Here is a 60948-nt window from a genome sequence, read left to right on the forward strand (position 1 = left end):
TTAGCCACTATATCGCCGCTAACTGAATGGGTAGCGTAAGTTTGATTACTCCTCTCTTGTTAAAAGCAATATATCACATCAAGTGACCTGCTTAATAAAATATGTGTTTAGATTAGCAGTTAAAACAAACTCTCAGTGACAAATTCTCCTGCTGTCGTTTCTCCCGATTAGTAGCAATAAGCTACTGAGGTCAGATAAACCCCATTCGCTAATCCTTAAGCGGCCGACATAGCCTACATTTATAACCCGAAACAGATGTGATCTTTGTGAACCTTGGTTGACCAAAGCTGTCGGTTGTGCGCATTCGGGCACCTTTAAACTTTTTTTGCGGGCATTCAGATTTAATATAATAAGCACGTTTCCGTTATTCCCCACTGTACTTCCCTGACTTGTACGCCCGTTACATGTAGCTCGGACATCAAATGAAAAGGCAAGTCGCCGAAACGCTCTGCCTCCTTATCCTCACCATCTCCTTCCTGAGCAGAGCCAGGGCAGCGTCCAGGTTGGCCGGCTTGGTCACCACGGGGTGATCGCCAGAGCTGCGGCCACGGCTCAGGTCGTCCTGGATCATGGTCTTCTTAGCGTACATCCTCTCCATCTCTCTCCAGGAGCCGCCGCTTGAATTGAGTAAGCCGCTCAAGCTTTTGGGCAGCGGCGGCAGCCCCTCTATGCAGGCGGGCAATACCCCCGCCGAACTGCCGGCTGCCTTGGTGCTCATTGTTTCCTGATCCTCTTCACCGACGGTCAATCTGCCTACATGCTGCTCTTGCAAAGCCCCACTGCTCGGTAACGTAAGTAAAAGGCGACTGTGTCAACTCAGCTTTGCTCCTTTCTTCTTCTTCGTCTACCTTGTACTGACTGGAGCGCGTCCTTCATGTGGTTCGCTGGGCGGGACTACAAATAAGCAATGAGGTGCACTGAATATTCATGACATACAGGCCAGGCGCCGCTACCCGGCTCTGGAGCGGTGACGAAGGACACTCCGGATTAAACAAACAAACAAACAAACACACATGCTGTCACACTGTCGGCAGACAAAGGAGTGCCACCAACAAATGCCAAATCGTATTTCCTGCTTGAATGGGCGTCAAGTGAAATTAACAGGAGGCCATTGCTGAGGCATTTAAAGCAGCACGCGCTTTTACCTCCCGACATACAGTACTTTCTGGTGGTGCCCCTCGTGGCCTTTGTCATATTTTAAAGATTTAGTTATTTATTTGTGGAGAATTTTATTAAAACTGCGGGGGTAACAGTCCAGTGCTTAGATAAGCTTTCAGGCCTTTTCAATCCGGGCCCACTTTAGTGGAGCTAAAGAGCCTAATCTTACCTTCTTAGACTTGCACCACTCTTAGTAAACACAACTTTGAGTTGGCAAACATTGCCTTTGGCTGGAGATTAAAGATCGGCACGCTGTTTTAGTTGCATTCTACAGGCCAGTTCAGCCAGTATTCAAAGTGGAAGCCTTTTATGGTAATTTCTTATCATAGCTGGTAGACAGGGTTGGCCCTTGAATGACTTTGAATTTTAATTGACACCAGTTCTTTAATCAGTGGATAATTCATGTCTGTATCTGATCTTTCGCAGCTGGAGCTCTGGTTATTCTTCAATAAGAGTAGTGCCCCTGGGTCTGGACATGAGTGGGGCACAATCCTCAGGTGGTTGCGGACTGTGAGCAAGGATGAGGATACCTAAAAGCAACTCCTGCAAGCATGGAAGAGAGGGGTTGCAGACACAACACTTAACGTGTCTCCCTGCTGCTAAAGCCGCTCGGTCAGAGCCTTCTTAACAGCATCATAGGCCCCCGGGCAAAGCAGTGGGTTGGGACCCCTGTTTTGATGGCAAAACAGAAACTTCCCTAGGCATCAGAAACATTATGGGCCCCTATACTCCTGTGGCCCCCAGCCAATTCCCATACATTAAGTGTACCTGCCCTTGGCCTGGCTGTGTGGCTGCTGACAAGCATTAGATGTGGACCCTGAATGAGTCGGCTAACAGAGCTGGGAAATAGTGTAGCATACAGGTTGCCTCTGACTTCAGGATAGCAGAATAAGGTGGAGCTGGGCGTTGTCCTGTATACTCAAGCACACTGAACAAGCAGCTGGAAGCACATGCTGCCAATGAAGACCTAAGCAGCAAATGCTAACAAAGTCAACAGCCCTTTTTAGGGTCACTCACCAAAAGTCTTGCAGAAAATTGTCTGATTTAATTTCTCCTTCTCTTGTAATTCCCTAGGTCATTACATTGGCAGCAGAAGTGGAATATGTGGTTGAAGTGCTCTGTAGGTGATGTGTCTGCATCCGCTGTCTTCCACACTCACAGGAGCTGATTTTTTGGCCATTTTCCCCAAATATCCCATGTCACCATCCACAGCCACCCAGGGAACATGTCCCTCACATGTCTGAACACAGGGGCTCTAAAATATGTTTTTTGAATCATCTAATTGACCTATGCACTGCTCATAGGTGTTAACCTGGATCAGCTGTGCAGCTTCACTCTGTATTTAGGGAAACAAGAACTGAAACCATGCATATGTCTACATGAGTATGCCATGGAACAGACTGACACTCCTTTTACCTTTGGCTCTTGTCTTGCTGTGTAAGTTTCCCCCCCAATTTTAGCCTGTAGTTAAAAAAAGTAGGATCAGAAAATAGATGAATGAGGAGGTTGAGTCCTTTATGGTATGTATTAGTTTAAACACACTGGGTTTTGTCTAAAAGACACTATTGTTTTTGGGTGTGGTATGCAACCCCCTCCCTGTTAGTGGGGATAGCAGGTTAGGCACTATTATACAATTAAATAATGGAAAAGTAATACTAAAACTCCAAATATATATATATATATATATATATATATATATATATATATATATATATATATATATATATATATATATATATATTTTAACCCAAAACACTAGGGATGGATCAAATTGACAGAAAAATGCAGAAATAATGCACTGCTAGAAGCAGGAACTGTTTTACTTCCCTACACTAAAACCATTTTGCTTTCCTGCTTGTAGCTGCTTTCTACCTTCCAGACATTTTTGCAAACCTCTCCACTTACAGTTCAATAAACCCTGGTGGAATAAAGTCTAACTCTCCTTCTCCTCCAGGAGTTTACTTTTAGGGTTTTTCTCCAGTTACTTCCTTATAATATATTGTGCCCAAGAGGCATTTGAGTCTCCAATGGCTCCTGCTGTCTCTGAACCTTTCATCCTTGACATTTTTGTTTAAAGTGCCAGTGGCCTTAAATGGTTCATGCAGTGTTTTTTTTTAACTATTCCAATAGACAGTAGGACTCCAGTATTTCTATCCTCTCATGTTTTGCAACCATATAAGCTCTAATGTCTTTACTTCGGACAATCGATGGGGACACTACTGCCCTTCCTTATATGCCATGTTTCCACACTTTCCTTTTTATATATATATATATATATATATATATATATATATATATATATATATATATATATACATACACACACACACAAAGATGGGCGGCAAGGTGGCGCAGTGGTAGCGCTGCTGCCTCACAGTTAGGAGACCCGGGTCCTTCCTGTGTGGAGTTTGCATGTTCTCCCCGTGTCTGCATGGGTTTCCTCCAGGCGCTCCGGTTTCCTCCCACAGTCCAAAGACATGCAGGTTAGGTGGATTGGCGATTCTACATTGGCCCTAGTGTGTGCTTGGTGTGTGGGTGTGTTTGTGTGTGTCCTGCGGTGGGTTGGCACCCTGCCCAGGATTGGTTCCTGCCTTGTGCCCTGTGTTGGCTGGGATTGGCTCCCGTGACCCTGTGTTTGGATTCAGCGGGTTAGAAAATGGATGGATATATAAAGTGTTTGCTCTGCATGAAGGGGGGAAATGACAAGGGACTCCAGGCACCCAGTGCATACTATCCTGTTTTTTTTTTTATCAAAGAAGGACCAATATCATCCTAAAAAAGGGAACGATAAGTCACTGAGGTGCCTTAGTCACTGAAGGTGCTTCATGGAATCTGAAGTCTACCCAGTCTGGTGGCCTGCTATAAGGTGGGAAAGTAAAGAAGAATTGTAGTACACCTCTGGCCACCACAATAAACAGGGAAAAGTTGAATTTCCACAGTTTTAAATGGCACTAACTCTGATAAATACAGTAACGGCCGGTGGAAAGCCTTTTAAAGATAAGGGAAGGACTAAAAATGTGGACTGTTAAAAAGACCAATTATCATTGGATCTACACCCTAAAATCAGACAAATATCTTGAAATCCTTTAACTCACAGACTTGATTTTAATTCCAAAAGTATATTTCTGTAATGCAACTTTCACTTCAGCCATTTGGATTTATAATACCACTTACCAGCATTTATATCATTATCCCAAACCATTTAATGTGCGTAGCATGTGCAAAAACATATATTTAATAAGCTTCAGCTATGTAAAGAGATCTGCTGAATGAAAACATTTATATATATTTTTAAAAGTCTGCGTGGAAGAATAACGTTTTGGTAGCACAAACCTTTGTCATATTTTTTTTATTATACTTTGATATGTAAGAGAAAAGGGAAATTTAAATGGCAACTTCCAATATGGAAGTGTAATTAGAAGTGACAATGACAAAAACATGCAGCTTCTACCAGGCTGTCTGACAGGCTCTAGGGATGCTTAGCTTATCTGTGTACTGTTTTGTAACTCAATGTTTTATAAAGTATACAGTTAAATACATTGGGCTAAATGGATGCACAAACATTTCTGCATGTACAGGATGTACAGATGTTTATTAGACATCCATAACTTACTGACTGTAATTTTGTTCAACCTAAGACATTATGGAGTCCTGAGAGCAAATAATTAAAAAATTAAATATTGCACATGGAAAGATTGTATTTTTGCTCAAAATGTTTGATAAATTTACTGCATTACTTAATGTATTTTTTCTTTAGTGTGTAACTATTTTTGTTTTATTTTCCTTATATTCTATATAAGTTTGTTGTCTGTAATATTTTCCCACAATGAGCTTTAGTTAGAGTAATATAATTCACAAACAAATGTTGAAAAATTCTGCTCAAGTCACTAATCAACCTAACCTCCACCTTTCAAGGAAGAAGGGAGAAATTCAAGCATTCAAAAAAAATATATAAATATATACTTAAAACATGGAAAGAACATGCCAGCTCCACAAAAGTAGTGAGTTAAGCCCAGGACAGACTTTGTAGCTATGAGATGCACCACATTGGCACCTTGTTCTTTTTGACAGTAGCCTTTCTAATAGATATGTCATACAACACAGTACCTGATATTTCCCAAAATATGCAGGACTCTGCTTATTTAGTGGGGCACTGCACAGAGTTCATTTGTGGCAAGGATCATATAGAGGGAAGATGCTAAGTGATGAAAAAGAAGTTTAAGCTGAGTAGCTAATATAACCTCAGTAAGAGTATCAAGAGGTGGTTACTGTGCACTGAAATCCTCTTTCATATGTCACTGCCAGGAAATTCATATTTTAGACAAGTTGTAAATTTTTATTTACACCATTTTTAAAAACTGATTTGTGGTTGCTAATTCTCAGTATTAACTTAAGGAATATAACATATTTGTTTGGGTTAAAGGAGCAGAGCAAACAGCATTCTTTGGGGATTGCTAGTGATAATACTCAGAACAGAAAACATTCAGCACATACTGCTGTTGAACTACAGAGTACAATAAGCAGCTGGTACTCCTTTGCCATCTGTTCATGCAAAGACTTCTTCTCAGGCACACTGAGGCAATTGTATTCATTTCAGTATGTGATAACTTTTTCACCAGCACATTTGAATAAAGAATCTTATCCATAATCTGTGTGACTCATCCTCTCCGAGATCTGCCTTTAATCTTCTCGCGGTACTTATTCATATACTGCCGTGCTATAGATTGCCAGTGTACAATTTGAAATCTATTAAACAAATTTTGTAAAATAAAATAGAATACATTTTAATTTTTTACATAAAATTGTGAGAAGGATATTTTCTTGTAGAAATAATAGATAGCATGGCTTTCAAGGCTGCATCTGTCAAAAATCAGTTCACTATGTATTCACTCTTCTTGCACTTACTGCTATTACTATCATTTATTTTAACAGATTTCTCGAGAAGGTGTCTGCGGTAGGACATTACAAATCAGGAGCACACTTTCTTCCTGGATTTTGTGAATCATTTCTTAAGGTTTTCTAAAATATGAGCAGTGCCAAAAATTGTGAATGGTTGTAGCTACTGACACCTGACTTCTTCTAAAATATTCTTGTGAAAAGGTCCGGTGACTTCAAAATCAGTATTATATGGAATAGTTTTGGTCTAAAAGTGTTACATGCTTTGACTTTCACTTTGAAGGTTTAATATTCAAGAGTTTTACAGACTCATTCTTGGCCATGTTTTTGTTCACTAGCATTGACTCACCTACTGTTGTTGCTGTTTTGATTATTTACAAAGTTTTTTTCAACTTGTTCTGCAGTTTGTAGGACTTTTATCAGTTATGTTCATTGACTTTTTGTCTCTAGTAAGTAACTGAAACTTTGTTGAATGAAATCTGTTTTAATTCTCTTGGTGTATAATCTACTGTTTTCCAATGTGTTTTCTATCTTGCTTTCAGGGTAATGATGCTCACGTTTAGAAGTTAATAGTTAACATTACATTCTAAAACAAGTTTAGTCCAATTCACAATTGTAAGGTGCTGGAAATGGCTGCAGGCAGGGTTCCAGTCCATCATAGTGCCCACAGTTATGTGAACAAAGCAAGTACACCCCATGAAATGTTTTTTTCTTTTTTAACATATGTGGACATATCAAGACTTAATGTTCATTTAAAAATTATCTATAGATAAGGACAATATAATATAACAATCATTATGCCACATTTTAATTTTAGTCCAGTGTATAATTTAAACAAATATAAATATGAATTTCACATGTGAAAAAAGTAAGAATACCCTTACATTTACCACTACATCAAATACCTAAAATTAGAATCAGGTGCACCAGATCAGGGGTAGACAATTAGAACATCATTAGAGTGAATGTTCTCTGAACCTGTATCATTTAAACCTCAGATGATTAATTTGGTTTGCTAATAGCTGTTGAAGTGCACGTTATCACCATGCCTAGATTGAAAGAGCTCTCTAAAGTCTTCAGAAAGAACATTATAGGTGCCTGAATCTGGGAAGGGATTTGAAAAGATCGCCAAACAATTAAAAAATAAACTATTCCACTGTGCAGAAGATCATCTACAAGTGGAGAAGATTTCAAACAACTGCCAACTTATCCAGGTTGCCCCAACAAATTCGGCCCGACAGCATTACATAAGATGATGAAAGAAGACTCCAAGAATTACAGAATTTCATCATGGATCCAATAGGTGACTCGCTAGCCAATGTTGATATCAAAGTGCATGCGTTTACCATTACGATGAGGCTCTGCATGGGAGGTATATGAAGAGGAAACCTTTGCTGTTGAGAAAGATCATCATGGCAAGACTATAGATTACCATGAACACCTAGACAAAGACCAAGACTTCTGGAACAATGTACTCTGGACATTGTAGTTTTTTGGCTACAGTACAAAAAGACATGTTTGGTGAAAACTAAAGATATCATTTGACCAGAAGAACTTGATACTAACTGTAAAGCATAGTGGTAGAAATGTTATGGTTTGGGGCTGGTTTGCTGCATTAGGGCCTGGGCTTCTCACTATCATAGAATCCAGTATGAATTCTTTATTGTACCAGAGGAATGTCAAGGATGATGTGAGACCATCTGTCTGATGGTTGAAGCTCAACCAAAAGTGGATCTTACATAAGGATACATACATACCAGTAAATTCATCTAGGAATGACAGAAAATAAACAAATGGAATTGTCAAATTGGAATTGTCAAAGCCTAGATCTGAATAACATTGAGATGATGTGGGCGGCTTGGACAATCCTCAAACATCATATAGCTGAAAGAATACTGCATGGTGGATTGGGAAATGATTCTCCCAGTCAATGTCAGTGACTGGTAGACAGTTAGATGGAAACACCTACTTTAGTGGGCAATACCAGCTATTAGAGCCAACAGTGGACTTACTTTTTCCAAAGACACAAACAGAATATCTGTTCATTGTTCATTGAATACATTATTGCAAACTCAAATTTTCATTTTTTTAAGATAACGTTACCTTTATCTAAATATACCGTTTAAATGAAGCTCAAATTTTGATATGATCAGATAGGTTAGAAATAATAAAAAAAAAAAAATTTACTCACCTTGAAGCCAGTTTCGAATTGCCAGCTAAACTAACTTATATGGTTTAGGGGATGTGGGAGGAAAACACAAGCAGACATGGTTAGCATATACAAATTCCGGGCATGGGAGTCAAATCTAGGAAGACAGATTCATTTGGCAGCATTGCTAAAAAGTATAAACAGTGTTACCCAAAATAATTGTTATAACTAATTATTCATTCTGAACCATTTTTTTTTAGTTGTAAAAATATAGTCTGGAATTGCAGCATCAGATTCACAGTAGGAACCATTAATGCTTTGCCGCACACTGTCATATTCATCATTCACATAAAATTAAGAATTTAACGTGTACTTCTGAGATATGAAGAAGAAGTTGGAAAATCTAAAAACAATCTACATGGGGAAAGAGAGAGAATGTAAACTCCACCTAAGTGTCGGAACAGTAAGGCAACAACACTAACCACAGTTTCTACCAAATATCATATACTATTGGGTTTATTTATTATTGTTTGTTTATTCATCTGCTTTCTCATCTGGCCTATTCCATTACAGGGTGGTGTGGAGCCAGCACACTGGGTTGGAGGCATTAACCCCAAAAGGGATAACAGCCATTCACCGGGTTCACAGGGAAACCTGCCTGTTTTAGATGTATAAGGAATTGGGGAAACATGTATGGGCAAGGGGAAAACTCAGACTCCACACAGACAGATACTGTTTAACAAAATGAAATCTGGCAAGCATCACTGTTGTACCCCTTTATCTGTTTATTTGTTTGTTTTTTAAATAGTCTTTTCAATGAAGAAAAAAAAGTAAACTTCTGACTTGTGCTTTTTATATTTGGTAGATTTAGAATAACAGTCTCTTTTCAGGACTACGTAGTTCTTGATAATGGGTGTGTGGATGCATATTTAACTATAAATAATGATAATCATTATACCTTTGCACATGTCATCAAAGTCTTTGAGATTTCCTATATTTCTTGTAATGGTTTATTTAAAAACCCCTTTCAGACATCACAGCTCATCACTGTACAGCTTCCATCTGTGTCTGTACAGTGCTTAGAAAGACTAGTAATTACTGACACTGACACGTCTATTTAGAGCTTCCTAGCCCCAATGCAGTTTGCATTACTAAATTAACAGCTTGGTAGGTAACAGACATATATTTGGCCCTACATGTTGCCTTTCAACACTTACACTGGTGAGACACCAGAAGAATTCTTTTTATTAACTACAGATTTTTCTTCCACACAGTTTTTCCCTCTGAGACGCCTTAGAAAGGCTGAGGTTGGGGATTGTGTAACTCCATCTCTGTAATTCCAGCTGCAATTGGATACTGGATTTCCTCACAGGCAAACGTCAGATTGTAAAGATAGGTAATGAAACCACACTCATGCAGATTTTTAAAAAACAGCACCTTAAAACAGCTTGTGGTAAGAACAGAGTGGGAGGTTATGTACCGCAGAGAAAAAGAAAAGAGTAACTTATGCACTAACTAAAGAAATTAACTATTAAAGTCAGTCACTGGAGTGGCACAACATAAAAAAGGCATCTGGCACTTCAGTGTGAGCTGAATGCTTAATCAGAGAAATGCTTTTTGAAATAGGCTGTGAATAGTAGCTAGCAGCTGTCACAGCTCTGGGGAATACAAACCAACACCCTAATTTTTGGAAACTGAAGAATGTTCAAGAAGTTTGGTCTGAGCATTTGGATTGTACACAAAGAAATTCATTGTAGTATAATAGTACTCTGTGACTCTGTGAAGAGTTGTTTTCAGTTTGCACCCTTTGGCAAACTGAACACATGAAGCACACATGGTGCTGACGTAATTGCTCCTGGTTTATAATGAAGCTGCAAAGTGTTCTGAGGTAACAACTATAAATGCAGATTGTCCATGGGCAGCTATGGACAGTAGTCCTCTTTCATTTTAAAAGGGTATGCAATGGCGGACTGGATTCCTTCAGTATACACTATGGCCACGGTTTACTAGAGAGGTTGTGGTATATGGAAGTGTTTCACTTCCTTCTTAAGTTGGGAATGCCACACATATTTACTAATAAAATGACATTAAAAATATTAAATACAAACACTGTTGTGGCTGTGTGTGTTTTTCACTGGGTTCTCGTTTTACCTCCCACATTCCAAAAATGTGCAAGTTAAGTTGATTGATGATTCTACACCGGCCCTGGGTTAGTGACTGTGTGACCAGTACTCCATTTTGGATTGGCTCTCGCTTTCTGTTTGAAGCTGAAAGGAAAGATTGTGTTCTGTCATGACCCTAAATCAGATAAGCCATTCAGACATAGTAAGCATAAAAGAGCACATATAAAAATACAGTGCACACACAAAACCTACCATTAATGCTAACTCACAAGCGACTGGATTCAAATCCTAAACTGGTCACTGTGTTTTGTGGATTTTCTCTCCATGTCTTTCTGGAGTTTTCTCCAGGTACTTAAGCTTTGTTTGCCATCCTAAAGGTGTGCGAGTAAATTATATTATTTGTTAACTTTAGTTTTTCTGTATAAATATTGATGAGTGTACATCACTGAGCCCCATCCGGGAGGTGGGGATCTCTGCCTTCATTTTGATATTGCACTGACTCTTTTTTATTACATTTAGTGGTCCACCACCACAACTCAAATAAACAAAATGCAACATTTTACACTTGTATTAGAATCCCTAATAACATTGTGCATTTAAGTTGCATATACCATTACTTTTGTTTCTTCATTTTCAAAAAATAAAAAGACATCAACAATTGTCTGACTCATTGTGTAACGTGGCATGTGTTGCACATTTCTGTTTTTGTATTTTTTTTTTGTGTTTGTAAGAATTAGAAATCAGTTCAGTTTTTGTTTTTTGTTTTTTTTTTGTCCGATGCCTTCTGACTAACTGGTATAAGAAACTCCCCACATATACATGTACTGTTTGACACATCTTAATATGTAGTGCAGCAGACGGCTGGGGGTGGTACCCAGCCGGGACGCCCAGGAGGACATGCGCCTCCTCCAGACCACGAGGGGGCAACTGCCCTGGTTCCAACCCTGTAGGGGCCCGTGGTCACCGCCAGGGGGCACCCCGGTGCCTGAAGAGCCCTGGACCTCAGCACTTCCGCCACACCAGGAAGTGCTGGGTGGAAGAAGACAGACAGGGGAGTGTCCATGGAGGAGTGTCGGGAAGCAGCTGGAGCTCATCCGGGCTTGTATAAAAGGGGCCGCCTCCCTTCATTCGATGGCTGGAGTCGGGTGGAAGTGGACGGGAGTCTGGAGAGAGAGGAGTGGAGGCGGCCAGAAGGCAGGCACTGGACTGTGAGGCCTGGACTTTGGGGGCTCGGTGCTGGAGGAACTGGGTTTGTGCACAGACTTAACTGTTGTACATAGTGTAAATAAATGTGTGTGTTGGGTGATAAACCGTTGTCAGTCTGTCTGTGTCCAGGCCACGTTCCACAGTAGTTACGGCAAGAGCTTTTTGGCCCCCAGACCCAGAACAACCCTCATTTTTAGGCCATATTTTGCACAGGATATTACATCCTTGTGGTAAAGAGTAAACTACACTGTGTGCACAATTATTAGGCAAGTGAGTATTTTGACCATATCATCATTTTTATGCGTATATTCCAACTCCAAGCTGTATTAACTTGAATGCTTATTGGATTTAAGCACGTCAGGTGATGTGTATTTGTGTAATGAGGGAGGGTGTGGCCTAAGGAGATCAACACCCTATATCAAGGTGTGCAGAATTATTAGGCAGCTAGTTTTCCTCGGGCAAAATGGGCCAAAAAAGAGATTTAACTGACTCTGAAAAGTCAAAAATTGTAAAAAGTCTTTCAGAGGGATGCAGCACTTTTGGAATTGCTAAGATATTGGTGTGTGATCACAGAACCATCAAACATTTTGTTGCAAATAGTCAACAGGGTCGCAAGAGAACAAAAGACGCAAATTAGCTGCCAAAGATTTGAGAAGAATCAAGCGTGAAGCTACCAGGAACCCATTATCCTCCAGTACTTTCATATTCCAGAGCTGCAACCTACCTGGAGTGCCCAGAAGTACAAGGTGTTCAGTGCTCAAAGACATGGCCAAGGTAAGGAGGGCTGAAACCCAACCACCACTGAACAAGAAACATAAGTTGAAACGTCAAAACTGGGCCAAGAAATATCTGAAGACAGATTTTTTCAAAGGTTTTATGGACCGATGAGATGAGAGTGACTCTTGATGGACCAGATGGATGGACCTGTGGATCAGTAATGGGCACAGAGCTCCACTCCAACGTGGAGGTGGGGTACTGGTATGAGCTGGTATTTTTAAAGATGAGCTAGTTGGACCTTTTGCATTGAAGATGAACTCAAAATCAACTCCCAAACCTACTGCCAGTTTTTCGAAGACACTTTCTTCAAACAGTGATACAGGAAGACCACCATGATTTTTATGCAGGCCAATGCTCCATCACTTGCATCGAAGTTCTCCACTGCGTGGCCAGCCAGTAAAGGCCTTAAAGATGAAGGAATAATGACATGGCCCCCCTTCCTCATCTGACCTAAACCCTATCGAGAACTTGTGGGCACTTCTTAAATGCTAGATTTACGGGGGAGAAAAACAATACACCTCTCTGAAGAGTGTCTGGGAGGCTGTAGTCACTGCTCCACAAAAAGCTGATCGTCAACAGATCAAGAAACTGACAGACTACATGAATGGAAAGGCTTATGACTGTTATTGGAAAGAAGGGTGGCTATATTGGTCATTGATTGATTTATTTTTTTGAAATGTCAGAGATGTTTATTTGTAAATTTTGAGGTGTTTGTTTATTATTCTCACTATAACAGATGAAAATAAACAAGTGAGATGGGAAAATTTTCATTTTTCCTTTAGTTGCATAATAAATCTGCACACTAATAGTTGCCTAATTGTGCGCACATATGTATTCCCCTGATGATGTTCACACTCACATTTCCGTTGTGAAACATTCAGGTTTCAGGTTTATTAACATTTTGGATTGACTGATAGCACTGTGTTTGTTCCATATTAAAATTAATCCTCAAAAATACAACTTGCCTAATAATTGTGCACACAGTGTAATAGGTGTCTTCAGCAAAAAATGACCAGAAGTACTTAAAGTTGTGAATGCCACATCAGCTGACCCCAGGTTTTCACTCCCTACAGATGTACGAGGGGACAAAGTTACTCCTTTTCATAAAATTCTGAAAAAAAAACAGGGGTCGGTAATGTAGAAATGTGGAGTGTTATATTTCATGCTATTTCAGGGTTGCTGATCACGTATATGGTCACATTTTTGATATTTGATTTTTAACCGATGGTCCTACTGTAGCTCTCTAACAGCTACATCCAGACGGTTAAAAATGATAAATTTAAAACAGAAGTATGTGGGGTATTCTTTTATACTTTACTTGAGATTTTTGCCCTATACCACTATCTGGGTGAAAAATAACACATTTCTATTACATTGGAGAATATTTAGATTTTACATATTTAAATTAAAGCACATATTTTAATATTTTAAATAATAGATACAACTATTGTTATTTATGTAAACTTCTGCTTCATTGAAGTAATTTGTATTGAACACCCTAAATTGAGGCTTTTACAATAAGAAAATAACTTGAATATCTCTATTTATCCAGTATGTTTGTCAAACTAAAGCCTATTGAAGTCTCATCAGGCAGTAGGAACAAACCAATCCAGCATGGTGAAGTTAGTCGGCTTTATGGCACACTCACCCATGCAGGGTGATTTAGAGTCGCCAATTGAGAAAGTACACATTTACATGCACAATGACACCCATACTACTCTCGCACAGAGCCAATCGGCAGTCACCAATTAAGTGAACACATGGAGAAAAAACTCGCTGACATAGGGAGGACAGGCAAACTCCACAAAGACAGTGATCGAGGTGGAATTCTGGAATTCTAGCTCCAGGATTCTGGAGCTGTGTGTTAGTTTCACTCACTTCTGCCCCACTATGATGCCCACAAATATTTGTACAAGCCAGAATATTTTCTTTATAATTTGTTGTGATGTCTTTGGACTGGGCTGAAAGCTGTAGCAAGATTGAATAAGGAGAAAGCAATGAAGCAGTGCATTGCCAACAATGAGTTTGTCGCCATATTCATAAACTGTCAGGCTAATAGAACACTAAAAATTAAAACCATGATTTACACCCTCATTTGCACACAGGTTTCATTCTGAAATAAATGTGTGGTGTAAGTGAGCAATCAGGCCTTTCCTCCACACCCAAGTGATGGCATAGCCTGGAGGGAGGTAGCCTAAATGTCACACTCTGTAGCCGGCCATGAAATCAGACAAGGAAGCAGTGCTGAAATGTGTGTTCCACTCTACTATTAGCCTTTTAACTTTGTCATTATCTACACCCAGACTTGGAAACCGACAACTCACCCTGACTAACCCAAGTGCTGATTAGTCACATGGCTGATGTTTGTCAGTTATGTTACTGTGCATCCTAACAATTAGCCAAAAAGAAAAAAGGGCAACGTCAACAGGCAAGTCTCAGCAATCTAAAACACTAAATGACAGCTGCAGTTAGATTTGCAACACACTATTAACACAACATATATCTGTCAAGTATTATTGTTTAACTGTTATGTTATTTGTAATGCTGTCCTCAAGGCATTGTTTTCATTTGTCTCAATGACACGCACAACCTAGGAGTAACCATCACACACAGATAATTCAACTAAATGAAGTGTAATATTGACTTCAATCTGAAGAATTGCTAAGGAGGTCGTTTCAGTGGACATTAACCTGAGAAACCATCGCTCCTTTATCAAACCCACATAATTGATTTACAGTATATATACAAAAATACATTTTTTTTTACCCAAAAAGCCCACCAGAAGAAAACGTTTCTGGCAATGTAACTGTGCTTGGTATGGCAGTTGCCATTTTGTGTCATTTACTGCATTGTGTGGCCATACGGTTTACACTGAGATGCCACAACATAACATGACATGTTATGCCTTCATATTCTATCTATTTAAGACAGTGGAGTATTGTGTTGAAGACAAAGGAATGAATAACATTAATGTGAGTTGGGGTGGTGGGGGTGTTAGGACTATTTCTTTTTGTTTATTTTTTTATATTTTATTGATTTTATTTGATGAAAATAACATTCCATAAGACCAAGTCTAAATGACGTTACATACAATCAAGTCAAACTCAACAAACCAGAATTCAACCCCCATCCAAGATAAAGAAAGCAGATAAAACAGCAAGAACACATCTTTAGAAGTAGCAATGAAGGAAAAGTATCCTTTTCTCCAATATAGAAGCTTATTCTAAAATGTTATTGATTAGATCCTGCCAAATTTAAAAAAAAGTTTTGAACAGATCCTCCAAGTGAGAATTTAATTTTTCCAATTTCAAATAGTATAGAAAATCAGTTACCCACTGACTTATAACAGGTAGGCTAGGATTCTTTCAGTTGACCAAGATAAGTCTATGGGCTTGTAATGTGGTATAGGCAATTACAATCAATTTGTCCTTCTCCACTTTAATCCCATCCAGGAGTACACTAAACACTGCTGTAATGGGTTAGGAGTGCTAAGCACCAAGACACCAAGGCTGTCTGACAGGCATTCAATGATATTTTTTGTCCAGAATGATGCTAATTTGGTGCACACCTAAAATATGTGGTCTAGTGAGGCAGGAGCTAGATTGGAACATTCACAGGTTGACTCTTGGCCTGGATACATTTTGGAAAAACTTAAAATTACATAAGCGTAACTGACAAAAATATTTTAAGTTCAATAACGAAATGCTTTGCATATATGGATTGTACAGTGTATTCTATGTAGCCTTCCACTCCTTTTCTAAAAAGTAAAAGATCCTTTCCCTACCTTAGCATCTTTGAAAGGAAGGGACTAAAATGTTCTTATATATTATTGAGAGACTTTTTGAATGAAGACTGATCAGTATTTCTTTTGGAATAGAAATGGGTAAGAGGTGAGGAAAATTAGGTAGGTTGTAAGTTTCTGACTTGAAAGTACTGGAAAAATTGTATTGATGGGAAGTTAAATTTCAAGCATAGTTGTTCATATCATGCAAAGACATCTACAGTACAATTCTCAACGTGTAATCCTGAATGTTTTCCAACCATTAAATACTGTGTGGGCGGCATGGTGGCGCAGTGGGTAGCGCTGCCGTCTCGCAGTTAGGAGACTGGGGTTTGCTTCCTTTTGCATGTTTGCATGTTCTCCCCGTGTCTGTCCTGTCCAAAGACATGCAGGTTAGGTGTATTGGTGATTCTAAATTGTCCCTAGTGTGTGCTTGGTGTGTGGGTGTGTGTGTGTATGCACTGCGGTGGACTGGCGCCCTGCTCAGGGTTTATTTCCTGCCTTGTGCCCTGTGTTGGCTGGGATCGGCTCCAGCAGACCCCCCATGACCCTGTAGTTGGGATATAGCGGGTTGGTCAGTGGATGGATGGATAAATGCTGTGTAGGTTTGAGAGAGAAGAAAAAAGTGATTATATCATGTAGAGGTGCAACAGATAAAAGCTTCTCTGCCTTAAAGTGCATTCTGCATTGATACCATATTCTAAGTGACTGATGGATTAGTATATTGATGATAATTTGTATTTACTGTGACACAAAGCAGGGCATATGAAGAAGTACAGCAAGATTGTATTCTATTGCAAACCAAGCCTGTGTATATTCATCAGTTTGTGTCATTTCTAGGTCTTCACCGCTTGCATATTTGCTAACCCAGTAATAAAATTGAAAGTTAAGCAATGCTATCTATACCTGCTACTGCTTTAGGTCTGTGTAGAGTCACCCTTTGGATGTTTCAAATTTCAAATAAATAAGGTTATAATTGATTCTAATCTCTTAAAGAATAATTTGTTAATGTATATGTGGATACAGTAACAAAAAAAGAAACTTGGGAAGGATGTTCATCTTGACAGTATTGATTCTCCCTGGTAATGTGAAATGGAGGGTAAACCATCTGTTCATATCTTGTTTAATTTTACATTTTTTTATATACTGATAGCAAACCTTTGTTGAAAAACACCCTTAAATGTATGTGTGGTGTTTATCTCTAGGTATTTAATCTGATCTGCTAAAATAAATGGGTAGGTGTCCAGTTTATTATTGTATCCAAGAGTGCTCACTGGAAAAAGCAAACTTTTATTAAAATTCATTTTGAGTCCAGGGGTATCCTTTGAAATTTTGCTACAGAAGTATCAGATCATCTGCATATAGTGATATTTTCTGTTCATGTCCTACTCTGGTAATCCCCTTTCTCTTTGATGTACTGTATCTCAAACCTGAATGAACAGTGGTGATTGCGTAACACAAAGGTGATAGGTGGCATCCTTGAGAAGTACCATATTCTAGTTTGAAATAATGTTAATACAAACGGAGGCTTCTGGACTGATATAAAGTAGTTTTATCCATGCATGTATGTACGTATGTATGGGCTAAACCAAAATTTGTGCAATATGGTGAATAGTTAGTCCCATTTAACCATGTCTAATTCTTTTTCTGCGTACAAAGATAAGATCTCTGGTGTGATAGTATTTTTATGGGTGAGTATATTACATTAAACAAATATCAAATATTGAAAGCTAAGTGTCTGCCTTTAATTATCAATTCTTGTATAACTACGATATACTGATGAGAAGAAGGAATATGCCCTTGAAATTGGAATTAAAAATCTACATGGTTCTGATAAGTTATGATCCATTACAAACTGTGTGGTTATTTTTGCAGTATTATATGTTATCACCACTGTAGTTGAAGACCTATCCAGGCCTGGATTTACAAAACAATTAAAGTCCCTACCCATTATAATTTTGATATGTTTTGATATATAATTTTGAAATGTTGATATCAGGAATAGATGCAAATACATTTTGGAAGAAATTTCTGTCATCAACATTACATGCGTAGATAATCATCAAGATTACTTCAGATTTCAATAAATTACCAGTCACCATGACATATTGCCCTTCAGGATCAGATACTACATCTGATACAACAAATGGTATTGTTTTATGTATTAAAATGTCCACACCTTAAATTTTCTTTGTACAGCTGGAGTGAAAGATTTAGCCAATCAAATCTCTTTGCAACTGAAACTGGTCATTACTTATTATGGGATTCTCCTGTAACAATACTATCTTGTGATTTAGTCCTGTTAGGTGAGAAAATATTTTTTTTTCTTTTTACATCATGATTAAAACCTTTGACATTCCAGCTCACAAAGTTCTTTTTGGCTATAGAGACACTGCTTCTGAGGACATTTTGTAGTCTTAAGTAAAGGCAGTATGTTATTTCATACAACAGCTTTACCCTTGGTATCGTATTATTTCCAGGTATTATGGCTAATGAGCCTATTACTTGTTTGAGCAAAAAAAAAAATATTTAACAAGTAACTTGCTCTCTTTCTCCCTGTTCCCCAGGCCTCCCTCAATTTGCCTCACTTACCACAGTTCACAAAGCCCCATGACATGCCTACAGAGAAAGTACTTAAAAACAAAACAAACCCCAGCAACAGTGTAGTAAGGATTAAAATTGAGTCATCTTATGATAGTACAGTCCAAATACAATAAACCTAGGGTATGATGTTTCTTTTAAATAGGACTTTGGATTTGACATTGGCTATCACTCCGTTTCTTTAAGCTTTTTCCATTGTTTTCTTTCCCAACTGGTCCAAAGAGAAAAAAAAAAAAAAGAATACATATGACCACTTCCCAAGTGATCAATACACACAAGATTGGACTACACAACTAATGGCTCCGGTAACAATCTGTTAACTATCTGTATTATTAGGGAGAGTATTCTGATGCCACTGGGCACATTATAATCTTTTTACTATTCCACAATTCACATTAATCTACACTTTGCCAGTTCTTCTACAGAGTGATGCTCAAGGTAGAAAAAAGGAGAGGTGAGAAGGGAATGACATCGTCCCAACAAACACGGCAGACATGTGGTGTTGTCCTTAACAAAGCAAGTTTACATTGACACAGACATTCCCTTTGTCTAAGGAATGGGGGGAAAGACAGGCAACCAAAAGGCTAAATTGTAAAAACTGTTGATATATAAATCAAGATACAGTGTTATTAGACTTTACAGTACACTAGTCGGACTGTGTCTGAAAAATTGTGCAAATCTGCTAGTTTCATAGAAACTATTGAAATCGTCAAAAAAAAAATTGAAATGTAGAGTGTCAGGTCTCTGAAAGGAACTACTCTGGGCATCTCTCTCCTAGGATGATTCGTTTTGCTGAGGTGCTTGCATCACTTGTGCATTAGTGGCGGGAGGAAACATAAAAAGGATACCATTTTGCCAATGTTAGTGGATAAACAACTTTGTCTTTCTTCAGAGGTTTCATTTTGCAGATGTGGTCACCTTGCGTGTGCATTAGCGGCAGGAGGAACAGTAAAAGGGATACCATTTTGCCGATGTTAGCATCTAAGCGACTTTGTCTTTCTTCTGACGTTTCATTTTGCTGACATGCTGGCCTTACTTGTGTTATTAGTGGCTAAGCGAGTTTTCTGTTTCTGCGGAGGCACAGCCCTTACCCTGACTCCACCACTCACTTTTAGGCCAGACAGACACACATACTTCCACGCGTAGACGGTTATATATAAGATATATATAGCAGCTCTAGAAAATGTGTAGAGCAGTCAAAGCAAGTGCAGCTTGGAATTAAAGGACAACTCTTAATATAACAAGCAAAGGAATTTACTATTAACCTCTTAAGTCTTAAACAAAGAAATTTCTTTCAAGTAAATAGTGAATGGCATATTCAGGCACCCATGGAAGATATGGGGCAGTGCATTTAAGAAGGAGGAATCATATTTTCTATAATGGGATGTGGGAATTAGGAACAAAGTACTGAGTCATGTAATTGAATGTGTAGTAGCTGGATGAAATACTGGGATCATTTCAGCTATTAGTTGACTGCAATTAGAAGTACGAGGGGAACAAAACTGAAACTGAGGACCCAGCTGTTGTGTAATAGGATACCCTCCCAGATGCAGTCCAGAAGTCAGAGGCTCACTTCCTCACCTAAGGAATGGGAGTTCACTGTTGCTCAACTGATCAAGTATTTACTTTCGACTCAGGGGTGTTGGATTAGGAACGAACTTCTCTATCTGAAGATGTTAAATGGAAAGGGGAAAGACCCAAAACAATTCCTTCATAGTGGCACCAACTAAATGAGCTTGATGGACTGAATAGTCATCTGTCATATGTCACACTTATTATACTCTCAAAAGTAGTTCATAAAGTGTGTACTGTATTACTGTGGGGACACAGAGTAAATCAGCCTAATAAAAGTTGAACTATAACATGCATTATGCAAGTTTAGAGATAAAAGCATGCACATATTAACATTGTGATTATCTTATTCATTCGTATGAGAGTCATATGAAAAAACTGAATCAAAACAAATATGTAATAGAATAGTTATTTCTTAACACATTTGTTTCCACTAACACTCTCTGTAAAATGTATGAAACAACATTCAAAGTTGATAAAAAACAGCACCTCAAAAATAAAACACATTAGAGTTCAGTGTGTAGTGCAAAACTTATCAAATGATGAAAATAATACATTTTCTATGCTCTTCAGAGGCATTACATCACATTTTAGAAGCTCAGACACATTTTAGCAATGACGCTTAACTACCCGAAATTGTTTTGAACATCATGATAAATTATGGAAACCACAAGAGGCTATAAAGAGATTTCAATATAAAGGAAAAAACAAAAATGAACATTGAAAACTTTTCACCTAACCACTGCAACTGTTTGCATAAGTACTTGTTTATTTTAGTAACTTCAAACTTTGCCATTGGTAATATAGTTTGGAGCTTAATAAGAATATGTAACAAAACTGTTTAGTAAATAAATATTTATTTTAAACAATACACATTATAGAATTGAAGTTCAATTATTAAAAACAAAACAACTGGAAAAAACTTTCATATTTTACAGTAAATATAAAAGATATTCTGGTAAAGTAGCATCGATCTTATTAGCCCAATCTGTCCAACCAATCAAACCTACTTGTCTGGCCGTGCAGTTAATGAATGCTTATGTCAGTCTGTCTAAGCTCAGGAGAGATTCTCCAAATATTAAAATATGTAATTGAATAAATGCTAATAATTTAAAAGATACCATCAAAATAATGAAAAGATCAAGCAATTTTAGTAATAATTCTGAAGATAAAACTTCTTAAATCTTAATAATTATGTGCACTTCTAATACTTAAAAGATTTCTTGCTGCACCAGTGTGTCTTCTATTGAATTCTATTGAGTTAAATTAGTTTATTAATTCAAAATGGGTTCATAGGAATTCAACTGTTTTTATTAACAGTCTATTAAAGACCCAAAGCCTATTTCGATACGACTTTTACAATTTAGGTTTTTTTTTTGTTTTTTTTTTAAATCAATATGTTTTATATGGGTGCAAACAATTACTTTAACTATCACTTTCTACTGCGTCTAGTATAAATATTTGCTTTTTAAGGAACATGTAACAATGAAATAAAGAATCATAAATACCCTAGGTTCATTCCTAACCAACAAACAATAAAATCCATCATTCTTACATGCAAAGTTGGTCATTTAACTAGAACTAACCCTTGGTTGAAAGGAAATCCAATAAACAAAAGAAGTAACCTCAGGGTGTTTGGCAGCTTCTGATCTAAACAGAATCCCAGTGGCAGCTCACATATCAGATTAAAAAAACAAGAAGCTTGAACAGACTATTCCTTGGCTTGATTAAAGCTGACTCGGGGTACTTTGTTTTTAATAAATATTATTTAAAACAGCTGAGGAATGCATACTATGCGACTTTTGTTACCCTGAATTCTTGGTTCATTATTAAAGACAGAATGAGCAATTTCAAGTGGTGCTGCCAAATTTTCTTAATTAGAAGTAGACTTCATTCCGTTTAGCCTCTAAGCAACTGTTAAGAATTTTAAAATGGTTACTCAGTGCTACACAACCTACTTTTAAGGCCCCATTAGAACACACTGCAAAAGAGCACAGCATGATTCTGTAATCTCCTCAATAACAAGAATGATATTAAAACACAGAAAGCTTGTCTTTTCAATCCCTAAAATATTTGAACTTTTCTAAAAGTAGTGAGAGTGGTGTCCTGAGGAATGCATTTATGGAATATTTGCAAAAAATATATATACGAGTTTAAAGCATGTACTTAAAGAACTTTGAAGGCAAGACAAAAAGATCTAAGAAAGGCCCAACAGAAGGCAAGAATCTAAATGGCTATTAATTGTGGATTCCAGAACACTAACCCGACAAACAGGGCAATTCACTCTAACACCCTCCTGAAACCTTGGTTCAGGATCACCAGAAGGAAGGTTGTAGTTTTGGCTTGTACTAGCACTCTGTTGTTTATCGGCCATATTTTTATTTTTGGAAAAAAAATCAGAAATCTGATTACAGTGGCTTTCTTCATGGGGCCTCTTTCTGGGATTTGGAATACTGCTTGCTGTTCCAGTAAAATCTTTAGATTTGAAGTATTTGGAATCAACAGAGTCTTTGGGTGATTGTTGTTTTACATCTTTGACAGTGTTTTGTGATGACTTTTCCATTTTCTTATCTTCAGTATTTCTGCTTGTTGTATTTTTTTCTGCTACACTAGGATTTTTAAAATATGAATCAAAAAGTGACCTCTGACTCGGCTTAATAGGGCTGTCAAGCTTTTTAATGTTTGAAAGGGTGCTCGTGCTTAGACTTGTTCCAGGCTTTTCCAATGACTGAACAGTTTTCGTGTTACGTGGTTCAGTGGTGGCACTATGATGTCCTCCTACTAAATTATTCCGATGGCTTTGGAAATGAATATTCCCACTTGTTGAAACTCTAATTGGTGATCCATTAACATTCCGAAAAGCACTGACATTGGCAACTGACTTTTTGCCAGTGGGTTGTGGTTGTTTTGCTAGGATGTTTGTGCCGCTTTTCAGCCACGCTGCAGTGATAGTCATACTGGATGTGGCCTTTGTTGTATCAGTAGTTTTGGGGATAGAACATTCCCTTTTGTCATCCACAGCTGCTACTGGAGGTCCCTGGGAGGGTGGAGTGGACTTCATTTCAGGTGGTTTGGATGTATTGCCACCTAAAACTACTCCTTTTCCACTGAAGGGGATGACTGTTCGGATATCCACACCACGCTTTATGCCTAAATAGTGTGAAAGAAAATAAATATTATAAATATACTTGTTTAGATAACAGCTTCTGTAATGTAAAGAGACTTAAATATCACGCATACTTTCCTTGTAATTAATGCAAACCACAAAGGAGCAGTATATTTACTAAAACATACTGCAAAGTTACAATTCAAAGAAATATAATCAAATTTTCATTTAATGTACAATTGCTTCTTATACATCATTTGTTATTTTTTATATTAGCTGTAATAAGTGAGACAAAAGTTTGGAGGCAAGGAAAGAGATCAAACAGATAAAAAGGTTCACTGTCAGTTCTTTTTAAAAAAAAAAAAAAAAGATCGAAGCTCTAAATGAAATTAGAAAACGGATTCATGACTACCACAGCTAAGATCTGAATTGCAGGCCTATAACAATTCAAATTACCTACCAGGGAAATGACGAAGATTTCATGATGTACTGTACATGGAATGACTCTTGCTTCAAATTTTCAAGCAACCCATTAAGTCAATACCAAATGTGTTTTGAATGCTCCACAACCAGGGATAGGAGTTTAAAGTGGTTTTGAACCTTATGTCAGATTCAACTTTGACTCACAGGAGGCTGATCACCCACCTTACTACAAGTATGGCTCTTCCTCTATGTCACAATCACCCATGAAAAGACCAAGGAGTTCATGTAGACTGGCTGACTTGCTTGGAGCTGCAATTGCTCCTGCGAAAGATAATGCTACACCAGAATCTGCACAGGCCACTGCTGCAGCTGAGATCAAGAGGTCTTAGAGAAAAAAACCCTTTGCCACTCCAAGAAAACCCTCTCAGTTGGTGGCAGGAACAGGAGCATGAGTACTTTCTTTTATTTTATTTTATTTTATTATACTACTTGACATTGAAAAATTAAAAAATGGCCTACATACTACAATAGAATGTGAACCTTTAGAGAATAATTTTATATATATATATAAATCATCATATATATATCATGGAACATTTTCCTAAACTTCTTCCCAAAGTTTGCAACATTGATGAAACTTGATATAATCAAACATCCACCAGTGCTATTTACTAACTTTTGATACATTTTGTAATATAAAATATATTTTTAGTCTTGTTTTATATCAAATATAGTAAAAAATGGGGTGGTCAAAAATATTAGCCCCATGTTAATGTTTGCTTTCAAAACACACCTACACTAATTAACCAATCACCTTTGAAACCACACCTGTGCAATCAATTGGCTTCCTAACAACACCTTCAGTCAATTGGCTTCCTAACAACACTCAATCAGCATAAAAAGACTCCCAAGGAACAGGGCTCTTGAACACGAGAGGGACTACTGTTACTGACCATGCCAAAGACAAAGGAAATCAGTCTGGAGCTCAGAAAGAAGATAGTAGAGGCTCATGATAAGGGGCAAGGCTACACTGCCATTTCCAAGCGATTCACAGTGTCTAGAACTGCTGTACGTTGCATCATTGCCAAGTACAAGGAGACAAATTCTGTTAGAAACAAACCTGGCCGTGGCCGTAAGCGCAAGATTTCAAGAACTCTGGAGAGAAAAATAGTCAGAGATGTCAGCAAGGAATCCCGGACATCTGCCAAGATGATTGTTGCTGACCTGGCCTCTTCTGGAGTTGATGTTTCAAGGAACACAGTTGTGAGGGCTTCACGGCCATCGTCCCAGAAGAACCCCTTTACTCAAAGAGCGGCACATCACAGCCCGACTGAGGTTTGCCCGTGAACATTTGAAATGTAAAGATGATTTTTGGAAGTCTGTGCTTTGGTCTGATGAGACTAAACTGGAACTGTTTGGGCACATGGATGTTGCTTATTTTTGGCGAAGAAAGGGACAGGCCTTCAACCCTAGGAACACAGTTGCCACAGTTAAACATGGTGGTGGAAGCATCATGCTGTGGGGCTGTTTTGCAGCCTCGGGCACAGGGAGCCTTGTTCGGGTGCATGGCATCGTGAAAAAAGAAAATTATGTTGACATTCTGAGGGAGAATATGCAGAAATCTGCTCGTAGTCTAGGCTTAGGTCGTCGCTGGGTCTTCCAACAAGACAATGACCCAAAGCATACATCAAAATTAGTTCAACAGTTTTTCAAGGATACCAAAACCAAGATCTTGGAGTGGCCCGCACAGAGCCCAGACCTCAATCCCATTGAATGTGGGAATGTGAACGTGAATGTCCATGCTCGGAAACCACACAATTTGGACCAGCTAGAACAATTTGCAATGGAGGAATGGACCAAAATCCCTCAGGAGACCTGTGCTAATCTAGCAAAGACCTACTCTAATAGATTATTGTCAGTTGTGGCTCAAAAAGGGTACAGTATTGACTATTAATGGGCATGGGGCTAATAATTTTGGATGTCTCATTTTTGCCCTTTCTTGTTTCCACTCAGTGTGTCAGTAAAATATCCAAACTACAATTAGTGGACCTTGTTATTTTGGACACAGATACGCTTTAAAAAACAAACATTTGTTGTTAATGGTCATTTTCATATTGGAATCGGGAGTGTTGCCTAATTTCATAAGGGGGCCTAATAATTTTGGCCACAACTGTAAGAGAATACAAAGGGTTTATGCTGTATAACTGTGCGGGGAATATTTATAAACAGTGTGGGAGAGTTTCTAAGGGCTTAAAATATATAAAAATAACCATACAAACATATGGTTTCTACTTTGCGGATTTTCACCTGTCGCGGAGGGTTCTGGAACGCAACCCCAGCGATCAAGGAGGGATTACTGTGTGTGTGTGTATATATATATATATATATATATATATATATATATATATATATATATATATACACACACACACACACTATCTGTATTTATATGTAACACTGTTTGACTTTTTTAATTTTCTTAATTTGTTTACCTAAAGAATCCTGCAAGCACTTTTATTTTTTACTGATATACTGTAACAAATGTTAATTCCGTGTTCAGATTGCAGTGCTATGTTCTTATGCATTTTCTTATAAACTACTTGAAACATAGGGTGGCATACTGTGAACCTTTAAAGCAGGATCAAAAAGTACAATTTTAGTGATATAGGAACATGTTAATTCCTTTCCTCAGATTGCACAAAAGGTATTGCTATGATGTCTGAAGTTATAGGGACTGTGATAAATGCAGTTGCAGAACCCACTGTTCTGATTGCATAAAAAAGTAAACTCGTTTTTGCTCAGATTTTACCCATATTTTGGTGTATTCTTTATACTATGACAGTTTTTCTAAATTTAGATTTAAAGAAAACTGCAATATATCACCTTGCTTACAGTATTGCAATATATCACAATATACTGAATCATAAACCCCTGTATTATGATACATATAGTATTTTAAAATTCTTGCCAATACACAGCCCTATTTGTAATACCTTTCATTGTATAGTGCTAACTTATTTTTTTCTAAATACTTGGCCAATTTAGCATAAAAGGGGAGACAAAAGAAAACTCACTTTTTCTTCAGTTGTAAGGGAAAAAACAACAAAAGATTAAAATATTTAGATAGGCAGAACTGTATTTGTCCTCAATAGGCAGAACTGTATTTGTCCTCAGGGGAAAATTCAGCTTTTTACTCAAGTTCATTATAGAAATAGATAAAAGAGGTAGACAGACCAACAAAAACACACTATGGACAACATACACCAGAATGACAAAAAAGGAACAATATTAAAAAGAAAAACTTCTGACTTGGCGGTCACAGTGACACATTATGAAGACGTATTGCTGTTAGTATAAAGGAGTCCCAGTAGCGGTTCTAGAAACACATTGGCTGAAAGTTCTCAGTGTTAGTGTGTCAGAAAGAGGATGTACAGCATTGTTCATAATCTGTTTTGTATTCATTCTCTCCCCCACTACTATCTCCAGAGGGTCCAGAGTGCTATCTATAACTGAGCCTGTCTTTTTAACACTAGAATTACCAGAGTCTACGAAAAAACTCGTAGATCCGGCCCACCTTAAAACCGTTTGTGCCTCTCCACCAGCGTCTTTTGTCGTCTAAATGTGCCAATAAAGACAAGCTGCAAGCAGCCAGCTATTCCATCCCCCCCACCAACTTCTCCCAGCTCATGCCTTGATTGATTATCTGGGAGTGAAGTGGAGTTTTAGAGTGGAAATAATAGATTGTTATTTGGAACACACGCATTTCATATGTACTCCGTTTCTACAGTAATCTGTGTAAACACATTGTTAAAACAGAAACTATTTCATATTTTAGTAATAAATGTTACAAAATGTAGGCATAAACTAGTGCTGGGCGGTACACCGGTTCATACCGAAAACCGTTTTTTATTTTTTTTATGATATGGATTTTTCTTATACCGCAACACCGGTTTAAATTGCCTAAACAACGTTCGGAACGTGGCGCAGCGGGAAACTGTTCAAATGGGGACCTTTTTCACTGCTACACCACAAAATAGTGGGCGGTAGCACCGCGCGGTGAAAATGGACAGAGAGCATTCCAAAACTGAACTAAAAGTAAAGTTGAACATGATGAACAGAAGAACTTTTGCCAAAAAAAAAGGAGTCACGTCCATCGCCTGGAGATAACTTTAGTTGTAAAAGGTCAGATGTGTAAATATTGTTTCTATACTACTGGATAATACTGCAAGCCAAGTTGTACTTTTTTTTTCTTTTTCAATACAGTGTAATGTACCTGGGTACTGTGTAATAGTGTGACGACATGTTGACTTTATTCTCATAAACTAAACTTCATCGTAAAATGAATAATTTACTAGATTTTCTCAAACCCCGTCATAAGTTATATAGCACATTAAATGCTTTGTGTTAAGTGAGTCTTAAACTGACTTCTTCTTGCACTAAGAGGAGGCGCCGGCAGCGATCGCCGCACAGAATACTTTCACTTCATGATCTTCCTGCTCTCTGAACATTTAGAATGCTAAGATAAATACTTAATATAATTTTCATGGTGAAATGCATTAAAGCATGCATTAATCATATGGGGGCACAGCGGCGTGCCTGCCTTGCATTTGCATGTTTTTCTGGTGGGTTTACTCTGCATGCTTCAGTTTCCTTTCAAAGTCATGTAGGATGTGGGGTTTTGTTTTTCTATATTGACCCTGCTAGTGTATGTATTGCTTGTATTCATCCTGCGATGTGCTGGCGACTCGTTCAGAGATGGGCGCAACTCTGAATGGATGGCATAATTAAACATGTATAACGAAAATATTTTTAAAGTTCCGTGGGCTAAGTTTATAACTAGTTTTAATTTCACAAAGATGTTTATCATGTGGCGATTGGTTATGTGGTGAAAGAAAAAGGAAGGAAGGAAAAAGAAACTGGGGTTTTGGTACGTCAGATAGAGACAGCATGCATGCAATAAAGATAGCCCGCTCAGAAGAACATGCATTGAATTCTGTGTTTGTGTCTCCGACCAGCAGATCAGAAGCCCAACATTTGCACAATATTTAAGTTAAACCTGTGCGATAGCTATTCATACATCCAGTTTTTTGGAGCCTCGTCACACCTGCCATAAAGTTCTCTACACTGAACATACACCAAGGGACCCCTTACTGTGAGGGAGCAACACTACCGCCTCACTACCGTGCATGTGTAATACCTGTTTTAATGCATTTCATCATGAAAATGATATCAAGTATTTATCTTAGCATTCTAAATTTTCAGAAAGCAGGAATATCATGAAGTGAATGGATTCTGTATGGTGATTGCTGTCTTCTCTTAGTGCGGAGGAAGTCAGTTTAAGAAGCGTAGTGATTAACCACTGGGTCGGGGAACGTAACACAAAGCATTTAATGTGCTGCATTAATTTATGACAGGCTAAAATAAGTAATTGATTAAAAATTGATTTTAGGAAGAAGTTTAGTTTACGACATTCTACTTTAATTATGAAGTAAACTATGAGAATAAGGTGGAAATGTCGACTTTAATCTCAACATAAACGGCGAGAATAAAGTGGAAATATTGACTTTGTTATCGACATATAGTTTGTTTTTTTTCTTCCCAGTATAGCTTAGCTTGAAGCAAGGTCCATATTAATGCAGTTTGCCTAAATGATGGTTCAGTTGGTAAAGATGTCATCACCAAGTTGCACTTGTTTCATTTTATTTTAATTTAGTGAATACTGTGTAATGCACCTGGGCTTGAAGTCTTGAAGTAATAGTGAAATTATCAGTCATAATACTATTATTTATTTTATTGTTATTATTCATTAGTTTAAATATTATGCAGTTTAATGATGATAAAGTTGTTTAAAAAGTCACTTTAACATGTCAGTGGACAGAGATTGTTAACATTAACAGAAAGTGTAGTTGGTTTACAAAAAATATTTACTATTTATTCCTTTTCTAAGACATATTCGGTGCAATACAATTTTTGACAAGCACTTCTGGATATTTTACTAAGTCTAAATGCCTCTTTGTATGGTTGAAAATATGTTGTCAAAATTATAGTTTGTTTTTGCAAAATTTGTTCAATAAAAAGGTTCTATATTTTGACTGCATCTGTCATGCAATGTGATACCTTCTCCATTAGTGCCACCTCCTTGAAAACTATCACTTTATGGGGAAATGCAAAACTGTATTAATACTTGTGTGCACATTAAAATGTTTTTTTTTTGTACAATGTACAATACTCTTGACAGTGGAATAGGTTATTCTTAGCCAGTAATTACAGTGGAAAATGTGGTTAACATCCACTCATGCATGGGGAAAAAAATACCGCCGAATACCGTGAAACCGGGATAATTTAGAAAAATACCATGATATAGAATTTTGGTCATACCGCCCACCCCTAGCATAAACTATAAAATATGTGAAGCCTGAAGTTCAAAGATCAAATAAACACTTTCACAAAAGGTTCAAGAATGATATATCAGCTTCCGCGGCGTACCGGTAAGATTTGCTGACTCAGAGCGCACCAGGCTTGCTGTGCCTCAGAGACCAAAGTTCAATTCCCCGCTGGGGAGAAAATTGTATTTTTTTTTCTTTTTAACCTTCGCCGCTCTGCCTGCCTGCCTACCTGAACTCCCTGTTTATCTATATAGTAATAACAGTAATTTTATTATTATACGGCAGCTTCCCTGTCTGCCCATCATATAATGCCTTTCCTTTCAATATATCTATATATCTATCCCTTTAGCTGTTTATTTTATATAATCTATATATATATATATATATATATATATATATATATATATATATATTTTCATGTGTGATGCTCCTTTTAAAATATTTTTTAACAATTGACACTGCAATTAACATGAACAAGTGTCCTTATAAATGTTATTTTTAAGATCCATAACACACAGACAGACAGAGCACTGCGTAATAGAGAGACTGACAGATAGGCAGAGATGTCACAAGAAAAATTAATTGCAAAAGTGTTGCTCGATTAAATATTGTATCACTAAAAGACATCGAACGGTTTCATTTAAAATTGTTGTTACATGAATTGAAAGGAGCAACATCATATAAAGATGTTCTAACTATAGATGGAACTAAGTATGATACTTTTCAAGAACGAGCAGCTGGGTTATGTAAATCGGACGGCTATATGTTTGAAATGATGTCTGATGCTGCTTTTGTAATGATGCCTGACAAATTAAGACGACACTTGATGCTTTACAATTATGGGAAGCATTCAAAGGAACATTGTCCGAAAAGTCAAATGAACTTCTATCATCAAAGAAATGTTAGTAATGCAGAAGATTTAATGATGCAGCAATTTGGACTTCCACAAGAAGTTAACGAATCAGAGGTAAAGAAAGCAGATGAAAATTTAACAGTGGAAGACCATAAAAAATTATATCAGAAAAGTTAATTCCAAATATTGTTTTTACTGAAGTTTTAAAGTAAAAGTGAACATAATGCATATGTAACAATTCCAATGAAAAAAAAAAAACAATCTCTTTAAATTGTATTTCCGGAAAAACAAACCCATGGGTTGGTGAGCGAAGCCCCCCAGTACGTATAGTACAATCAAATGTTTTTAAAAAAATCAACTTATTACCGACATCAATAAAACCAATGTATTTCATAGATGATTTAAAGGCATCAAGACAGTGCATTGCTAAATAACAAAATACTATGACACTGCAACTTAAACTTGACTATGACAATAAACAACTTATTAAAGTGGTACAAGATCCGAGTGAAAGATAAATGTGCTATGCTGAAAATACAGAGATATAACAATATAAAACATCCCAACAGAATTAAAACATTTCTAAGCCATGAAAATAAATTAAAACTTTGTATTACTCTACCTTTATCATCATTTGAGGGGCTCTTTTTGGAAAGATTTTTTGCTGATGGCTTCCTTTTTGAATCTACATTTTTGCTAGTTTCATCTTTTTTGTAATTTTCAGGTTCTTTGATTTTAATAAATTTGCCCCCACAGGTACGCTGATGCTCCTCCCACCATGTATCATTAGATGAAGGAGCCCTGTTCATTGAACGCTTCACATAGCCAAAGAAAGGTTTTCTTGATTGACAAGGTCCTGTGCAGCGCCACCAATGTTGACGATAAAGGTCCACTTCATCATGGAAGCTGTGGTAGATCTGAGAAAGAAAGAGAGAAAGAAAACAAGTTTAACTGTGTATGTGACCCCAAGGCTGACTTCATGTGTGTCAGGAAGAGGGTTGTAAAGAAATATAATAAAAACAGCAGCAGAAACTCACTTAGAATTCAATGATATATATATATAGGCATAGCAGGCACAGATATGAACATCAAGAAGCATGAGCAGTCCTTGGGTAACAGAAAAAACTATAATAAAGATGATGAATATGTGTGCATTCTAAAGAAAATTAAACATAAGGTCTACAGATGTACATGCCAAATCAGAGTATTATACAAATCAAACAAAGGCTTTAATCTAATTTTGCCATAATTCATACATTCTAACGGTATGTGAAGTACAGTACAGTCATGTGCCAATTTATGGCTGACTGAGTTGAGGTCATTCCTACTTACGGCCAAGAGCCACAGGAAAACAACAGTGTAATGATGTTACAAAAATTGCTAAAACCTGCCACTACCGGCTATATACCTTGTGTTTGTCATGTCTTTACAGCATCACTGCCAGCCACAGAAGCAGTGAGAAAAGTGGGGATGGAGCTGCAGAGGTAGTGGTCTTCTAGCTGTCTGCTTACCTGTACTGATGTTGCAACCAACAAATGGCCACAAAATAGCAATAAGTAAAAATAAATAATTGTGTTCAGTGTTCCAATCCATGGGGCACTGATTAGCCATGCCACACAGCATTTTTTTTTTTGTGTTAAAATCATGCTTCACGCAGCTACCACATCTTTTTTGTGTTTTGGATCTGTGAGCCAAAGATTGGGTGAGAAGCTCAGTCATCTGGGAGGGGCTAAGAATAGAGTGCGGCGTCCGCAGTGATGCGGGCTCTGCATCGGTCTGTCGTGGTGAAAAAGGAGCTGAGCCGTAAGGCAAAGCTCTCATTTTACCAGTCGATCTACGCTCCTACACTCACCTATGGTCATGAGCTATGGGTAGTGACCGAAAGAACGAGATTGCGAATACAAGTGGCTGAAATGAGTTTCCTCCTCAGGGTGTCTGGGCTTTCCCTTAAAAATAGGGTGAGAAGCTCAGTCATCCGGGAGGTGCTCAGAATAGAGCCGCTGCTCCTCCGCATCAAGAGGAGTCAGATGAGGTGGCTCGAGCATCTGATCAGAATGCCTCCTGGACGTCTCCCTGGCGAGGTGTTCCAGGCACGTCCAACCGGGAGGAGGCCCCAGGGAAGACCCAGGACACGCTGTAGGGACTATGTTTCCTGGCTGGCCTGGGAACGCCTCGGGATTCCCCTGGAAGTGGCCGGGGAGAGGGAAGTCTGTGCATCTCTGCTCAAGCTGCTGCCCCGGCAACCCGACCTCGGATAAGCAGAAGAGGATTGATGGATGGATGGAGCCTGGTTTGCACTTTTTTCTTTCATCAAGAAGATAGGAACCCCTAAATAGTAATAAATCCTTCAACATTATTATTAATTTTTCACAGGGTCTCGCATGTTTCTTGACTCTTGGAGGGCCCTTTTACAATTTATTAAATAAATAATTATATCACTGAAAGGCAGAATTTAGTTTTATTTACCATATGTCAGTGGTTCTCAAAGTATTTCTGACCAAGAACTAATTTTTCCCAAAGTGAAAGATATAGCAGACAATCTACTGCCAGTAATTGCTTCTTATTGTTAATTCGCAAGTACAATTCCCATATTAATTTTTTTATGTTTATGTGAAAAATGCTACTACTTAAATGTTTTACTTATAGTCAAGTTTATTGTCATGTATATACAGTACAACAAAATTCTTATTGGCATTTCTCCTCAGAACAGCCGACAAAAATACAACACAAATACATGCTGTAAGTAGTATATATAGATAGATATTGTATATGCTGTAGATACCGACACATATACACAAAGACAGATATGTTACAGTTGCTGTTCTTACAAGTGACTGTTCAGCAAAGTATAACCTAATCTAATATTATGATTTGCATACAGAATCTACTGGTTCGAGCAGCAATGTGAGAAATGCAACTGTGCAGAATGGCTAAGGCCTTCAATTATCCTTTTTCCCTTTCTAAGGCAACAGGTGTTGCATTAAGGTCCTAAATGAAGGCAGTGCACCTGTAATATTCTGTGCTGCCTTCAACACCCTCTGCAGTGCTTTATATTCTTCAGCAAATTAGATAGTGTATCAGAATATAATGCAGTCAGTGAGAATGGATTCTACTAAGCACATGTAGAAATTCCTGAGAACAAATGAAGAAAATGAGCGGTTGTCAGACATCTGGAGAAGTAGAAGCACTAATGAGCCTTTTTAACAAGAGATGAAAGTTGTAATGCCGGGCCACCTTAAATTCCTTCGCACCTCTTCATCAGCATCTTTGTTTGCAAATGTGTCAATCAGCACAACCAGCAAGCAGCCTGCTATCCCATCCCCCACCAACGCAGCTTAAGTCAGACGCTAAATTCTCGGAGCTGGAGTCTGTTTATCTGGGTGTGAGGTGCCTTGAGTTCTATAGGGTAAATAATATAACATTATTTGGAATACATACCTTTCATGTGTGCTCCATTTCTACAATTACCTGGATAAACACTATCTACATCAAGTGGACTCTATGGAAAACTGGTGCAATAAAAACTCTCTCACTCTGAATGTAAAAAAGACCAAAGAAATGATATTTGATTTTAAGAGACAGAAACTGCATGTTCACCTATTGTAGTTCTGGGAAAGGAGGTAGAAATAGTGACTGAATATAAATACTTAGGAACTTACCTAGATAACAATCTTAACTGGAATACAAATACAAAAAAATTATGCTCTAAATACGACCAGCGCTTATTTATCCTCCATAAACTCAAACTATTTAAAGTAGACAAGGACCTCATGTTGTCCTTTTATCGCAGTCTCATCCAGTCTGTCATCACTTTCAGTTTCATTGCCTGGTTTAATAGTCTGACAAACCAAAACTCAAAAAAGCTCCAACAGATTACGAAGAATGCAGCTAAAGTTATTGGGGATCATGTAGATGATTTGACTAGTGTGCGTCAGAGGGCATTGTTAAAGAAACTGGAAATCATCTCAACTGATGACAGTCATCCATTACATATAGAACTAAAGCTCAGTAAATCAGGAAGGATGGTCACTTTGAAAACCCACACAAATCGCTCCAGAAACTCCTTTGTTCCTAGTGCCATATGATTTTTCAATAAGAAATATCGGAGATAATGATTAAGGTTTTGATATATATCCTGTAACATTTTTTTGAGTAAATATGTATTATCTAACTGCCTTACCTTAACCTTTCTTGTTTCTATTTGTCTGTTTCATTTCATTCTGTCTGTTTATTAGATGCAACTGAGAAGGCAAATTTCATGTTTTCTTGTGTAAACATGACTAAATAAAGAAACTTTAAACCTTAAATATAGGATAACAGGAAATGCAAGGCAAGAAATGTTGCAAACATTACTAGAACAGAAACGTTTTTCAAGTTACAGTAATAATTGATAAAATGTTCATGTGAAATGTAAAATGTGTGAAGACTGAAGTTCAAATATCAAATAAACACTTTCACAAAAAGTATAACAAAACAAGTGCACCTTTATCTATACTAATAAAAGGCAAAGCCCTCACTGATTCATTCACTCACTCACTCACGGACTCATCACTAATTCTCCAACTTCCCGTGTAGGTAGAAGGCTGAAATTTGGCAGGCTTATTCCTTACAGTTTACTTACAAAAGTAAAGCAGGTTTCATTTCGAAATTCTACACGTAATGGTCATAATGGTCGATAACAGTCGACAACGTCAGCCATGTTGAACTTTCTTATTTATGGCCCCATCTTCACAAAATTTAGTAGGCGGCTTCCCTGCGCTAACCGAAACCGATGTACATACTTATTTCTATAGTATGACGCCACTGTCGGCCACCATATTGAACTTTCCAACGTTACTAATTTTCCAACTTCCCATGTAGATAGAAGGCTGACCCCATCTTCACGAAATTTGGTAGGTGGCTTCCCTGCGCTAACCAAAACCGATGTATGTACTTATTTCAGTGGTATGACGCCACTGTTGGCCGCCATATTGAAGTTTCGGTCATAACGGTCAACAATGTCCGCCATGTTGAACTTTCTTATTCATGGCCCCATCTTCACGAAAGTTGATAGGTGGCTTCCCTGCGCTAACTGAAACCAATGTACGCAATTATTTCGGTGGAATGACGCCTCTGTCAGCCGCCATATTGAACTTTCCAAAGTCACTAATTCTCCAACTTCCCGTGTAGGTAGAAGGCTGAAATTTGGTACTATTTCGGTGGTATGATGTCACTGTCGGCCGCCATATTGAACTTTTCAAGGGTCTGTTACTTATGGGCCCATCTTCAAGAAATTTGGTACGCGGGTTCCCAACGCTAACTGAATCCTACCTACGTACATATATACGTCCATAGCCTGCAGCTCAGTCACCGTGTGAGGCCGCATTGGGTCCCCCATCCCAACGCCTCCCACGTTGTAGGCTGCCTGCCTATATAAGGCCGTCCGTCGCTCCAGTCTCTACATTCCCTTCCTTACTTCGCCACGGGATTCACGTCTCCCTGCTGATAACTACAGCTTTTTTATTTAATCCATGGCTTCTTCTCTGTTTTATTGTTCATTTATTACGATTATAGTTATTGTGTAGATATTTTAGACTTACTTTACATTGTTCAGGTACCCATTTCCTTTATCATTCCAACCGTACCCTCATTAACATGTCTATCGAGGTGATCACCATCGATCAAAGAACTGTCACTTACCAAGTGGTTTCCATGCCCAGAGATGGCACCTACCTTTTCCATTCTCTTTGTTACATATTGAACGGCCATATCAGGCTCACTCTTGATATCCGGAAGAACATTGTGTCTTATGTATTGAATGACTGGGACAGGTTCAAGGTGTGGACTGGTGACGGTACAGGAAGATAATTATACTACACAGGAGCACTATAAGAGTGAAATGCTTAAGCCCTTTACTTATGCATTGGCATGTGAGTTGATAGCTGCCGCTGAATTGTTCAGTTGTCGCTTTCAAGTGTACCGAAATGACCAAATATTTTATACCTTTCGACAACCGCAAATGCCTCTAAAACATCTTAGATTGACAGGTGACAATATCAGTAGTGGATATTTTGATATTTATAAATGTTTAAACTCTCAAAAGCTGGATGTGAAGTTATCGATGAAACCGGTTGTATACTTACAACGTTTGACAGATGCCGAATGTCTCTTCAACACAAGTCCTACAAACACTGTCGTAATTAAAACAAACCATGAAACTCAAACCGATTATGACAGCAGCAATCCAAGCTGTGAGATTTGAAACAAGATTACTGTTCACATGGCCAACTGTATGTTGCATGCTTAAGAGTAAGCTCAGCGCACAGCTTGGTCATATTACAACCGGAGGGCCGAACTCACAATGTGGTATACAAAGAGATCCTTAACAAATAATTATTGGTATATTTTCCCTCAGTTTAAAAAGGTTTCATTTTCTTCTTAATAAAAATTTTAAGGCAGTACTTCGCCGCTACGAAGCACGGGTATTTTGCTAGTCTATACTAATAAAAGGCAAAGCCCTCACTGACTCACTCACTCACTCATCACTAATTCCTCAACTTCCCGTGTGGGTGGAAGGCTGAAATTTGGCAGGCTCATTCCTTACAGCTTACTTACAAAAGTTGGGCAGGTTTCATTTCGAAATTCTACGCGTAATGGTCATAACTGGAACATATTTTTCTCCATATAATGTAACAGAGTTGAGCTCGATGGCCGTGGGGGGTGGAGTTTCGTGTGACATCATCACGCCTCCCACGTAATCACGTGAACTGACTGTCAACGCATTACGTAGAAAACAAGGAAGAGCTCCAAAAAGTGCTGAAGAAAACATGCATTATACAATTGAGAAGGCAGCGAAACAATAAGAAGCGAGCGAGTGACACATACTGTACAAGCATATTCATGACTGCAGCTACTTCGAAGCGAAGCGTGTAAACCTAAAGTTTAAATTAAGTTCATAGACAGGCTGCCGCTGGCGTTTGTCATGCCCACGGCTAATGCGGGATACAAGTTTAATGAGAGGACGCAGGGTATAAATGACAGTTTTGATCACTTTGTGAGTAAGTTCAAATTGCTGGTGAAGGGCTGTGCTTATGCAAATTCTGAGAGACTGTGTTTGTGGGGGGATTGACAGTTAAGGCAGGTGGGGGAGTGATGTCATCATCTCCCCTCCCATTCACCTCATTTCGCTTTGAGCTGTCTCCGCAGCTAACACCGTCTTCCGAAGCAACTTCGTCACACTGCCACCAAATATTTACAAAGAAATACACAATACACACGCTGTCTCTAGAGTTTCTCGCGTCACCGTTATACCCTCTGATCTCCGATTTCAATTGAAATGCCTCAAATTTCCAGTAAGGCTCTGCTTCGCGATGACAATTAATAAGTCTCAGGGACACACCCTACAAAAGGTTGCCATTGATTTCAGGCAAGATTGCTTTCCTCCTGGACAAGACTATACGTTGCATTCTCAACAGTAATATATATATATATATATATATATATATATATATATATATATATATATATATATATATATATATATATATAAATAAATAAATAAATATATACACACCCCGATCTACATAATGTCAAATAAACGAACCACACACCCTGGCGCAACATGAGAGGCTTCGCCTCTAGCGCTGACGTCCGAGGTTCGATTCCCGAGAAGGGGTACAGTGAGTATGTACTGCCTGATGTGCCCAGAATTAGGGCGAAGCACGTGCCGCTTACTGTTTGCATTATTTGACAGTAAAAATATTTCAATATATTCAATATATATATATCAGCGCTTCCCGGTTCATTTTACCCTCGCACCCCCATGGTTTGAAAAGAAGTATGAAAAAATATGAAGTCAACGCAGAAAAAAAAGATCACCAATTGAAGCTTTATGAATAATAGATACTTTATTCGCCATCAATAATTGTTTTGGTAAAGCCATACTCAGTGTAATCCTCCTTCCATGTTATAATTTTTCCGCGACTAGCCATGATTAAATGAACGGTAAAAAAGTAACAGCGAAGCGAAGGTGACTTATTGAGGCAGGCAGGTGACAGCTCAATAGCTCGATTTTGGATATAAGTAGGTTCTATTTAGTCGCCAGAAATATCTTTGGTAGGAATGGGAGTTGGATTTAGTCTTTAAATTTCTATGGTGAAGAAAAATTTATACAATGATGATTAAATTTAACTTTCATTCCTACTAAACATATTTCTGTCGACCAAATAAAAATTACTTATATTTAAAATTTAAATAGAACTTGAACAAATACGATAGTTCATAATACCCACGCAGCACTAAGTGCACGTAAGATTAGGAGTCATCCGTTTTAACAAGCAGCGTATTGCACTGATACGAAATAGCCTGCCCATTTAATTATTTAGGAATGGATAGATAAATTAAGATTTTGTACAAATAATGTTTTTAATTTTTCTTCTTAAATGGATTCTGGCACACCCAGCGACAGCTGCTCGCACCCCAAAGGAGATTTTTTATATATATATATATATATATATATATATATATATATATATATATATATATATATACTGCTCAAAAGAATTAAAGGAACACTTTTAATCAGAGTATAGCATAAAGTCAATGAAACTTATGGGATATTAATCTGGTCAGTTAAGTAGCAGAGGGGTTGTTAATCAGTTTCAGCTGCTGTGGTGTTAATGAAATTAACAACAGATGCACTAGAGGGGCAACAATGAGATGACCCCCAAAACAGGAATGGTTTAACAGGTGGAGGCCACTGACATTTTTCCCTCCTCATCTTTTCTGACTGTTTCTTCACTAGTTTTGCATTTGGCTACAGTCAGTGTCACTACTGGTAGCATGAGGCGATACCTGGACCCTACAGAGGTTGCACAGGTAGTCCAACTTCTCCAGGATGGCACATCAATACGTGTCATTGCCAGAAGGTTTGCTGTGTCTCCCTGCACAGTCTCAAGGGCATGGAGGAGATTCTAAGAGACAAGCAGTTACTCTAGGAGAGCTGGAGAGGGCCATAGAAGGTCCATAACCCATCAGCAGGACCAGTATCTACTCCTTTGGGCAAGGAGGAACAGGATGAGCACTGCTAGAGCCCTACAAAATCACCTCCAGCAGGCCACTGGTGTGAATGTCTCTGACAAAACAATCAGAAACAGACTTCATGAGGGTTGCCTGAGGGCCCAAATGTCTACTGCGCCCTGTACTCACTGCACAGCACCGGGGAGCTCAATTGGCATTTGCCATAGAATACCAGAATTGGCAGGTCCACCACTGGCATCCTGTGCTTTTCACAGATGAGAGCAGGTTCACCCTGAGTATATGTGAAAGACGTGAAAGGGTTAGGAGAAGCCGTGGAGAATATTATGCTGCCTGTAACATCGTTTAGCATGACTGGTTTGGTGGTGGGTCAGTGATGATCTTGGAGGCATATCCATGGAGCGACTCACAGACCTCTACAGGCTAGACAACGGCATCTTGACTGCCATTAGGTATCAGGATGAAATCCTTGGACCCATTGTCAGACCCTACGCTGGTGCAGTAGGTCCTGGTTTCCTCTAATGCACGACAATGCCCGGCCTCATGTGGCAAGAGTATGCAGGCAGTACCTGGAGGATGAAGGAATTGAAACAATTGAATGGCCTTCACGATCCCCTGACTTAAACCCAATAGAACATCTGTGGGACATTATGTTTCGGTCCATTAGGCGCCTGCCAGTTTGCTCCTCAGACTGTACAACAGCTCAGGGATGCCCTCATACAGATCTGGGAGGAAATGCCACAAGACACCATTCGTCGTCTCATTAGGAGCATGCCCGACGTTGTCAAGCATGCATACAAGCTCGTGGGGGCCACACAAGATACTGAAAAGCATTTTGAGTAGAAGAAATTAAGTTTTTGAAAAAATGGACTAGCCTGCCACATCTTCATTTCACTCTGATTTTAGGGTGTCTATACAATTGAGCCCTCTGTAGGCAGAAAACTTTTATTTCCATTAAAAGACTTGGCATCCTTTTGTTCCTAAGACATTGCCCTGTCGTTATTTGTATAGATATCCAACTTCATATTGAGATCTGATGTATCTAATGTGTTTCTTTAAAGTGTTCCTTTAATTTTTGTGAGCAGTTTATATATATATATATATATATATATATATATATATATATATATATATATATATATATATATATATATATATATAGATAGATAGATAGATAGATAGAGATAGATAGATAGATAGATAGATAGACAGACTAGCAAAATACCCGCGCTTCGCAGCGAAGTAGTGTGTTAAAGAAGTAATGAAAAATTAAAGGAAACATTCTGAAAACAACGTAACATGATTGTCAATGTAATAGTTTTGTCACTGTTATGAGTGTTGCTGTCATATATATATATATATATATATATACATATACACACACACACACATTATATATATCTATATCTATCTATCTATCTATATATATATATCTCTATATATATATACACACACACATACATTATATATCTATCTATCTATACACACACACACATTATATCTATATATATCTATACTAATAAAAGGCAAAGCCCTCACTGACTCACTCACTCACTGACTGACTGACTGACTGACTCAGACTCATATAAATATATATATGTGTATATAAATATATATATATATGTATATATATATATATATATATATATATTGTGAACGCTGGCCCCGGCACAGACAGACGGACATCATATTTTGCACCCAACACACTTTATTTACACTATGTACAAGTTTAGTGCACTCACGCAACCCCAGTGCCTCTGCACCGATTTCCCCAAAGTCCAGGGCCCACAGTTCTGTGCCTTGCTTCCTGGCCGCCTCCTGTCCTCGCTCTCCAGCTCAGTCCGCTTCCTCCCGACTTCCACCAATGACTGGAGGGAGGCGGCCCCTTAAATAAGGCTCCCGGATGAGCCCCAGGTGTTCCGTCCTTAGCCACGCCCAGCGTGGCGGAAGTGTCGGCTGTCTTCCTGGCAGCTCTCCGGGTGCCACACAAAGTCTTCCCCCCGGCACTTCCTGGTGTGGCGGAAGTGCGGGGCTCCCGGGATAATTAGGCACCGGGCGCCGCCTGGCGGTGGCCACGGGTCCCTACAGGGCTGGGCTTCAAAGCCCTGTACCCGAGGCCCCCTGTCTAACCAGGACGGACGCCCCCTCGCGGTCTGGAGGAGGCACAAGCCCTCCTCACGTCCTCCTGGCGTCGGCCGGGGCCACAATATATATATATATATATATATATATATAAATAAATAAATAAATATATAAATAAATAAATAAAAATATAAAAAGGCAACACACATTGTAAATGATATATTATTACAATATACAATTCCAGGCATCTTCCCAGTCTTGAGCTGGGAAAACTTCAACTACGTCGGTGGGGGGGAATGGATTGCAGGCTGCTTGCACAGATTGACACATTTGCAAAACAAAGATGCTGATGATGAAGTGCAAAGTAATTTAAGGTGGCCAGGCATTATGACTTTTTCGTAGGCTTTAGGGATTCTATAGGGTGGTCCAGATCTAATTATGCAATTTTCATTACGCTATAACTTAAGTTTATTACATAGAAAATCACCTGAAAAATCCTGGACTATCGAGAAGTGCGTGAACTGACGACATGAAGAATCGTCTTTGCGCTGAACTGGGATCGTCCCCACGTAAATCAAAGTTATCCAGACAATCTGGATCTGCATAATTAGATCTTGACCACCCTGTAGTGTTTAATTGATATGGATGGAAAAATGAATGTGATATTGGATGAAGATTTACTTTGTACTCTGCAATCATCCCTAATCATTGCCAAAGTTTATGAAAATTGTTACAGATGTTAAATTCTGTCTCTAGCTTACTCCTGTGCTGATATTTAGCCAGTTTGATTGGTTTTTTGAGTTTGTACCTGCATTTCTTGTATGCACCATTTTGAAATGCATTGCTGCATACCTTCAGTAAATTCTAGATTTCAATGGTGATCCACAGTTTCTTACGAGGGAATATGTGGATTGTTGTTATAGGCACACAATCATCCACACATTTTTTGATGAATCATGTTACCACGTCTGCATACTCATCCAGATCACATGTACTAACCTCATCCCAGTGTACACAATTAAAGCAGTCCTGGAGTTTTTAATCTGTTTATTTACGGTAGTTCAGCACTGAATTACATTTCTTTCTGGCATCATGCATTTTAGTCACTGGTTATAAACTGACAGCAGGAATATGGACAGATGATCAGACCAGCTTAGATGGGGGCATAGTATTGTTTACTTTCAAAGTCGAAGATTTTATCCAGTGATGTATCATAATCCTCCAACGGTCAATAGAGAGGAATAGAAAACACGATGACAACATCGACTCCACAGACACAGCATGCATCAGCAGCCACACTGATGGCATTATGAACTTAAAAGAGAGTTCTGTACAATGATGGAGAGTAGCTGGTTGACAAAGAGAAAGGACTAAAGGATGGGGAGAGAGCAACATTTACATACAAGCAGAAGGGGAAGAAATGGAATAGAAGTAAAAGTTGTTATCGTCTACAAGAAAGTTAAAAGCAGTGCTCCATTATTGACATTTTAGAGGTATCCTCTGTGGCACTAAAAACAGGAAAATTAATTATGAATGATGAGATTGGGCAGCAACCTTATAGTTACCAAAAATATGCCCAAGACAGAGGGCTCACCTGATAGCTTTTTTTGGTGTCAGTTGCTGATGTTAGTGCTCGGTACTGTTACATTTACATGAACGTTTAACGTTCAACATTATAAGACCATTAACATTCTATTTAATTATACTTATAGAAGTAATGTTATTTATGTTGCTTCACAAGTTGTATAAGAACCACGGGATATGACTGACAGACACTTAAATTGAACAATGAAATTAAAATAACTAATTTAGCTTTTAATGTGACAAAACTGCAATAGATTGATACAAAAATATAGTATATCAGCTAACATGGAAAGTGTGCAGGCAGCTGCGGTGAGTTATAAGAAATATCTTTTCAAAAAGGACTGCACAAGGGCAGTCTTTGTAGAAATGGTCATTCTTATACAATGTTATTTTCTGCTATACCTGCCTTGCACTCTCCATCTTGAATTTTTTTTTAACTTGCACTGCATTTTTATCACTCTTTAATTAATACTGTTTTTATCAGTATGCTGCTGCTGGAGTATGTGAATTTCCCCTTATCTATTTTAATGCCAACTTTGAGGCCAAGAAACAGCCAGCTCTTACTCAGTAACACTCTTAAACAATAAATGCACCAAAATAAAGAAAAGGTTCTACTATTAAGTTAATTTGCTGTCCTCAATTTCTGTCAGTACTTGATATAAACTTTTACAGTAATGCAAGTACAAACACAAACATGAATACTCTACATAGAAATAAAACAAGACAAAATTACAGTATCTTTAAAGATGTGACAACTTTTAGAACTCTTACTGTAAATAACAGACAATATATCCAAGTGTTTAAAGCATTACTTGGCTAACATCATGACTGTTACCCTGCAGAGCACAGGTGGTTTGTACACCACACTTTGGGAATCACTGCCATATGTAACAATTATAGTAAAACTCTTAATAAAATCTGCTTCCTCAGTTAAAAATTAGAGAGAAGATTTAAATAAAAGGGGCTGGACAGCAACAAGTAAAATAAAATGACACTTAAAAACATACAATTTTCATAGTATTACAGCATACTGCATAAAAAAAACCTGAAATACATTATACAATAATGAGCAAAGCACATTTTTTTCACATTCTTTAATTACAAAAACAAAATCCAGTACTCTTAGTGAAATGTTATAATCCAAGTTTGATTAAAAAGCTTCTCATGCTAAGGCAAAATACACCAAAAGCAGATTCAGTTGCAGCAGGTGTCAGCTTAATATTTAAAATAACACAGTAATGTACATCACTGATCATCAGAATAGAAATAATTAAATTATCACATTACTAACAAAAGACATTTATACATTAAAATTTACCACGTCTAAGAAATATGTCTATGGGTATTTCCCCTACTTACTGTTATTTTAGTTCCTGAGGCACTGTTAATCCGGTTCATATGCTTACAGAATTCAGGACCATGCCCATCACGATCTCGGTTGTTTTGGGTAACAAACAGGAGAGCATGAATCATTTCATGCAGCAAAGTCTAGGAGGAGTATATGAAAGTCAGTATTTCTAAAATACATAAAAAAGCAGTCAACAGTTACAAAAAAAATCTCTGTTACTATAAAATACATATAGTATGTTACTTATGTTACTTCAGAGTGCCCAGTTAAACCTGAATCCAAGCCTTCTGTTGATTCTTCTAAAATATAAGCTATCCATTAGTAAAATGTTTAGACTAGTAACACAAGTATACACTGAAATATTTTTTCATTACTTCATGCGATTTTTATATTTTTTTGGCACTATGTTTAAAAATGAAAACCATTTTCACCATCACATAGCTTTTTTTCATAAAATATATTTTTAGACTGTCAGTTAAAGGTTGCTATATTGTTTTACACTATAATATTATAATCAATACTTTAAGAATACTTTTTTAAATGTATTGTTTTCTAATATTAAAATCTACGTTGAAAGCAAGTTATTATTATTTTTTTTTTTTTTAAAACAGTCATTAACTACAATGAGCACCATTTGTTCATGTATGGGGGGGCCTGAAAGTTCTGTGCATTTTACTGGGTCAGCAGTAAGGCCATACAACAATCCCATGTTTTCTTACCAAGAATTCACATTGGCTTCAGAAGAAATGCCTAGCTAGAAAAAGCTACAGCAAAAACATCATAAAACCTAGCTTGGTGAATCCAGAAAAAGTACTGCTACCACTGCTCCATATTGGGCTTGCTTTAATAAAGCAGTTTGTCAATGCCCTATTAAAAGACAGAGCCATTTTTGTATTTGTGCCCAAAGTTTCCGGGTTTGTCTGAGGCTTGATTGAAAGAAGGCATTTTTGCGAGAATGGTACTAGAAAACTCATTTTCAAAGAAGAATTTGATGGTGCAATGAAAGACCTGGAACAAAATGCTTTAATTTCATTCAAAGAAGTATTTTCTAAGTGTTTTTAGTAACAATAAAGATCCAAATTATAAAGAAACCTTAAAAACTGTATTAGTTAAGTTTAAGAAATTCAGTTACATCATGAGTCTCAAGATTCTATTTTTGAACTTGCATTTGGAACATTTCCCCTTAGAGCAGTGAGTGAAAACCAGGGTAAAAGAATACATCAAGGACATGAAAATAAGGTACTAGGGACATTGGGATGTTAGTATGTTAGTGGACTACTGCTGGACAAAAACAAGAAGTGACAAAAACTAGAGAAGTTACAGTATATGTAAGTCAATGAATATGTATTATTGTTTTCTTTAAATGTTTTTAAACATGTAAGATTGAGTAAATATTTCATGTTAAATTGATTTAGAACAATATTGTATGCAAATTGTGTGATTTGTTAAATCGGAATTAAATTTCTTTTCAGTTTTATACATGTGAACGTGACATTATGGAAACATTCTAATTAGATTTTTGTGTTCATAAATGCAAATGAAAATAACTATTTATAATTGAAATTTTCTTTGAGTTTTATTTTGCAGAACACTGAAATTAAAACTTGTTACTGGAATATCAAGGTAAAGGAGTCAGCTATATATAAACAGAGTAGGGTAAGTGTTGATTTCATATTGTCTACTTACTTCAACTAGATCCCGTCGTGGTCGTAATTTCAGCAAAGGTTCACTGAGACGGATAGAGCACAGACCGCCTCTACCTTCATAGGAACACACACCGGCACACCTAAAATTCACATGAGCCCACAGTTGAGTCAGCAAAAATCTCCAAAAGATTAAAAGTTACATGGTGTCACTAAACATTTATTCATCATTTATAAAAATATTAATCATTTTAAATAAAAAATAAAACGGAAGCAGCAGTCCACTTCAATTTAAAAACTAAAGCAGACAGAATAAGAATGGAAGCAAACACTAATGCAGCAAGAATTTATGTGACCTAGTTAATATATTAACAGTGATAATCAGGACTGCTCACACAAAGCAGTTAGACTTAGAAAAATCAACCACACGCACATTTAAATGCACATAAAACCAAGAAAATATTAAATCAAATTGAAGAGCTGTACTATGCAGCATTAAACTTGCCACTATAAACAGTACCCCTAAAGGTAGATTAGTAAAATGCTTTCACACGTGCAACTATAGGCTGATATAACTGTGCCCATATGCTACCATCTGTCATTGTCTAAATTTGGAAAGGTAATCAATTTTCTTAACTTTGTAAAATGTCCCTGTTAGAAACTACTGGTGTGCACTACACCAGATTCTGAGTATGCCCTATGCCACTTCTCCCAACTCAGAATCCTGGTTCATCCAGACATTCACAAGTACCTAAAAAACAACAATTTTTATTATTAATATGAAGATGTGGGGAGGTTCAATTTGCCAAAAACGCAATTTGGTCTTTTTACCTGTTCATGCAATATAATTAATGGCACTGTAGTTACAGGTGCCCCGTTAAAAATCATAAATTTGGTATATGCAGAATTGCTACCAATTAGTAATCAAAGAGATACAATGTGCATTGATCAAGTTCCTCATTGTGCATGGTTTCCCAAAGAAAGAAATTATGTTGTGAAGGACCTGCCACCTTAGGGTGTGGTGGTGACTTAACACCATTACAATATTCTACTTAATCTTTGTTAGTAATGTAAACGTTATGACATTAAAAAGAGTATTCTACATATATGTGTAACATATTAGTAATTTGCATTCTATCACTCATAAATAGTGACAATATGAATATATCAATACATATACAAACACTGGAGTTCCAGTAGTGCTGAACTCAATGAACAGATGGATTTCATTAATGCTGGAAGACAGCTGTTTATACTTCTGATAAATTCTGCATGTACTGTAATCTAGTAGGTGAGGCACTGAATTAAATATTGCAAGACTTTTGATCTAGTACTACCTCTAAACTATGAGCTCCTTACAGACATGGCAGACTATTTAACAGTATATTTCCTGGTCAAATGCATATATGAACAAAGCAGAGACAAAAATATTACAAATTGCAAGGATCTGAACAAAATTAAGATTGATGTGTTAATCACAAAAAACAGAACAAAACCCACATATAAGACATTCACATTTTCATATGACTGAATATATATATATAAAAAGCATTGGTAAAATGGAACAACAATCTATCCCAGCCAAGGATGTTGATTGTGCAAGTTTCTTGCTACCAGCTACTAATTTCCAACAGCACGGCAAGTGGCATGCTTATGTGGCACTGGAACAGAACTTGAAGTGGTGACACAAAGGACTTGTCCTGTACAAAATGAGCTTTCTTGCTGCTTTCAGGATTTTTGAAAAAGCAGTAACGTGTTTATAGGGTGTCACACGCGAGTGCATGGGAGACAGTTTTAAGGGCTCAGGGGATGGTAATTCTCCTCCAATCCGGGTTAGGTGTCACTGTATGATAATGCTTTTTCTTTTCCTAAGGAAAATTGATAGCTCTCCTCCTACGACATCATTTCTGGTGTCTGCCTCTTCCTGCCATGTTGCCAGAAGAATTGACATCTTGGACAGTCTGAATAGGACTTCGGTCTGAGAAGACTCAATTTTGCATTTTCATTCTCTTTATTTCTTGATCAAAGCTTATTTCAGTCATACAGGGTTTGCCCACAGGTTGCCTAACACTTTCACTGTCTCTTTTGATCTTAATACAAGGGTCATTACTGTCATGTACAGAGTTTTGGTATATCTAGTATGTCATACTTCTGCATATTAAATGTGTCTCCATATTTCCAGAACCTTACATTTAACATACATTACACACGAAAATTATATTATATTATATATAAAAAATAAAACTATGAGGTCAGTGGCTGCAGACATTTTCTCCAACTTTCTAAATCCATGCTCTTTAAAATTGCCTCTTAAATACTATCAAGGGGGTAAATTACCGAGTTGTCCTGGCATGCGTCAAAACATTTATCTCAATAAATTCCTAGCATAGTTAACTCAGAACTTTTCATGGCTGAATATGGGAACGTGGCCACCTGCATGGCCCTAAGCTAGTCACTTATCCTGTATTTGCTTCAAATATACAAAACATATATAAACAAGTTGACAATACCACTGTCCTTGTAAAGCACCTTGAGTAAGTGTGCTTGCTATATAAAATAAAGGCTAGTTGTTTTTTCAATAGAACATGCCTAATATATGAATAAACTGAAACATTTTCTCTTCTTTTGGAAGGTGGTGAAGGGAACAGTTAAATTCACAGCTTTTTAGCCAGGTTTACTTATATACTTGAAAATCAAAATTACCATAAGTGGAAAAGTTATGTGTGTATAGATCTCATATTCATAACATATACACTGAATATTCATACAAATAAAACAACATTTTCCATTAATAGTGTGATTACAGGATGCAAATGCTAAATAACCAAATTATTGGTTAATTTGGTATGTTTATTTTGTATTTTTTCTATTTTTGGTTATATGAGGCAAGAGGTCAGCATTACATCAAAATTCAGCAATTTTATCAAAGTACAGTGTGTTTGATTTGTCAAACAATATTCTCCATACGTCTCATTGCAGATGACCTCATCATTAGAATGCGATGAAATAGATGGAAACTTGTCTATTGGCAAGTCTTTTTTTTTTTTTTTGAAAAAAATACAGTATAGCCTGTTTTTATCTTACATTTACCACCAAACTGGTTTCTTTCTCAAATTCTCAAAGTTCATTCTGTAATTAGTACACAACATTCATATCATGCCCTGATGCACTTATCAGCCTAAAGAACTGTCTCAAATGCTTACATACGTTAAGAAATACAGAAATGACTTTTTGTAACACAAGTCAGTGCCATCTAAGGGGCAGTTATAAGGAACAGTGCCAGCTAGTGGCTATCAGACAAATTGTTACACTGGTAAAGAATATAGAACTGTGCATACTGGCCACAAAGTTAGCAAGTTTCTTTTTTTCATTAAGGATTTGGAGGCTTTAACTTTCACCCAGCAAAATGAGAAAGTGTGCTAATTTTAAAAGAGAATAATTAATCCCACAAATCTGTTAAATTTTTACTCGAGATTCCAGCTGTTTGTAGCACATACACGTATAGCCATGACACAAATGTGTACAGCAGAGACACTCCCTCTGTGAGAGTGTACAGTCACTAATTTTCACATAAGAAATATGTCTATATGTTTGCTGCGGTCTTTGGAGTGTGTTTGTAATGTTACAATCACAGATTTATATGGTCATTATTGTCACATGTATAGAATATTGCAAAATTCTTACTTGCACATGCTAATCAACAGGCAACACCTTGCACTCTCTGTCACCATGATTAGTGAGTACAACAACCTTATCTCAAAACTTAATTCTTCCTGCATTTCAAGACTATTCATCCATCCATCCACTTTCAAACCCATTTATCCTGAGCAGGGTTGCAGAAACGCTGGAGCCCATCCCAGCAAATATTGGGCACAAGGCAGGGCTATGATGATCCTTTCAGTAGAATGTCAGGGAAAAAGTGGGGTGCAGATTATACCATGAACAAGTTCCATATACTCGCTAGCCAGAGGCAGCCTCCTGTGACTCAAACATGGCTGAGAAACACTGGTTTTGGTGTATTTATCTGCATGACTAGATCTGTGCTCTGGGATATCAGCAAAGGCATTGTCCCCAACCCCCATAACCCAACATTGGAAGAAACCAGTATGACAAGTTTATTCCAGCCATGAAATGCAAGAAAAGCAACAACAAGAAAAATAAATAAGTGCTGTGACGATGCGGTTTCAGCGCCACGCTCCCATCGGCTGTTCGGGAGCCCTTGAACCCTTGAACCTTACACGGTCAGTAATGTCACCGAGATGAGCTGACAAATGGGGACAAATCTCTCAAAGCCAAGGGATATATTCCAAAAGTGAAAAAGTGCTTTTATTTAAAACAATCAAAAAACAAAAAGTGCAGTGCAACAAGTTCCAATAAATAAATACGTAAAACCAGTGTCCAGTGGGATTAAAACCATCAATAAATAAATCCTTTAAAATCAGAGGTTAATACGCAGTCTCTCTCCCTCATTACTCTCTGGCCCACCTCCGTCTTTCTTTCTCCCCGGCTCACCCATTGCTATCACAGCCGGCGGAGTCCCAACAGCCACGAGCTCCTTCAGTCAACCTCCGTCTTGTATAACAGTACAACTTTGCAGTGCTATGGGATATGACATCTATACTTGGCACAATGATAGCTGACAGAATGGGGCACAAATAAAAAACTTGATTCCAGTGTTATGCATCACATATACTGTAAAATAGATGAATATTCTTTCTAAGCTTCTTTTTTTTATTTCCAAACATTCCAATATACATAATTAGATAATTTTTTAAGCAATTAGATTCAACCAAAACCTCATTTATTTGGAACTCAAAACATCCACGTATCCAAAGAGCGACCCTACAAAGACCTAAGTCAGAAGGTAGCATGGCTCTACCTAACTTTCAGCTTTATTACTGGGCAGCAAACATACAAGCTATAAAAACCTGGACACAAATAGATGAACATACACAGCCCTGGTCCGCAATAGAAACAAAATCCTGCAGCACTTCTTTATATCCCCTGCTTTGCGCCCCAATAAATGCAAATTATCAGCAATATACTAACAAACCAATTGTGCTTCACCCACTCAGAACATGGAACCAATGTAGAAAGCATTTCAAGATGGAGAATCTTTTATCTGTGGCACCTCTGCAGGAGAACCACCACCTCTTTCAACCCTCGCAAACATATGCAGTTTTTAACATCTTAAAAAGATTTGGGATTAAATTGCTCAGAGATCTTTATATAGACAACATCTTTGCATCCTATGGACAATTACATTCCAAATTAAACTTTCTAGCAACACATTTCTTTCACTACCTTCAAATTAAGAACTTTGTTAAACAGAACCTGCACGATTTTGCACATCTCGCACCCTCCTCCATGCTGGAAAAAATATTGCTCAATTTTGAGGGCTTAGACACCATTTCTGTAATATATAAAACTATTTTAAAGTCCCTCCCTTTCAAAGATCCAAGAGGACAATGGGAAAAAGATCTCTTAATCAATATATCAGAAAAGGTAAGTAAATATACTGATTTGTTAAGTTTAAAGCATACAGAGTGAAAACCACTCATTGTGGTCCCTTTGTAAGGCAGCCAGAGTAGGACTTTTGCATGGCCTAGCTTGCAGTCTTTTTCAGAGAAATACTCCTGCTGCTATACTAGCCAATCCAGTCCTCTTTAACCCCTTTACCATAACCCCTGCTTGTCTCTGTCGGTCTGTCTGTCTGTCTGTCTGTCTGTGTGTGTCTGTGTGTGTCTCTCTCTCTCACACACACACAGAGAGTTATCACCAAGTTTACTTGTCTGCAGTGACCTGCAGGAAGTGCGGCTTTCAGAACAGAAAGCTTGTGAATAAGAAAGCGATTTGTTGTGATAATCTTTTAGCAATGGCCATTTGAACCAATTGTAGATTCCGGCTCTAGCAGTAGTGAAGCACATTATGGTAACAATTTAGAATTAACAGTAAAATATGATGCAACTTCTAAATGTTCATGGTAAAACAGATAGTGTGGACAACTTTTAAAGTTGAATCCTGTGGATCAACGAGCATCAAGGCATATTCAAGGTATATTTATCAGGTACATGAGGATACCTTACAAAACTTCACTCTGTTAATAAGTGATTAGATATTAGCTGTAATTGTGACTGAGCCCAACAGCCGTATACAATCACTCATCCTGCATGGTACACTGAAACCAAATTTCATGTGCATATCTGATATCAATGGCTTTATCTGCACTTCTTATATATAATAATTCAAAAGCCTAAACATTGAATTGTACTGATCAACATAACCTTTATCTGAAACACCTCATGGACCACGAATGAGGAGGGAAGAAAAAAAAAAAACAACAACCATTTAGCTTATTTCTCAGGCGTTTGCATTTTGTTGACAATAACTTATCTGTTACTTCACACTTTTTAAAAATATTTTTTCTACACTTTACATAATTGAGCAGAATGTTGTTTCGGACAACTGACATGATTTGGAAAAGATGTCTGACAATGAAGCGATACAAACTGTACCTTGTAAAAATCAATGGAGTTGGCAGCATGTATGCTGAACTATTTAGTTTATTGGTAGCTAGACAAAAGTGCCCCAAGTCTGCAAACTGGTAAAAAACTAAACCTGCTGATAGGTTTTCTAATTTTTTTTTTTTTTTAAGTATTTTTATTTTCATTTTTCTTACTATTACCTTAACAGCTAAAATTGTGAAAAAATTGTTCCAGGTTAATGTTATTAAATATTCTTTCTCCCTCTCTCTCAAAATAGAAAGAACAACAAGACTCACTTTGTTTTTAACATTTGAAAAGGAATGCTGTGCTCTGCTGAATATCAAGTACAGTCCCGATCAAAAGTATAAGACCACTTGAAAAATGGCAAAAAAATCATATTTTGCATTGGTGCATCTTAACAAGGTTCCAAGTAGAGCTTCAACATGCAACAAGAAGAAATGGGAGCGAGACAAAACATTTTTGAGCATTCAATTAATTGAAAATAACGATTAAATTGAAACAGGCTGTTTTACAACTGATCAAGATTTTAGGACCACATGCCTTTAAAAGGCCAAATCTGTGCAAAGATGTGGATTGTCATGTTCTGTCAGGTAGTCACATGTTCTGATGGCAAACGCAAAAAAACTCTCCCTTTTTGAACGTTGTCGGGCTGTTGAACTGCATAAGCAGGGTCTCTCACAGCGCGCCATCGCTGCTGAGTTGGGACGCAGTAAGAGTCATTTGGAATTTCTTAAATGATCCTGAGGTTTATGGAACAAAACAGTCAAGTGGAAGACCCAAAAAAATTTCACCAGTACTGAGCCGGAGGATCCCATCGGCTGTCCGTCAAGACACTGGACAATCCTCGACCCAAATTAAGGTCGTTACTGGTGCTGACTGCAGCCCCATAACCATCAGACGGCATCCGAGACTGAAGGGCTTCAAAAACAAAAAACATCTTCAAAGACCTCGTCTCCTTGAACGCCACAGAACTGCTCGTTTGGACTTTGCAAGAGAGCACCAAACAGGGGAATTCAAAGGTGGAAGAAAGTTTTATTCTCTGATGAGAAAAAATTTAACCTTGATGGTCCTGATGGTTTCCAACGTTATTGGCATGACAAGCAGATCCCACCTGAGATGTTTTCTACGCGCCACAATGGTCTGGGGTGCTTTTTCCTTCAGTGGAACAATGGAGCTTCAGGAAGTGCAGGGGCGTCAAACGGCTGCTGGCTATGTCCAGATGTTGCAGAGAGCATTCCTCATGACTGAGGGCCCTCGTCTGGGTTTTTGAACAGGACAACGCTACAGTACACAATGCCCGCAGGACAAGGGACTTCTTCCAGACGAATAACATCACTCTTTTGGCCCATCCTGCTTGTTCCCCTGATCTAAATCCAATTGAGAACCTTTGGGGATGGATGGCAGGGAAGTTTACAAAAATGGACAACAGTTCCAGACAGTAGATGCCCTTCGTGCGGCCGTCTTCACCACTTGGAGAAATGTTCCCACTCACCTCATGGAAACGCTTGCATCAAGCATGCCGCAATGAATTTTTGAAGTGATCAACAATAACGGTGGAGCTACTCAGTACTAAGTTCATGCTTGGAAGTTTGATTTCTGTTTTGCGGGGGTTTATGGGTTTTTTTGGAGGTGTGGTCCTACACTTTTGATCAGCTGTAAAACAGCCTGTTTCAGTTTAATCGTTGTTTTCATTAAATTGCATGCTCAAAAAATGTTTTGTCTCACTCTCATTTCTTCTTGTTGCATGTTGAAGCTCTACTTGGAACCTTGTTAAGATCCAACCATGCAAAATATGATTTTTTGCCATTTTTCAAGTGGTCTTAAACTTTTGATCGGGACTGTATTATTTTCAGCTTTGGTATTCCATACTCTGTCCCGTTCTCTCTATCCACCTTAACAAAAGGACAAGTGTCTGTGCACCCATCCAGTTGCTACATCTGTTATATGCCATTTGGTATGGGATTTCTAAAATAAGTCCAAATGTATGTGATGTGCAAAAGAAAAATGCAATGCATGTTATTACTACAAACGTTAGTAATGTGCCAATTGTTGGAAAGAAAAATGCAAAGCATTTTATTACTAAATGCATTTCAAAAGAAATTCCAGTAGACAGTGCACTGCAAACAATTAAAACTGAATACACAGAAGGTCGATATTAATTACTTTTGTTATTTGGGTAGCATAGCTAATATCACTTACAAACGCTGATACTGTTTCGGTGGGTTTTGCTGCTATCCATTCACCCATTCCATACTCTCGCACTACATGATGTTCTTGTATCGCACCAATTTAAGTTCAGACGACTTCTAGACTTGGACATTACTAATAGTTTATTCATAATTCACTCAGAACACCTAGATGAAGTCCGAACAACAATTCAAGCACCCCCACCGAAAAAATCCGATCCTGCCATTAACCCAGTTTTTGACTAAACTCACCTTAAAATTACTTTTAAATCAATGCCCAATTCAATCTCTGCTAGCGGTGGGCTACAATTTAACACACATTAATTAACAATAAACCACAAAGGTGCTTACAGGGTCATACGAGGACTCCATTTCACCTCCACGCTGCTCAGTTTGCCCCAGAAGAAAAGATCGTTGAACTGCAGAAACATTGCCCTAATGTCGGGGTTGGGGTCCAGCATCTCCCAGGACTCGTCCACGATTGACAATGGCCTCTCGGGGTTAAAGGAGGTACTCCTGGCGCGTGGCACTGGTACGACTTGGAGGTCGCTATCCATTTTCCTTTTTTTAGCTTCATTATGGAGGGGAAAACTCAAATCATTCGTCGTCGATAACGACTCCAAATCATACTGCTCCTGCAGTCTTAGAGCAAACAGAAAATCGTCGTCCATGGCGACTTATCCGCTAAAGTAAGCCAAAGAATCAGCTCAGCACACGTTATCTTTAACATAGGCACCGAAGCAAGCGCTGTAACCAGCGTTGTAAAGACATGACGATTCAGTGCGCTTGAATGCTACTAGATTTACCACTTCAGTACTGTTCCCTGCGGATTACATCCTTGTCTGCTGTTACGCGCTGTTTCGACTTCATTAATCAATTTTCATTGTCTCATGGTCAACATTAATAAAAGCATAACCAAATCTGATCTACTCGACCCGTTTATTTTTAGTTTCTTTTTGTCGTTGTTATTGCACTGTTTGAACTGACTCAGCGTCACTTCCTACGTAAGCGGAACGGGCGGGTGCAGACGTTCTTAAACTCGTATCCGATCTGCGCCTGCACATTTTGTTTATGAGCGCAGCCTACAGACGCTTGACAGAGGTTGATGTTCTGCGCAGCTTTTACTGTTTACGCAAATACAATGCTGCCGCGACGAAAACGCCAAGCTGGCCGGGCAATTAAAAGCTACACAGAGTTTATTTAAACTACTCCATCAGTATGTATATTTAATCAGTTTTCGCGGAAAAAGACTATTTGGATATTTTTTATTTGTCTAAAGTAAACGTTTGTTACCTAGCATGCCCTTATACCCCCTCACTCGGCTTACATCATTAAGTACTATTTTTAACAGTGTTGCGCCTGGTTGGCCAACAGTGTGATGCATCCCGTGAGCTGCGCACTGGGATTCGGAAGGAAGCTTCCTAATGAAATACACTTAAGGTATATCTTGAATTCAAATATATAATTGTATACCACAGACACTGAAAATGGCTGATACGGGGAACAGGTTGCGCAAAATGTTAGAATCGCCTAGCTTCGATTCAGCAAATTACGTCAAGCAGCTCTCTCAGCAGTCGGACGGGGACCGGGACCTGCAGGAGCACCGTCAAAAGATACAGACCCTAGCCGACGAAACTGCGCAGAATCTTAAGAAAAATGTATACAAAAACTATCGTCAGTTCATCGAAACGGCAAAAGAGATCTCCTATTTGGAAAGTGAAATGTACCAGTTAAGTCATATACTTACAGAGCAGAAGAGCATCATGGAAAGCATCACCCAGGCCCTGCTCTCCACGGACAAGGACGAGACCGCCAAGGAGATGCAAGCGGCGTTCCCTAAAGAGACGGAAGAAGGGAAGCAAAGGACTTTAACTACCTTGCTGGAGAAGGTGGAGGGTTGCAAGAACATCATGGAAACCCCAGGGAGGTATTTGGTATATAACGGTGATTTGATTGAGTACGACGTGGACAACATGTCTGTCATTCAAAGAGTCCACGCATTTTTGATGAATGATTGCCTTTTAATTGCAACATGGCTATCGGTTCGTCGTGGGGCAGTGAGATACAAGTATAATGCCTTGTACGACCTAGACAGCTTTGCAACTGTCAATGTAAAAGATAATCCACCCATGAAAGATATGTTCAAGATTTTGATGTTTCCTGACAGTCGCATCTTCCAGGCAGAAAATAGTAAGATCAAGAAGGAGTGGCTAGAGATTTTGGAAGAAACCAAGAAAAACAAGGCGGTGAAAGAAAGGCGCAAGAAAGAGGAGGATGTCCCTCGGTCGCCAGTCCGAGACCGTCCGGATGTTTCAAGTAACCCTTTTCTTGAAGCAGAACCAGTTGCTTCTGAAGAGGTTGTAGACTTGAGTCTGGAGTGGATTCAGGAGCTACCCGAAGATCTAGATGTGTGCATTGCACAAAGAGACTTTGAAGGTGCAGTAGACTTGCTGGATAAGCTGACTGAGTATTTGAAGGACCAGCCTGTAACACAGCCCGTCAAGGATCTTAAGAGTAAAGTGGATGAGAGAGTGCGCCAACTCATAGATGTTCTTGTCTTTGAATTATCGCCAGACAGATCTTTGCGTGGTGGACCTAAGGCGACACGTAGGGCAGTGTCACAACTTATACGCCTTGGGCAGTCCACAAAGGCGTGTGAGCTCTTCTTAAAGAACCAAGCTGCTGCTGTCCAGACAGCAATCCGTCAGCTTCGAATTGAGGGTGCCACTTTGCTCTATATTCACAAGCTCTGTAATATCTTCTTCACTAGCCTCTTGGAAACAGCCAAGGAGTTTGAAATGGACTTTGCTGGGAATACTGGTTGCTATTCAGCTTTTGTAGTTTGGTCCCGCACTGCAATGAAGATGTTTGTGGATGCCTTCAGTAAACAAGTGTTTGACAGCAAGGAGAGCCTGTCAACTGCTGCAGAATGTGTGAAAGTGGCAAAGGAGCACTGCGAACAGCTTACAGAAATTGGTTTAGACCTAACCTTCACACTCCAATCTCTTTTAGTTAAGGACATTAAAGCAGCACTTCAGAGCTACAAAGATATCATCATTGAAGCCACTAAACATCGTAACTCTGAGGAGATGTGGAGAAAGATGAACCTGATGACTCCTGAAGCCTTGGAAAAACTCAAGGAGGAAATGCGAAATTGTGGAATTGGCAGCTTTGAGCAGTATACTGGAGATGACTGCTGGGTGAATCTCAGTTATACTGTTGTCGCTTTTACAAAACATCTCATGGCATTCCTGGATGAAGGTCTTAAATTGTATTTCCCAGAGTTGCACATGGTTCTTTTGGAGAGCCTTAGGGAAATCATACTAGTAGCCATTCAGCATGTTGATTACAGCTTAAGGTGTGAGCAGGATCCCGAGAAGAAAACATTTATTTTACAGAATGCCTCTTTTCTTTATGAAACCGTCCTCCCAGTCATTGAAAAAAGATTTGAGGAGGGTGTAGGAAAACCAGCCAAGCAGCTACAGGACTTGAGAAATGGCTCTCGGATGATTCGTGTGAATCCCGAGAGCACAATGTCAGTGGTGTAAATTAAGCTTGTGTGGATATCACTTTGGTGCAGTGCATTGTGTAGACAAGGGGCATTTCAATCTTAAAAAGTGCATTAAATGAAAGAGGGGTTTTAACCAAGATAAATACTTTATTCAAATAAGCCAAAAAAGAAAATACACATGCAAATAAGATTAATTAAACTTTTGTTATCAATGTGCCACTGTTTTGAACAAACAGTGAATACAAAGTTATAAGAAATACAACTTCAAGAATAACAGATACAGTGACTTGAAAAATCCAATCAAATTAATCTTTTTCAAGTTTACAAAAAGTGGCTTGAGTTAGTAAACAATAATCAACCTTTGATAGCAAAAGAATCAATACTAAAACAAATTGTGCTTCTGCAGTCGGTGTCTTTAGGTGGAACCTGCTTCAATAACTTGCTTAAGCTACGAGCGTCTTTGTCAGGAAACATTATTCTGATTTGTGAGCAGAGCTGATAATTTGTTTATGTCAGTTGAAATTATATTTAGCTCAACAGAATGCAGATTTACACTTGTATGTTTCACTCTGATTTTTCATGTTTTAACAGACTTGAAGCATTTTATGTCAAAGAAGCCAAGAGTTACAATATTATTTAGATTTTCAAGATGTTGATTCTGCAATCCACATTTCATTCAGTCACATGAATTTTTTTAAAGTTTATATTTTACGTACACATTAAAGCTGTTCTTTTTAGTTTTTTGGTGAAAAAAATGAATTGTTGTTTGTACACACTCATCCCTATACACTATTTTAAGCAAACACACCCCTTCAGGAATAGGAGTTTGTCTTGGCTAATACTAAAAAACAAATGTTACACTTATTTAGTATTGAAAAGCAGCAAAAATGCAGGACTGTGTTTGCAGTTTTATGCAAGTCATCTTTCTTTTGTAGCTTTTTTTATTTTCTGAATTACTTTAATTTTGAAATAAGCTGCTCAGACGTCAGCTGGGCCAAAGCTGTTGTATCTATTAGCAATATAATATTCTGTCAAAATGTTTTGTTACTCTCCAGCCAAGTTTTTTCTTTTAATTCTCATTTCTTTATACATACAGTACTCATTTATGCCTGTATGTAAGGGATGTGCTGAATTTCCCAGGCATGGAATCAGTTTTTCAAAGCACTTTCACTTCTGCTGTCAGTATTTTAGTTTTTTTTTCTGTTTTGCTGTTTATTTATCATTAAAATGAGCTTCCTATATGTGTTGTTTGTTAATTTGTGATTTTTGCCTACAAAGGTCATCTAGCTTATTATTTTTATTTTTTTTTCAATGTTTTGTTTGAGAAAGTGTACTATAAATGGTAGTTTTCATGTCAGCACACTAGTCACTTTGTCATTGCAGTATGTGGCATAATAAATGCAGGAATATTTCATTGGATTCTGCTGGTAGGCCTTTTTTTCTTCAAAGGCACCAGTCACAAAGGTTGTATTCACTTGCACTGCAAATTCAAAACCCCAAATCATATATACAGTATATTAAAGATGGATGCAGCAACATGTAGAAGGAACAATTAGGCAATGGTAATTCCCATGCTAAAAAATAAAAAAGATTAGAGGCACAACTATACATACATAATATCTCATCTCCAACCTTCTTTTCTATTCTGTTCTGTTCAGAGCGACGGGCACTGAGCAGGCTCCTGTCAATCATGGAGAATCCACTGCACAATATCATCTCCAGACAGAGGAGCAGCTTCAGTGACAGACTGCTGTAACTGTCCTGCTCCACTGACAGACTGAGGAGATCGTTCCTCCCCCACACTATGCGACTCTTCAGTTCCACCCGGCTGGGTAAACGCTAACATTATTCAAAGTTATTGTCTGCTTTTACATGCATTTTCATTACTCTTTAATTTAATATTGTTCTTTATCAGTATGGTGCTGCTGGAGTATGTGAATTTCCCCTTGGGATTAATAAAGTATCTATCTATCTATCTATCTATCTATCTATCTATCTATCTATCTATCTATCTATCTATCTATCTATCTATCATTTTATTA

The 60948-nt window shown here is 38.0% G+C and overlaps 3 protein-coding genes across 3 annotated transcripts in view; 1 reads left to right on the forward strand and 2 right to left on the reverse strand.

The window, feature by feature from the left end:
* Positions 1-1081, reverse strand: part of fam89a (family with sequence similarity 89 member A) — a 3046-nt gene extending 1965 nt beyond the window's left edge. The window contains exon 1 of the mRNA XM_039747675.1: positions 467-1081. Within this exon, the coding sequence (XP_039603609.1) occupies positions 467-718 (252 nt within the window). The 5' untranslated portion in view covers positions 719-1081. The remainder of the gene's footprint in view (positions 1-466) is intronic.
* A 20020-nt stretch (positions 1082-21101) lies between these two features.
* sprtn (SprT-like N-terminal domain) lies at positions 21102-56432 on the reverse strand. The gene is made up of 5 exons (XM_039747677.1): positions 55747-56432; positions 46747-46846; positions 45072-45200; positions 31654-31948; positions 21102-23413 (listed from the first exon to the last, which is right to left on the reverse strand). The coding sequence occupies exons 1-5, from the start codon at positions 56064-56066 to the stop codon at positions 22461-22463; spliced, it is 1797 nt and encodes a 598-aa protein (XP_039603611.1). The 5' UTR covers positions 56067-56432; the 3' UTR covers positions 21102-22460.
* Positions 56433-56755: 323 nt separating this feature from the next.
* exoc8 (exocyst complex component 8) lies at positions 56756-60325 on the forward strand. Its single transcript, XM_039747676.1, has one exon. The coding sequence runs from the start codon at positions 56883-56885 to the stop codon at positions 58941-58943; it is 2061 nt and encodes a 686-aa protein (XP_039603610.1). The 5' UTR covers positions 56756-56882; the 3' UTR covers positions 58944-60325.
* Positions 60326-60948: the final 623 nt, after the last annotated feature.

Source organism: Polypterus senegalus, chromosome 3, assembly GCF_016835505.1.
Source record: "Polypterus senegalus isolate Bchr_013 chromosome 3, ASM1683550v1, whole genome shotgun sequence".
Taxonomy (NCBI): domain Eukaryota; kingdom Metazoa; phylum Chordata; class Cladistia; order Polypteriformes; family Polypteridae; genus Polypterus; species Polypterus senegalus.

What these genes read in the sequence shown, in the direction of transcription:
- sprtn (XM_039747677.1), bottom strand. Translation starts at nt 56,066, where the DNA reads ATGGACGACGATTTTCTGTTTGCTCTAAGACTGCAGGAGCAGTATGAT. An exon ending in CACGACGGGATCTAGTTGAA is followed by an intron (nt 45,201 to 46,746) that starts GTAAGTAGACAA and finishes TACTCCTCCTAG; the next exon opens with ACTTTGCTGCATGAAATGAT. An exon ending in CCTCAGGAACTAAAATAACA is followed by an intron (nt 31,949 to 45,071) that starts GTAAGTAGGGGA and finishes TTTCTTTCTCAG; the next exon opens with ATCTACCACAGCTTCCATGA.
- exoc8 (XM_039747676.1), top strand. Translation starts at nt 56,883, where the DNA reads ATGGCTGATACGGGGAACAGGTTGCGCAAAATGTTAGAATCGCCTAGC.